Genomic DNA, 60,948 nt, shown 5'->3' on the forward strand with positions numbered 1-60,948 from the left:
GTTTGAGCATAAGCTTTTGAAGAGCCAACAAATTGACTCTCCACTTTCTTTAAGTACTCGACTGCGGTGGGGCAATCTGGGATTGCTCCCCTGATACTGTCTATGATGGAACTTTTGATGACCATCAAACACTTTCTATTGGAAGAGATCCATTTTGCTTTCTCAAGGTCAAATTTCATTTGAACACTTGCATGTTCTCTCTGACGAGCCTGCCAAGCGGCAGTGGTCTCTTCCGGGTCCCTCACCAGTTCCTCAGGGCAAACGGGAAACGGTGAGGTGATGGCGAAATCGATGTCTGACAATGCGAGAGCCACTTCTAACTTCTGTGCCCACATCCCGTAGTTGGAACCATCCAACGGCGGTATGGCATTAATGAATGTCATGGCATTAGATCCTGAAATTTAAATCAAGAAGGGTGAGAACTGCTTTTATGAAATAATAATTGCATATCTCAATTTAACGTTGGTCAGTATTAAGATATACAATTAACTAGCTGCATTAATTCTAAAACACCGTTGGGCAGAATTAGATGAAATGCATGGAAAACTTACTTAAAAGATTATAATACTGCTATTATCAACGTTGGTCAGAAAATAACAATATTATAACTATAGAAAACTGAAAACTGACTTTAAAAATTGTAATATTGCTATGATCAACGTTGGTCAGAAAATAACAATATTGTAACTGAAGAAAAACTGGAAACTGACTCCTCTAATTATGATAGCTCGTTGGATCTAAAATAATTAAAGGATATATAACTCAATGAAATGTGCAGCGGAAGAAAAAATAAATAATTTGTACTAACTTTCAGAACATTCTTACTTACTGTCTCTCCATAGAAAAATTCACGTTGGTGAAATTTAAAACGGAGATTGAACATGCATTTAAGTGTTTGAAAACATGGTTCTGAAAAGATATGAAATCTTACTGTTCATGCGACCTAATAAGCCTAATTGGGCCCAAAACGGCCCATCGCGGCCCGGTCCAGCGCGGTCAACTCGCGCGCGGGGCTGCTGACCGTGCACCAGGCCGCAACCTGGGCCTGGGCCGGCAATTCAGCGCCCCGCCTGGGCCGTAAGCGGCCCGCGCGCCTCGGATCGACCTGCAGCCGTCGGATCGCATCGGACGGCTGTCCGCGCGTTTCGCCCCGAACAAAACCCCCGCGCGGCGTCCTCCCCCGAAAAACCCTAGCCATTTCTCCTCCCCTTCGCCCGCGCCTCCCCGGCCACTCCCCTTTCCTCTTCCTCGCGACGGCGACCGATGGCGACGGCGCCGCCGCGGGCCTCCTCGCCGGCGAGCGCGCTCGCCTGTGTGTGAGCGCGCCGCCGTCGAGTGGGCCCTCGGTGGTCAGCTCGCCCGTGCGTTAGGCACGGTGAAGGACAGGGGTTCGAGAGGCTCGGGATGATGCGGCTCGGGTTGAATCCCGGAGCTGCAGTGGAGGCGGCGGCTCTTGCCCGTGGAGTAGGAGCTCCCGGTGACGAGGTAGGTACCCTCCTTCTTCTTTCTTTCTTGATTGAGGATAAGGCTAGGGTTAGGGTTAGCACGGGGTTAGGGTTTTGGGCTCGGGGTCAAGGGATCTTTCACCCGAGGGGTTGGATCTTGCTTTTGTTGTTGTTGTTCCCTTGTAATTTCTCTCGGATTAATTGAAATCCCCTCCTTCTAAATGCTTTTCTTACTAACCCGAGGCTAACTACGATTAGGTAGGCTTAACTGATACCATTGTTAATATCTTAGGGTCTCCTAATCATCAATTAGCTCGGTAATTAACAATACAAGAAGGAGCTTAGGGCTAAACGTGTAAGAAACAGAGAGAGAGAGAAAGCCGATTAGGGCCATACCACCGGTCGAGGCTCCAGCTTCACCGTTGTTGGCCATTACTTGAGGGAGAAGCGGATCGGAGTCGTGGACGAAGGTGTACGGGCGGCGGCGACGATGGAGCTTCCCGCCGCTTCAGCGCCCACCCTTCGGGATCGGATCGATTAGGGTTTTAGGTGAGTTCGTGGGCACACGGCGAACTTCGTCGTCCGTGCCCCCCGGCCCCCACCTCTCTTTTATTGTGGCGCTGCGCGACGGGGGCCCACCCGCCATTGGGTTGGCGGTGCGCCCCCGATTGGGGCGCGTAACCAAATCCGGATCGGTCGTTGGACCGATCCGGGTTGAAATCAAACTAACAGGTAAACGCCGCAGCATCCGTCTCCGCGCCAACGAGCTCCCCAACAGGGAGACGGTGGCTGCTGCTGCTGTTCGGATCAAGAAGCGGAAGCTTGACGCCGTCACCACCTCGAGCTTGAGCCGCAGCTCCTCCACCCTGACTGCGACAGCCGGCGATATCGACGACACTGCCTCGATGGTCACGTCTGCCACTCCGGCTACTCCTTCGGTTGCTGCACCGGAACCTGTCGCTGCCCCTGCCTGGTGTGTCCAAGATCTCCAGCTGCTTGGACGTGCTTGTGGTGTCCCTGAAGATTGCCTCCAGAACCTAGGAGGCTGCCCTGCGCCCGTCGTCGACCCGCTGTACTGATGCGGCCTCGATGCCCTGCTAACGAACTTGTCTCATTTTGCTGTGATTTAGGAGCCTACGCTGCTCTAGCTTTTGTAATGGCCTCGTGCTTAGGCCGTGGTTTGTACCTATTGTGGCTAAAACCTCTAGGGAGATACTCTGCGTTGAGCGCTCCCCGGCTGCCGGAGCATGAAATCTTCATGTTTTATTGTTTGCTTGCTCTTTATCCCAGCCATCCATGCTGCGTTTCACTGGAATTGGTGGTTCTTTGGTTCTCTTATGGCTAGAGCAATCACCATCCTCTCTTGGAATGTTAGAGTGCTTGGAAACAAAGACAAGTGCAACAATGTCCGGCTCGCCATCCCCCAGCCCACTCCCACCATAATTTACCTCCAAGAATCCAAGCTGCAAACCGTTGATCGCTTCAAAGCCTGCTCCCTCCTTCCTGCCTTCCATGCTTCTTCCCTTTCCTACCTTGCCTCCACTGGCGCCTCCAGCGGAATCATCACCGCTTGGGACCGGAGCTGCCTCAGCCTGGTCTCCTCCAGCCACACCCCCACTCCCTTACCACCACCTTCCAATCCACTGCCACTGATCTTATGTTCTCTGTCACCAACTGCTAGGGTCCCTGTCATCACGGTGATAAGTAGGGTTTCCTTGATGAACTGACTTCCCTGCAGTCATCTCTTTCAGGCGCTTGGACTCTACTGGGAGACTTTAATCTTGCTAGAAAACCTGAAGACCGATCCAATGGCAACTTCGACCTCCAGGAAGCTGACTGGTTCAATTGTGCTATTGATGCAATGGCTGTGCAAGAACTCCCCTTGCTTGATAGGAGGTTCACCTGGTCAAACCATCAAGAGGATCCCATTTTGGTACGTCTGGACCGGTTCTTTGTCAATATTGATTGGAGTCTCTGCTTGCCCAACTCCACCATCGCCTCACATTCTGCTGCCATCTCGGATCATTGCCAACTGATGCTTACGGCGGCCACAACAATCCCCAAACCTGCTGTTTTCCGTTTCAACAATCACTGGACTCGGGTTGCTGGATTTAAAGAGGTGGTCACTTCTGCCCGGCTCAGTGTTCATGAACAACACGACCCACACAACAATCTGGCTGCAGCTCTGGTTAAGAAGCTTAAGCGTTGCCGTCATGACCTTAAACTTTGGCACCAAGGGTTGAAGTCACCGATTGACATCCTTAAGATCTGCAACTTGGTCATTGATATGCTGGATAGGTTAGAGAAGGCAAGACCCTTATTCTTGGCTGAATTCAACCTCAGGAAATTGGTCAGGGCTGCTGCCCAAGAAAAAGGCACACAACTGGCCATCTACTGGCGACAGAGAGGAAAATTTCGTGCATGCAGGCTCGGGGATGAGAACACTAAGTTCCACCACATGTATGCTACTGTTCAGTCGCGTCGCAATCAGATTAGAACTCTCCAAGCTGCTGATGGAACAATGGTAACTGATCATGTGCCCAACGCTGCCATCTTGCATGCATTCTACTCTGAGTTGCGCGGGCAAGCTGACCATGCCTGAGCTGCACTCCATTCTGAGCTGCACTGCCCTCAATGCCACCGAGGCATCTGTTCTGATCGCCCCCTTTTCCATGGATGAGCTCAGGACAATCTTATTCTCCATGAAGACTGACACAGCTCCAGGACCTGATGGATTTACCCCACTATTTTTCAGAGCTAACCTGTTAAGAAGGATCTCCTCAGTTTCCTGAATGCCTTCCACAATGGCTCTGCTGACCTTGAGCGAGTTAACAAAGCTTATCTAGCCCTGCTGCCCAAGAAGACTACCTCACTCTTAGCAAAAGATTACAGGCCAATTTCGCTGCAGAACTGTATCACCAAGATTGCACCAAGGGAATGACCTTGAGACTGCAGCCTTTTATTCCTCAGCTTGTGCACTCTGACCAAACTGGTTTCATCAAAGGGCGTTGCATTGCTGAGAATTTTATCTATGCCACTGAAGTTGTGCAATGCTGTCATAAACGAAGTGTTCCTGCAATCATCCTCAAGCTGGATTTCAGAAAAGCTTTTGACTCGGTGGATTGGTATGATCTGGATGCTATTCTTCATGCTAAACGGTTCCCTGATTTGTGGCGGACCTGGATCACCTGCCTCAACAACTCCAGTCAGACTGCTGTTGTGTTAAATGGGGTTCCTGGCAGATGGATTCAATGCAGGAAGGGCCTGCGACAGGGAGACCCCTCTCCCCTTATTTATTTTGGTAGCAGATCTCTTACAACATATGATTCTTCTTGCTTCTGAGCAAGGCTTGCTACAGCATCTCATTGTGGACTCCACGCCCTGCCCAGTGCTGCAGTATGCTGATGATACCCTACCGGTGGTCAAAGCTGATTAAGGCCAGTTGACACACCTCAAGCTATTGCTCAATCGTTTCTCCTCCTTCACAGGGCTGCACATCAACTTTGATAGGAGCACTTTTGTTCCAATATAATTGGCATCACACCGACGCTTGCCTCTGAACTGGCTCAGATCTTTGGATGTCAGGTGTCATCCTTCCCTCAGACATACCTGGGGCTGCCACTCAATACTACTAAGCTCAGGCTTGCTAATCATCAGCCAATCATTGCCGCTGGATTCCTACATACCTGGATGGTGCGGTAAATACTAACCCCTAGCGGCCGAACGGCCCTTGCCAATGCTGTGCTAGGGGCCCGTGCTGTCTATGCCATGTGTTCCACCCTGCTGCATAAGGGAACCGTTGAAGCTATTGACGCCAAGCGGTGTGCCTTTATTTGGACGGGTGATGCTACCTGCACTGGAGGTCAGTGCAAGGCAGCCTGGGATCTGGTGTGTTGGGACAAACCTCAAGGAGGCGTCGGTCTCAAGCGTCTGGATCTTCAGAACAAGGGCCTCCTCTCCAAATTCTTGGACAAGCTGCTGCAAGAGCCTACTACCAATTGGCAAAGATGGTTCCACATCTGCTATGGTTCTGTGCTGGCCGAGATCTTGGAGACCACCACCATCTTGATTGACACCGCCATTTGGACTACCCTCCGTCAACTGCTACCTGAGTTCAGAAACTGCACCAAGATCCACCTAGGCAATGGTCAGTTCACAAGCTTCTGGTTTGATCATTGGATTGGCTCCCAACCTCTAGCTGAGTTGTTCCCTGCTATACTCTCCTTCTGCCAACAGCCAAATATCTCAGTACAACATGCCTTCCACGAGGGTCAATGGCTGATTCCACTGCACCCTCGGCTGAGTGCTGTAGCTTCCTCACAATGGGCGATGATTCAGCAAGCCCTTGCCGATGTCAACCTCCTTCACGACGTCCCGGACCGCCGAGGTATCGGACCGGACCTGTTGCCATTCTCTTCTAGGGCATTTTACAGGTGGCACATGGAGCGAAGGCCATTTGATGATTTCTCACCCTACATCTGGATCAATGCGACCATTCTGAGATGTAAGCATTTCCTCTGGCTTGTGCACCATCAACGCCTTCCCTCAGATGCCCTGCTACACCGCCGCAATATCATCGAGTCTGCTATCTGCCAGTATTGTGGGGCACATGAAGATCAAGATTATCTACTGCTGCGCTGCCCCTGGCCGCCTACTTGCTACACTCTATTGGTTGGGGTGTCGCTCGTTACTTGACCTCCTTCGGGGATCTCCGGGACCTGCCGCACTTCCCAGATGAAGCCTCTCCAAGAGCACGTTCAACCATCATCACTGCGGTGCTTTGGAACATTTGGAAAGCTCGCAACTCGGTGGTCTTTAATTCAACTTTTGTCACAGCTGCGAGCACTCGATCAGCTATTGTTCAAGATGTTCAGCTTTGGTCACTACGTGCGTGTTCGGCAGTGGACAAGATCTACCTCAACTCGTGGTGTAATACAATTGATGTAACATAGTTTATACAAAACTTTCTCTTTTTACTCCCTTGCTGTAAATCCTGTATGTACAACATCACATATCAATATAATTGTTCAGGCTGGCGTTTTGCTAGCCGTAGACCCCCTCAAAAATAATTTACCCACAAAAGTTTTGTGCACAGTTTGCTTCTGAAAGATATATTATGAGCAAGCTTGCGTTTAACTGCCTCGGCACCTTTACTATTACTAGTGATTGGCGCCCATGCGCGCGAGGGAAGTAAGGTTTGTGCTAGAAGTTGAATATATGAAATTTTGCAAAAATAGGAGAACAGGTTGGTGATTTTGGAAACAAAAGAGTGCATTAAAAACATGACTGTACATATATTACAAAGCATGGTGTTGTTGCATAGTAATATAAGCATACGATGGTATCTATACAACTTGATATTTTCATGCATTTGTATTAAAGAGCCCGCAATCTTTTCCAATATATTATACTTGAGCTGTAGGGGAAGTATGCATATAAAAACAGAATGATATACCAGAAAAGGAGGAAGGAGGGAAAAGCTTACAAAGTTCAAGCTGCTAAATACTTGCTCCTTATTTTTGCCACACACGAACATGGGTCACCCAAAAGAGCCAAAGTTACACTACATAGTGTCAGGCTCTCGGAGATGGAACAGAATTTACAAAAAAAAAATCTACGTGAGAACACCTGTATTAAATATATAAACCAATGTTTCAATATATATTGTAGACTTGCAGTAGGTTACAATAACAGTGGGCACAAACAGCAGGTATCTGAACGGGATCGTAAGCAAAGACCATATAAAAAAAAGGTAAACACCATATTAAAAAATGCAATGCGTCTACTTTTCCTAATTGTTCTCTCAGTAATCTAATTCTAAAACTATGCATTTACTAATTTGTGATCATGTTACAGTTTCCAATCTTATAGGCCTCTGCAATGTTGATTTTCTAGTTGAATTGCAGGGGCTATGTATGTACTCCATGGAATCAATATAAACGCAGAAGCACTATTGTGATATTTAAATTTAGCCAAATCATATATTCCTTTGAGCTTAGTTAAGTTGTATGGCAATTTCTCTTGAATTTATGCATATCCCTTTATTTTCTACCTACAAAACAAACCAAAGCATAGCCTAATCAACCGAGAAATCTAATTATTCTACATTTTGTACTGGAGTTTTGTTGCATTTATATACCTTTCTTTGCTTGCATCTTCTTGCTCCGTACAAATTCGGAAAGAAAATCAAAACTCCACCAATCTGATTGCGCTGCTGCTTGTTGCCTCCTACTGCCCCCTGAGACCTGTGCTGCTATCCGCTACAGCAATGTAATGTAGGTAGTGCAGATAGGCATGCAACAGTCCGCTCTTGCTGCAGGCCTGGCCATGTACCTCATTACTTCATTAGTTCTCTTGATCTCTAAATTAGCATTATTCACCTTCACATGCCATGTACGTAATTCAATTTCATCCATTTACAAGAGATAACAGTTAACAAATTAGCTGTGTAGAACTGCAGACTATAGAAGCTAACCTTGGTATCAATCTCATCCATCAGAGGGACATGTTTATCCAGTTCCTGCAGAAGTAAATAAACAGTGAGAGGTAACCCAATGCAACCAAAGAACTATGAAATTGTGGTCTTATGTTGGAAAACATGTATGTATCGCCAGAACAGGTGTTTACAGGAAGAAAAGGAAACGTGAAGAATCTTTGAACTTGATCCCTGGCCGAGCATTTCAGGCACCATTCTGGTCTGTGGCGCTGCTGTCGTGGGTGTTGCTGATGGTCTTGATCCTCTGGGATAGCGCGGCCATCCAGATCAGCCCGCACTACCTTCTCCTCTAGTGACAGCTCTTTCACCTGCATATTCATGCGTCCGGATTTGCATCAACAATCTGGTAAATTTCGCATCAAAATTAAGAGTTTGTTTATCCAGATTCTCCTCTAAATTTGATTCAACAACAACGACCTTCTTAAGGTGATTCAGATTTCAGCCTCTTCTTTTGCGTTTATAACAAGCAGATAACCATCATCACCTAGGAAATTTTGTCTCTATCAACCATAACCTTCTAATATATGATACTGCAACCAACTTTTTTTTTTCCTCTGGATGTTTCCGCTAATAATTTTCTGGTCCTCCGGGCATTTTCCTACAGATATGACTCTGCATGCATGTTCGCAAGAACAGCAGAGTTTACAGCTATGAAGCACCGATACTGCACCGAACCACAGTATCAGTATCTCGATACGTATCCGATACTTCGATACACCGATACTCCTCCGATACCGTATCGGTAAAGTATCAGAAAATAAGGGCAGAAAAATAAATAAAATTAATCCCGATACTTATTCGATACACTTCGATACCTCTTCGATACTTTATGGCCCATAACCACTCATTTTGCAGCCCGTAGACTCAACAGCCATGCAGCTAAATGTTACTTGCTATTTCATATTATTAGTTATTTCTCTTTAGAACTTTATTGCAAGAACAAAATACTATGTTGTCTGGAATGTGTTATTGAACCATGCTTTCTTTAATTATCTTTATTGTTATTTTTATTTTTATTTTTTATATTTTGGAGTATCGGAGTATCCTTATTTTTCGTAGCTGCCGTATCGCTGTATCGGAGTATCAGTATCGGAGTATCAGTATCCAGTATCCGTGCATCGTAGGTTTACAGAACTCTCAGGATCCATACCGAAAGATTCTTGGCTGCAGTTTCTCCAAGAGGCACATTTCCATGTATTTTACAAGCTCCAAGCATTGCGCCATATATTGATGAGCTGGGTTCAGTGTTCATCTTCTGAACAAGCTTTCTTGCATATTCCAATTGACCTCCACGAGCAAGAAAATCAATAGTAGAGCTATAATACGACAAGAACAGCTACCTGGATCCTAACAGTATATGTGAAGCGGGAGACGACGTGCCTCTCGGCGAGCGCGGTGACCTCGCGCCTCAGGTGGCGCGCCATCGCGGTGACAAGGTCCTCCATCGCGCGGCGGCCGCGCACGGTCTTGACGACAAGCTGCGGCTGGCGGGGACGTTGATCGTGGCCGAAGGGTACTGCGAGGTGCCGCACATCCGCACGGGCGAAGGCGGCGCGGGCTACAGGAGCGAGAGCTCGGACTTGGCCACGGTCGTCGAGCTCCTCCTCCGGGAGCGACGACGCCCTGCTGAGCTTCTTGACAATACATCCCACACGGCCGCGCGGCGAACCGGTGTCGGAGTCGGACGCAGCCGAGGCCACCGGGACGCCGCCGCAGCTCGACAGGCTGACGACGGTCTCGATCTCACGCCAGCGATGGATGAGCGATGACGCCTAGGGCCCTGATGGCGGGAGCTCGGTGGGCGCGCCGGCGGAGGCAGCGGCGGACAAGGAGTCGTCGGAGGGGGCCGGGGACGACTCCCGGAACACGGCCGCGGGCGCGGCGCGTGGCGGACGCCAGCTCGGAGAGCTCGGCCTCCCTGGCGAGGCGGCGCTGGTCGGCCGAGGCAGGTGCAGCGGCCGCGGCAGCCCAGCGCTCGCGAATCTGGAGACGGCGCCTGGGCGTGGGCTCACTCGCGGAGTCTCCGGAAATGGAGGACGAAGCGCCGGCGGAGGCGTCCGGGAGGAGGAGGAGGAGGACACTGGTTACGGCAGCGGGATGAGGATGGTGAAGAAGCCTCTGGACAGGGTGGGGCGGGAGGGGTCCCTCCATTGCGCGGACTCGTGGGGCATGGCGGCCACCGAGGAGCATATGGCCGTGACCGACAAGGCTGAGATGGGACAGGAGGGGGAGGGGAGGCGAGCCGGGGGACGGCCAGACGACCAGTGACTGCTAGCGGACGCGACCTCTCGCGAGCGGCGGTGCTCGCCTCTGCAGGCTGCGGGAGGATAGGGAGTGCATGGCGTGGCTCGACGGCGGCGCACGGCGGTTCCTATACCTCTGGAGCTAAGGTCGGAGATGACTGCCAAGGTCGAGGCGGGCGGATCGAGCGAGGAGGAGGTGGTGGTGCTGGGACGCGTGAGCAGAGCAAGAGCACATGAAGGTCGAAAGGCAGGAGCCCTGCTAAGGAAATATGAGAGAAGGAGAGACTTCATTGGACCAAGAAACTAACACGTGGACAGCACAAACTATAAAAAAATATCTCTAAACAGTAAAACTATCCCTAATCAATCAAAGCAACTGTAAATTTTCCATCTAACTGACACAAAAAATTTTGCTGTCGTGGACACCGCGATTGGTCAGGGAGGACGCCGCGATTCATATATCTCTACAACAAAGCTCAAGCGGCGAAAAACTTTTCCTTTTGAGACGGCCATCCCAAAATCGTCGTCTCGCTAACAAAAACAGCGCGCCGTCCGATCTGGGCGTATCCTCCTCCCACCACGTTCCCACGCGACGGTTCCATCGCGCGCCGCGCCAACGCCCTCCCCTCGCAGCCTCGACGCGCGCCGCCCTCCTCTCGTCCGACTCCAGCGCCGCGCGCTCGGCGCCCCCCTCCGCCGCCGCCGCGCCGCCGGGGCGCGAGCCGCGGGGCCGCGCTCGGCAGCCCGCCGCTGTCGGTGTCCGCCGTGGCGGCCGAGACGCACGGACCGAGGACACGCTGTCGCCGTCGCCGTCCGGGCAGGAGCGGTTCGACTGGCTGGACCAGTGCCTTTCGCCCCGTGTGCAACCTCGACCCCGGCGCGCCGCACGGCAAGACGGTGCTTGGCCTCAGCGTCGTCGCCTGGTACGACCGCGGACGACGCCTGCCCGCACCTCCTCGCGCCAAGGGCCGGCTCCAGGGAGTGTACACGGCTGGTGCATCAACGGCGCCGGTGCCTGCAAGTTCATCCCCCAGGCCCCCGCCCTCGGCCCACTGGTACGCCGCACTCATCGGATCACCACTTTTCCTCTCCATTGCCATTATCATTGGCCGCCGCAAAGTGAAATAAAAAACCTTCTCTTGATATTCGCGGCAGGTGCACAAGAACAGCAAGGCCTGCGTGGCGTCGTACCCCTGCGTGGTGCAGAACAAGACATCCTGTGGTTCTACCCGAGGGCCGAGCCGGAGCACAAGGATGTGCTGCAGAGGAAGCCGCCGCCGGTGATTCCCGAGATTGAAGACCCGGAGTTCATCACCGTCTGTGGCATCAGGGATCTTCCCTAATCGGTACAGTCTCAAACATTTTTCAGAGTCTTGCTATGCTTCTTCCATTGGTCGATCCAGCTGCATTGTGCTTTTGGATATTCATGGTTCATTTATAAGTAGCTTGTAGCACTTGTAAATTGCAATGCAGGTATGATGTTTTGGTAGAGCTGGTGACCATTTTTATCATTTCGGTGTGCTGGTGACGGTGATCAACAGAGGGAAGATGTAAGTTCTCGGTGCATTGTTATTATGTGAAGAAAACAAAGTAGCAGATTGATATAAGTACTGTGAATTTTGGGCAAAGTATGATCTACATTCTTTCAGGTGCCATCTCTACTATTCTGATTTGCTGTATGCTGCTCCAGGTGTTAGTGAGATAAGCTCTCGAGAGATAGAAAAGATCAACGTGGTCCAGGTGTACATCCCTTTGTTTGTTTCTCATGCTTACTTCTGATAGTTGTTATACAATCATATGTCTTGATCATGTTGTTCAAAGGGTGCTCTTGGCCAGTTGATTATCCCCTTTGCACCTGTGCTCTCAGCCAGGATTCTGCTGAAGGAGAACCATGCTACTGAATTTGACTACAAGCAGGTCAGATAGCTGATAAACATTTGTATTTTCTTGAACTGTTGATGCACCCATGGACAGTAATGCCAATTAGGATTTTGCTGAATTCAGGTTCATAAAAAGTTCTAGAAGTTATTTATTCTATGGGGGCAACACTGGAATGTCCCATGGTCAGCTTGCGATTATGAGGTGTGCACACTTACTAGATCATCAAAAATAAAAAGGACTAAAAGACAGAAATTACAAGCTGTCAAATGTTAAGTTTTTATGGGGAGGTCTGGATTAGCGACAATACCCATTGCAATACCAGCATCACCTTCAACAGAAACTGACGGGTTGGGCGCAACAGCAGCGGTGGTTGTCGTGGAGGCAGTCTTGTTTTTGATCACCATCCATTGTTCCACAACTACTGGCAATATGGGAACTAGGGCTTTGAACATTGACTTTGCCCTATCAACCCGGTGTCCTGGACCTACGCACATAAAATTGGAATCATAATCTAGAAATCTAAGAGTGCTAGTGGACCTGAACTAAAAACACAATAAATAGAAGTTATTTGCATAACACATACCAGCGCACAGGATATATATCACCAAAACAAGTATAGTGACAGGTGGTAATATCACGCCAACAACTTGTGCACCCCTCTCTAGTTTGTCCAGTAATGATTCCTGGTGGTGCGGAACATGAACCTCAGGCATAACACCATCCTCAGCTTCCATATCAACCTCTTGGGTCTGAAATGTCTGATGCCCTTTCCTGTGGCGTTGGTGCGATCTCCTTGGTGGGGGAGGGGAGATCACGTTCTCTTCATCACTGTCTGCTACAGAAAATGCCAAGAATGAGTCATCCCCATACATCTTCACCATCTCCCCATAACCAATACTGAAACTACCAACCCGTAGTTCCACCTACTCAAATCCAAACTAAAATATTCAACAGAAATCTATGTTCTGTAAATGAATGACTAAAATATCAAATTGTAGTGTCTACAAATCCAAACTAGTCAATCATCAAATGAGGAGGATGAGGCTACAGTTCAAGAAGATGGCATTAATTTACAGCAACCCTCACTCTAGCTAAAACCAAACTATATATTAATTTGCTGTAAATCTAAACTATATATTGATGCATACTCCGAAAATATTAATTTGCTGCAGGTCAAAAGGATGGTATTAATTTCCTGTAAATCCAAACTATATATTAATGTGTATTCCAAAAATAGAAAAAACCGGGTTAAAAATGACATAAGGGAAAAAAACATTTCATCTCAATGTACCACAATGCATGCAAAAAAAGGGAAAAGACATAAAATGTATACTACTTATACACATGTTTTCTTCATCAATAATACTCAACACAAAATCTATGTGCTGCAGTGAGTGCAGCAAGTAGATGCTTCAATTACTTGTAGATAATACAAATTGATATTTTAGTCATTCATTTGCTAGAACTCTGTTGAAAATTTTAGTTCCACCTACTCAAATCCAGTCTAAAATGTTCAACCTACTCAAATCCAAACAAAAATGTTCAACCCGTGGTTCAACAGAAAGAAAGAAGGCTAGAATGAGGGGTGCTGTAAACTAATACCATCCTCCTCAGAATCAGTATCCCTAGCTGATTCATCTGTCTGAACACTGTCTGGGAGGGGTGGGCCAGAATCAAGGAGAAACGATCCTGCAAAAAGCAGAAAACATGAGATATTCCTCAACAGTATAGGCATATAACATCCACTAATTTGCATTTTTTTCATATATAATACTAAACATAAAATCTATGCAGTGCTGCGATAACTGCAACTAACAATTATTTTTAAACACTACAATTGGATATTTGTAAATCCATTTGTTACAATGTTCAAAAGAAAAGAAAAGGGCTAACATCTAACAGAAGTGCAATCTGCAAGTTCAGTCTTCTAGACTACTAGGAGAATAGGTAGCATTGTGGCATAAATTTGGGGTTTCCATGTAAGTATATAACCATTTCAGACTAACACACTAGCCGAATTCAGTATATCATCAAATCCACCAAATCCCACAGAAGAGGGATTGCACCGAATTAAACTAATTGGGACTTCATTTGAAAAACCAACATGGAACACAAATGCAAAATACTTCTGAATAACATCGGAAAGCTTAAAAAATCGCACCACGCCCTTTCTTCACATGGCTAACTAACGACCAAATGAGGATTTGAACCAAACAATGTGATTAGAACCCAGAATAATCCAATCCCCCAATTAATGTGCAACACAAAAATAAATACGCTTATTCCTTACCCGCTCCGCACTTGGTAGCAAGCCGCGACTCCACCTGAATCTCCCCTCCGCAGGTAGTATAGGCGGCCAGCAGGTCTGCCGCGGTGTACCCCGACGTGACCATGAATGGAGTGTTTGCGATCTCGCAAACGCAGGGCAACCCGCCGCTTCCAGCCGCCTCGAGCAACGCACGACAGCATAGGCTTGAGGGACCACCGCCCCTCACACAGAAGTGGAAGACGTCGGTCGAGCGCGCCATCGCTCGGCACCCTCCCGGCGGCGGGCCGATGCCCTTGGATGCCGACGAGGCATCGCGGGGGAGCTTGGCGGGGGCGGCGAGGTGGGCGGGGACGGCGAGCTTGGTGGGAACGGCGAGCGTGGCGGTCGCTTCCATGGCGATCGTGGCGGCGGCCAGTGTGACCGCGAGGAGAGCAGCGCCGAGTGCGAGGCGCGAGAGCAAAGCCATGGGCGGAGAAGCGCACCTGGACCCGCGACCTAGAGTTGCGGATTTTTGAATTTCCGATGAAGACGGTTGCAGTTTTGTGGGGAAATTGCTGGTCTGGCAATCGCTGGAAACAGACGGAATTCTGTTGGATGGCGGCTGCGGACGAGCCTCCTCTGCTTTGCTGCAGAAGGACTCGTCCCACTGATGCGTGGGCCCCACTGCGGCCGGGCCTGAACGTCAGTGAGAGTGAGAGCGAGTCCCTCTGCAGTTGCGCCTGGTGCAGGTCGGGGCCCATCCCCGCGCCCTCGCGCCTTGCCGCAGGGAGGCGGTCCCGCGGCTCCGGCACCCGCCCCAACGCGTGCCGGACAGCCGGTGCTGTTGCGGCGGCGTCGAGATCCGGCCGAGGGAGCGGCCTGACGCGGGACACGGTGGTTGGAGCGCGGCGGCACGAGCGTGGGCCGACCTCCGACGATCAGCGGCGGGAGAGAGGTGACTTGGGGCGCGGCGTCAGGAGCACAGCACGAAGTGGCGGATCCGAGCGGGCCGCCGCTGGATCGGTTCGCCGGAGCGTCGGATCCGAGCGGGCACCGCCGAGCACCGGAGCTGCAGATCCCTCAGACTAGGGCAGGCAAACCCAGGGAAGGCAACCTGGGGGCGTGTTTTGTTTCCAATAAGCCCACGGCCCAGTATTAAAAAAAAAAGCAGAGGGCGTGTTTTGTTTGTGGGCTTATTCTAGCGTGGCTAGTCCAAACCTGTCCAATACTAGCAATCATATCATATTTAGATCGTATTTGATTTCTTGATCAATTCAAATCTGGCTAGTCTAAAATTATATTTAGTTACTTGTGCATCTAATCTAATATAGTAACCGTATCTTGGCCGCCTGAAGGTCAACCCTTCTCTCTGGTCTCCGCCACTTTGTCCAGAGCACGACCCTTCTCAGGGCCGGTTCTATAATTTTAAGGGCTCTCAAGAAGATAAGGGCCCGTTGAACAAATTTTTAGTTACAAAATTATAGTATATAGTATGAATAATAAAAATTATTTTGCAATATACAGGTATAGCTCATAAAATATATAACAATAGTGTAATAAAAAACTAAAAACAATAACCATTATGAGATTTGTGATGGGCTTTCAAAAACTTATTATGCCAAATAAAAATTATATGTACTAATTACCTATATAATCTTGGCCCCCAGCTCCATAGCCCCAGCGATCGCACTGCCTGGCCCCCGTTAGAGCCGGCCCTGACGCTTCTTCTCGTCCGGGAGCAGGCTCAGGCTTGGCGCTGCGGGTACCCGAAATTCACCAGCCGCGTGCAGATAGGATCAGTGGATAGGAATCTTCTTTTTCTTTCTTTTTTACCTTTTAGGTCATTTCCTGTGGAGGCTTTATAAGAGTTTTATGCATATTAAATAGGGTGTCATGTCACTATTTTGAATGATGTGGTAATGGATTAATAAGGAGTGAGATGAAATGAGTTTCATCTAGATGAAATCATGTGTGCATGATTACCAACTCTTGATGAGTCTTAGAATTAAATGCGATGAGAGCCTATAAAATAACAAAAATAAAACAATACATTATGGAGTGAGTTTCATCCATAGTTTCATTTATATTTTGTTGATGTAGCACTTTTGAAAACAATAAAATAAAACTATGCATTGGGATTTGCCTTATATTCTATCCTTCTTATAGGTAACTTTCTTTAAATACTTCTATTAATTTATAAAGATTAATATGTGCCTTTCAAGAATGTAAATGGTTATCTCAGCATTTTCTAAAATCTATCGCAACACTTTTTAGCACATATTCAACATTTTATGTTTGAATGCTGAAATTGTAAACATGACATGTTGAAATGATAAATTCAAAATTTTATTAGTTTTTACACCCATCAACATTTTGAAACAATTACTTTTTATTTTATCAAAGCTAGGTCGAGATTTTGAAAACTAGTGTTTCAACATTTTCTCAAAGCTGTGAACAACTGCTTTGATACCATTATTTTTTAAAAAAGAATAAGAAATTTAAAATATATTGGATCTCATTTTGTTGAGTTCCTTATAAGAAATAGAATGCTTCAAACGGTTCTAAAAACGCATGTATAAAGTATTTTGGTCGTTGTTAGCCTGTTAGGCAGCAGTTTTGAACTGTAGGTCTAGGGTCGCCTCGCCTCCTGTTTCCCGAGCGTGCATGTAACTCAGGGTGGGTGGCTGTGGAGCGTTTATGTCTTAATGGCTATGTTGGCTATTTTTTTCTTATCTTAGGAGAAATTTTATGGTGCTTAAAGATTTTACGAGCTGTTGAGGAAGAAACCTGACGTGGATCACTATTATTTTATGGGTCATAAATTATGGTAAAGCTATTTTAGTATTTTTCTATCCTTTCATCAGTAAATAAATAAGAGATCGCTTTCGAGAACAAAAAACGATCGATTGAAGTCACCCTATCTTCGTTGGTGCCGACGCCGCCGGCGCCAGGCCCTGCTGCCGCATGTCCCTGGTCCGGGGATGGCGGCGCGGCATGGGCGGTGTGCGGGGCTGGCTAAGCGGCACAGCGCCGGCGTCATCTTCATCGCTGCCGCCGCCGCCAACGGCCCAGGCCCCTGCCGCCTCGACGACGACCAGCTCCTGTCCATGTTCTCCAACGACCTGCCGCTGCCGCCACAGCAGGCCGCGCCTACGTCCGCGCCCGTGGCGAGCTCGTCATCACCGTCCGACCACAGCAACATCAATGACGAGAAGACGGACAGGGGCGAGACCGAGGAGGCGCAGAGCAAGTGCCACGGGGACGCCGCCGCCTCGCCGGGGCAGTCGGCCTCCGCCGCCGCAGTTGATCCCAAGCGTGTCAAGAGGTGATCTTGCCTTGCCCCCTGCACCGCTCAATTCTGGCAATGTGCGGCACGAGTGCCTAGATTGGCTCGACAAGCAGCCGCGTCCTCGGTGCTCTACGCACTACCGGACCCAGGACCTTTGCCGAGTGTCTACGACACTCGGCAAAGCCCTGAAAACACTCGGCAAAGGCTTTGCCGGGTGTAACACCTGGCAAAGCGCACACGGTAGAGATTATTCCGGCAAAGACGTCTTTGCCGAGTGCCTTTTGTCGGGCACTCGGCAAAGGCTTTGCCCAGTGTTAGATTGGGCACTCGGCAAAGAAAAGTCGCCGTGACGGCCGTGACGGCTCTTTGCCGAGCGCCCTCGGTTTGGCACTCGGCAAAGGGCCTAGTCTTTGCCGAGCGCCCTCTGTTTGGCGCTCGGCAAAGGGCCTAGTCTTTGCCGAGCGCCCTCTGTTCGGCGCTCGGCAAAGGCTGGCTCTTTGCCGAGTGCCTGTGACGTGGCACTCGGCAAAGAGCCAGCCTTTGCCGAGCGCCAAACAGTGGACACTCGGCAAAGTTTAGGTCACTTTGCCGAGTGCCTGTTAGGTGGCACTCGGCAAAGTTTAGGTCACTTTGCCGAGTGTTTTTTTATACACTCGGCAAAGTGGTTTTTTTTAAGATTTTTAATTTGTTTTTTTCCGTGGCATTTTACACTGGCACATATTCACGCAGGCATATTATATATTCACACAAGCATATTATTTGAAATTTCACATACACAATTGACGCAAATCTTATCGTGACAACCAAATTTAACAAAGTCTCGTCAACACACAAGTAATATCACATACAGAAGTTCACCACATAAGTGTTAACAACGATAAAAGTTCATTTAAAGTTCACCACACATGTTCACACAAGCTCACCACACACAAGCTCAAATGTCACAAATGAAGATTTCGAGATGGCTGATTTGGAGTTGCCTGATTTGGAGATGACGGTGCATGCGGATCATTTGACGCCGCCGATTGTCTCTACACAGAGAAGAAGAGATTGCATGTGAGACAAGGTAAATGACGATCGTACATAAATTAAGCTAACAAACAGTAACAGTTTTATATATGTCTACCTGATTGACTTTTTCCCATCATGGATATTAGCTAAATAGTTACGTAATGTTTTCACAATATTCGAACGTTCTCCAAACATATGTTTACTAATTAAGTGACAAACTAAGGGTTGCAAAATGTAGTTACAGAGAACAACAGAGACAAAGTAAAGTAGAAAATGGGCCAACTGAATTCAAATACGCCTTGACTATTCTGGAAGCTTGCAGGTCAAAAAGCCCAGAGAAAGTCATCAATGTGGTGGAAGAGATTATTGAAGTAGGCTGTTCAATGGAAGAAATTATATATTCTTCTATTATATATGGTTTCTGCAAGTATGCAAGTTCAACTGAGGCAAGGCAGATATTCACTATTATGAGAGATAGAAATATGCTGTCAGAAGCCAATTTTATTGTCTATGAGGATATGCTGAACGAGCACTTGAAGAAGGTCACTGCAGACTTGGTGATATCTGGATTGAAACTTTTCAACCTTGAATCAAAATTGAAATGGAGAAGCAGAATTGATTGAAGAAATATTTATGCAGTTACTCGGTACAATCTACTTCTCTTCATTCTGATTTCAAATTTTATACAGTACATGCACATCTATGTTATTAACTTGTGTTAGATATACTCATAAGTTTTTTTGCTAACATTTTGCATGATGCCACATGCTTTTGCCATCAAACCCTTTGTTTCTTACAGAGCTCCACATGGACTAATATGAGTTACTCCTAACAAATTTCTGTCCAGCTCTGTCCAGCATTACTAATTGGTACGAGAAATGCTTGCTGCCTAGGCACAGTGCCAATTGAGAGGGATTTTCGCTAAGTATTAGTGAATTGGTATGTGAGCTCCTGCACTTTGTTAATTGCTAATATGTTTATCTAAATGTATAGCAAAGACTATATATTTAAATTTGCTAAAACAATCTATATTGCATATTTTTTATACTTACAGGAGTAGAGTACGGATCAGGTGGCGGAGGTTGCGCGAACAGAGAAGCTGGCGGAGGTACACCCGTTGCAGCGTGCATGTAAGTAAGTAGAGCACTCATCCTTTGCTCCAACTCCTGTCGTTTCCTCGTCTCTTCTTGCAGCTGGCCCTGCACAGTTTTCACGCCAATGTTACAATAATGCAAACAAAACGTATATAATAATCAACGAGCGACGGACAAAGAAGGAATAACCTGGAGTGCCTGTATCTGATGGCATGAAGTGTCCTGCCGAGGTCGTATGGCTGGGCTCGCACTCGTGCTCCTTGCTCGGATCTGAGAAAGTGTAGGAGTAGAGGACGAGTCGATTGCGCCATCGGCAATCCAGTACCGTCCTTTCTTCTTACCTCCTCCGACCCTCATGACGACCTCTGTGTCGAGATCCTCTGTGGTGGGATCATATTCTGGGCCATGGACCTCTCTTGCCATCGATGTGTAGTCACTGAGGCGGGAGTGGATGCTCGCATTGCTGTATGCCTCGGGCCCGTCCTCCGGGTTGTAGCTAACGTCGGAGGTCGCCTTTCCCTTGTGGGACAGAGCAAATGCCGTGAAGAGATTGCAAGGCTGGCCACCATGTGACGATGACTGCGAGAAAAGCAACAAGATGATTAGAAAGCATACGTAATTGAGTGTTAGATGAAATAAACAGTTTTCGCGTACCCATGCTTCAGCGTATCCGCTGAGGTTGCGGCTGCCTTGATGGTGTGCTACACCAGGCATCATCAAACGTCGCTCCCGGCAAGCAACGTGATTCTCCTCCCACTCCTCGGAGCACCACTTCTGCACTATGTGTCGCCAGCAATCGGGATACGAGATGCACCAATTAGGAGTCACCTAGAAGACACCAAGTACATGCATGACGTATTAGACTCTCGAATTTCAGCCATCCTTATGTAGAAAAAGAATCAAGCCACAGTGTTTTGTTCTTTACCTGTATGTACTGCTCCGGAGTCAAATAAATTGTTCTTGCTTCTTCTTTGGTGACCCTCTGTCCAAGGACGGTGGCGTGGTAATTTCTGACGGCTTGGATACGTGCCTCGTAGTGCATCTCCCAGACCAGTTTCTTGCAGCAGTTGGTGATCACCACATCCGCCTCGCCCTCTTTACCAGCCTCGCATCGGAAGAAATCCTACATATACAAACACAATGGATCTCATTCATTTATGGTATAAAATTATGCAATTAATATGCGATTTATCGAGCACTTACCCACAGCTCCCCCTTCACCCGCTCCGCCTTGTTGCTGAATACCCGGCCCTCCCGATCTTCAGCATCTGGGGCCGCGGCGTAGTGCTCAAACGTATAGGCTGGCTCCCACACTCCGCCGTACAAAACCATGCCAGGAAAGTGTTGCCTGCATAGAATACCGATGATGCCATTGACGGTGCGCTTGTGAGAAGCTCCAGGCTGCAAAATCTTCCAACCCCTGCACAATTGATTAAGAAAAATCATTACTTTCTATTCCAGATTTGAACATATTACATGTACAAGCGGTGAAAACATTTAAAGTTACCTGTTCTTATCGGGAGTAATCAGCGGGCGCCTGTCACGAGGTATCGGTCGGTGAGGGAGACTCGAGGGACCTCGCAAGTAGACTCTCGACGCAGCAGAGGCTGCGGAACCAGAGCCCCGTGGAACCAGAGGCGGTGTGCTGCAAATCCTCGTCCTCCTCCTGCGAGTCCTCGTCCCTCTCCTGCACCTCCTTGTCCCTCTCCTGCACCTCCTCATCCCTCTCCGACCCCTCATCCTGCGTAGGCAACTCTGCCACCTCCTCCGTGTCGTCCTGCGAGGGCCCCTGTGAGCTCCCCCTCCCCCTCCCCCTCCCCCTCCTCCCCCTCCCCCTCCGTGACGACCCCTCTGCTACATCGGACGGTGCAAGGGCACTCCTCGCCCTGGAGTAAAGGGACCGTACGTTCCTCAAGTAACCACCGCCCACCATCTTTTTTCAATCACCTGAAATTAAGAAGAGTAAATCAATAAGTACAGATAAACTTGCCATACTTAGAAAGAGATGCAAAATAAATATAATATAATTATGTAATAATATAGTATTACATTGATTAAAAGTAATCTTCATCATCGGGATTAGCTGGATCATAAGTCTCGTCATCACTATCAACCATGTCATAGTCCGCATTATCCGAAGCATAACTATCGTCATTGACATTGCCTAAATGTAATGCTTCTAGCATTTGTAAGTCACTTTGAGAAATGAACCTAAATTACATATGTTGTTGAGGAGAATGTAAGATAACAATAGAAAAAAAATTAGGCAAAGTAGAGAAAAAAAATATGTACATTTTGCCGAGTGTCTTGGCCAGGCACTCGGCAAAATGTCTCTTTGCCGAGTGCCTGTGGTGTGGCACTCGGCAAAGATTGACGCCGTTAATTACGTGGCGCTTGTTAGCCGAGTGTCGTCGTTTGCCGAGCGCCCGACACTCGGCAAAGAATGCTTTGCCGAGTGTTTTTCTTTGCCGAGTGTCTGGCGCTCGGCAAAGGTTGTTTTCACCGTGTGTTTTTCTTTGCCGAGTGTAGCACTCGGCAAAGAGTCTCTTTGCCGAGTGCCCGATATTTAGCACTCGGCAAAGCCTCTGACACTCGGCAAAGTCCGCGTTTCCGGTAGTGACGTCTCGTTCGGCACGACATCGTCGCTCCGCCAGGAGCAGGTGCGCGAGCTGGCCGTGGTCGTCCAGACAGGACCTGGAGGAGCTCGTCGCTTACATGACGAGGTGATATCTGTTCGGCAATTGTGCTGCATGGCGCTGTTCGAACTAACGATGATTTGTTGCAATTTAAGGCTCGATTTGAATTGTACTGATGAAAGCGAAGGTCTAGGAAGAAGGGCCAGGCTATGATTTTCATTTGGCACTTGTCAGATGCCATGAGTTGACTCGAATTGATCAGCGACTTATTGAATTAGGATGAAAGCCACAGCGCAAATTGCAAATGTGACTTCTGAAACTGCAATCTAAATGTGAGGCTATCGTCCCGCAATGGAAGCGATTCTCAGCAGAGGGGGTGTCCCCGATATACAGACTACCTCAAGCACTGACTTGAATATGATAAACACAGAAAATGATACTAGCAATAGGTTACCAACTCTCATCAGGAGTCATTGATAAGTTAGTTCTGAAAAAAATATCTGAGTTTATCAGTCTATCCCAAGAAAACTGCAGTGGACGGTGATTCCAGCTTTGTACAAATTTTAGGAGGTGGTGATCCTGATAATTGGGCCAGCAATAACAATGTCAAAGCTTTAAAGGCTTGCAAAATCGCTAGATCCATGTCTGATCACAGTACCTCTCACACAGGAAATACACCTTTGTTGTTTCTCCATCAGTCACCATAACAATATGCTAAGATGGTAATCAATCATTCTTCAGAAAAGATGAAAATATTTTCTGGCATTCGTGTTGGAAAAATGAGCTCTCGAAGGATGAAAATTACAGTTCCAATATAAGTGCTAGAATCTTTTATGTAAAAGCATTTAAAAGTAACAATGTAATCAATGATATGACTTCATCTCTACAAGTGTAAACTAAAGCACATGATGCTCCTAGCCAATAGAAGCACAAGCCTGAACTCCATGCTGGTAGAACTGAAAGGAAAAAAAAGGAAGGATTAATTTAAATTACTTCCTCCGTCCCATCCCATGAAGAGTGCAATTCTAGCTTTTTTTTCCCAACAGATTAGTGGAGGTAGCAAATGACCTCAAATACCCTTGTTAACTGCACGGTCCTGAGAACCATTTCGTTTGCCGCATCCTTGATTCCCGGTGGAGTTATCCAGATCAAAAGTTTGTTACTCACGGCATTCAGTTGGCGCCAACAAAAATAAAGAGCGGCCGCGCGTACGCATTGGCGCTAAAAAACAAATGGCACGAATAAAAGGGAACCAATTTTTAACCGGTCACATCATTTGCATACAGAATTTTCAGAGATAAAAATTTTTGCTTCTGGCGCCTATAACTACCAGCCGCCAAAACAATTCACATCTCTATCAAATCTCGAGAGGCAGCCACACACCGGCACTTGTGCACTTCTTCTCACTGGCCTGCAATCCACAACACCATCCATCCCAAACACGTCATTCATGACAATAGATCTAAACTTGCTTCCAGAGGGTGATAGGGAGGCAATACCTGACCTGAATGAAGTTGTAGGCGAGGAAGAAGAATCTGCAGCGAGTGGTGAACAAGAAGCCGTTGGCCATGGAGGCAACAATGAAATTGTAGGCGAGGAAGAAGATCCATCCATTGCTGTCCAAGAAGCTGATGCCCATGGCAGTGGCGGCCAAGGTCTTCAACATTTTGATCTCAATGGTGAACCTGATATGTTTGAGGAATTTGATCAAGGTATGGATTGAACCATTTCCGATAGTGAAACTAGATTTGCGACAGTGAAGTTCCTGCACCTCATTTTGATATTAGATTATGGAGTTCATCTACCTGTAGGTTTGTGAAAATGAAAGAAAATATTTTTAGAGATGCATCTGGTATGTTGTGAAACAAGTAAGTTCTGCACAGGAACAATGTTCTTTTATGGATTAACATATCAACACAGAAACAATAATTGTTTGTACCTTTCATCACAGAAGAAGATCAGGGAAGAGGCACCTTCACTGTTCATCCTATGGATATGAGTGATGCACCTGTGAATTTCCAGGAGTTCGATGAAAGTAAGTGATGCATCAGCCATTGTTCTGTCCAAGTACCTGCAAAAGCCAAAAAATAAATCAGATTGTATGGAAACTAGTGTGTTAATAAAATTTTGATTTCTAGATGATCTTCAAGACATTGAGAAGGTGATGGCGGACTATGGTGTCTATGCCAATGAGGTGGACATTGTATTTGATCAGGAAGGCCTGGATGACGCTAGTGATGAAATCGATGCTAACAGAAATGGAAATGAAGCACATAGATCAAAGAATCTGAATGAGATGCAAAGACAGACCATATATGCAGCTTTGCTTGAGAGAAGTAGCCATGGAAAATTAAAAAAAGATACTACCAAAATTGTTGCTGAAATGTTCAATGTTAGTAGGAGGGCTGTGCAGCGTGTTTGGAGAAGAGTGAAGGAGTGCCGTGCCAATGGAGTGCCAGTAGATGTAAGGTCTAGAAAGCCCAAGAATTGTGGTTGCAAAAAAGTTCAAATAGACCTATCAGAAGTTGCTCGGATTCCCTTGCACAGGAGGGGCACTATCCGTCACCTAGCAGAAGCCACAGGCTACGCTAGAAGCACCCTTCACAGGTGGTTCAAAGAAGGGATGCTACGGCGCCATTCCAACTCTTTGAAGCCCTTATTGAAAGAAAAAACTAAAAAAGATAAGCTGAGGTGATGCATTTCCATGATAGATCCAAGCTCTCTGCCAAATGATCCCAAGTTCATTTTAATGGACAATATTATCCATGTTGATGAGAAGTGGTTCAATGCCTCTAAAAAGAATAGGAAGTTTTACTTGCATCCAGATGAGGAGGACCCACACAGGATTGTGCAAAACAAGAACGCTATTGATAAAGTGATGCTTTTTTCAGGAGTAGCATTGCCTAGATGGGATAATGAAGGTAATTGCACATTTGATGGCAAGCTTGGAGTGTGGGCTTTTGTTAGAAAGGTACTATATTATTAGCCAACTTATTTCTTCTGGGTACATAGTATACACCAATTACTGATATTGTTCATTTTTTAATAGGAACCAGCAAAGAGGAAGAGTCAAAATAGAGAAAGGGGTACCCTAGTCACCAAGTCAATCAAGGTTGGAAGAGATATTATGAGATCATACATGATTACTAAACTCCTGCCAGCTATTGTAGCACGTTGGCCTCGATAAGATAGAGGAAGGACTATATGGATTCAGCAAGATAATGCACCATCACATGTGCCAGCAAATGATCCACAGTTTGCAGCGGCTGTAGCCCAAACTGGACTTGACATACGCATCATACCGCAGCCTGCAAATTCACCAGATATGAATGTCCTAGACCTTGGTTTCTTTGCTTCTCTACAGTCCTACACATACACATGTCTGTCTAGAAACATGGATGAGCTCATTGACAATGTTGTGAACGAATATCATAAGTACGAACCAGGTTTGTTGCAAAAGGTGTTCCTAACACTACAAGGATGTATGATGGATGGTGGAGGAAACAGATACAGGATCCCTCACATCGGCAAAGATAGTCTAGAGGCACTTAGCATGCTTCCTAATAGACTATGCTGTGATTGTCAGCTATATGAGAGAGCAGTAGAGGCTCTAGGGAATTAGTATGTTGTCCTCGTCGGCTATGACCTCATTAGTATTTTTTAATTCATTTTCAGTTCGTTCAGTGGCAAACATTTTTTTATGGATTATCTTTGCTATACTGTCAAACAGTATGTAATTGATGAATCATGCAGAAAATATTTATCAAGATATTGACAGGGTTCATAGTTGAGCAAGCAAATGATTGTAAATTTCAAATAAGTGCTTCTGTAGTGAACCTAAAAGTATTGATAACTAAATGTTCCTAGATTTGAATCATAACATCTGTAGAACCCTAAAACAAATGGCAACTAATTATTCGTAGTAGCAAGAAGCTACTGATTTGATAGTAAAATACACTATTTGTTCCTAAGGACTTGTTTTCCTGACACCCATGCCATATGCAGGAATCAAGATAGAGAGCATGTCCTTTACCAATTCTTTAAGCTTGCTATCATCATCCAGCTGGGAATGACCGCGTACATTGCTGCCATGCACATCCCAGGTTGCCATTCCCTCATCATCCGTCTCCGCATCGGAGATGGACGTCTTCTGGTCATCACTGTCCTTCTTGATGCTTTCCATGGCATGGTGCTCATCCCCTATCTGCAGCCCCAATTGCCGTGGTCCAAGTTTCTCTTCATCGAACAGAGCCCGGCGGCAATCAGTAAGCACATTCCTAGCCAGGGCACACACACAAATTGTGGATATGTAAATGTGAAAGAACAAATCAAATAGCTTGCAAGAACTCATGTACTATTAAGAGAAGGATTAATACCCCTAGCGACGATGCGAAGTGGGCTTCAGGCACAGGTGGTCCTCAACGGCCGCCTGGTGTTCTTCATCGGCCACCGGCTGCTCCATCATTGCCTCCACATCAGCCACTGCAGCAGCAACCTCCTGCTCCACGGCAGACGGCCATTGGATCCCCCATTCTGGCCGCTGCCTGAATCGGAGCCGCCGCTCAGCGCCATGAGCAGAGAGGGGCGGCGGGTGGGATTGGTGAGAGGGGAGCAGGGGGAAAAGGATGAGGGGTCGGGGGATAAAAACGAACGGGGGTCGGGTGGCGGAGTTCGGACAACGGTTGGAGCGACACGTCCCGCTGGCCGCTCCTAACCACTCAGCACGTTGTCGTGACTCAACGGCTCCATGTCTGAACCTATTTAACTCCCTCCCGCGCTCCGGCAGTTGAAGCCCATCTCCCTCGACTCCGGCGAGCGCTGGTAAGACTCCATGGCCTATTTAGAGATGACCCTTGTCTTGTTGCTGCTATGGGCGCAAGCGCCGTCCCAGCTCTATGGCATCGAGGTGACTGAGGAGATGTAAGTGCCTTAATTACTAACAGCAATGGTTCGCTAGATTTTAATTTATGCTTGCCTTCAATCAGCGAGTCCTGAGTACACCCATACATGCTTTCCTGATTTCCATTGCCAGGATATACGGGGTTGAAGCCCGGCCGATACGCTACCGTGCATCATTTGAGCCGTTTGGTGAATTACTAGACGAATATATCCAAGTGTCCGGAACCGGTGAACCAATTTCTGGTCTCCCAGCTCACCCAGTCCAGAACGATGTGGGTACAGCACCGCCTCGGTGGACCCCGTTTGACCTAGTGGGCAGGGACGAGGACAACGACCGAACAAGGCTTATGGTACGTGGTGATACTGGGTATCTCATCGGTTTCGCAAACATGACGGGACATTATCACATACTGAATGGGATGGACCCGGAAGGGAATCTGTTTCCTGGAGCCACGGTGTTGAACACTGGAGTCAGTTATCGCGATTTTGTAGGTCCGGGGGGGAAAGGCAATCTGCCGGGACTGCCGCTAAGCAAGGACTTATTTCTAGACGGCATCGGCACCTTGGGAACCTACCCTGCGGTTTCCAGCGATGATGAAAGGGATGAAGCAATGGCGCGGTTCGTGGTGATGATATTGGAAGCAGCACGGATAAAGCCAATCCGACAGAGAATACTTAGAAACTGGGACGTCGGTGAGACTTACATTGATCCTATCCATGCTAAATATATAGTCACTTGGGGAAAAATGTCGCTCCTTCTCATGTGTGCGGAACGAGGCATCCCACTAAGGGGCCGAGATGCCAGAGAATTGAGATCAATTCATGTAGAAACACCAGCAGATGTGAAAAATATTTTGGGCATTGTCGTCCGGCCAGCAAGATTCAACCCAGATAACCCAGAACAGAGTTGCGCACCTATGACGACCTGAGGGGCAGAGAGAGAGAGAGAGAAGCGGAGGAGGCGGAAGCAGCGCAAGCGAGGGCCCGGGCCAGGGTCACGGAGTGATGGGCCACTAAATTTATGTAGTGTCAAAATAATGTATGTCGCTGTTCAAAAAAATAATGTATGTCTTTGGGCTCTTCAAAGAAGAAATCCTTTGGAGATCAGATCAAACTAAGGCCTTGAGAGTTGTAATACTTACCATTTCCATGTACTACTACTTTACCATGATCTATACTATAGAGTGAGTTTTTTACTACATTAGTTTCCATCGAGAAGGTTATTAGTGTTTGGTTCAAGCAGTGATAATGCAAACCGCAAATGGAAGTGTAATCGAATCACGGAGGAATCAACACCGGAATACCTTATAAAAAAACAAAACCGGAATAGGCCATTACACTCTCTGTTTGCTTCGTCAAAGTAACGTATCGCAAACCGGCAAAGGATACTTAGGCTCTTTTACGGCGCACAATATTACTATCAATAGTATATATCTATACTATAAAAATTGAAAGAACTGAAATCCTTTCTCACCAAGATTAGGCTCACCATACCCTTCACGGAGGCCCCACTTGTCAGGTCCAGAGATTTGACAAAAGGGATTGGTGACCTATTTTTTGATCGAAGAAAAATATTTCTACCCAAAAGCTAAAGCTTTTTTCACTAAAGCCTTCTATATATCCATCTGGTGTACCCACCATTTTAACACGCCATCATGCACGTTTGATGGGAGAAAATTGATGCACCGCACATTACTTTCCAATGTTACACATGCTGTTTGGAAGGAAATTAACTGCACGTATTACTTTCCAATGTTAGTCTGCATGCATGCAAGCATGCGTGCGGTACGTGCAGTCCGTGCGTGCGGTGCTTGTTTCCTTTTGTTTGCTTGGCTTCATTGATACGTGATTGCCTTCCTTGCAAAGCTAGGAAACGTCGCACACGTTTTATCTTTTGTTTGGAATGAATTTGGAAGGAAATAATATTCACGTGTAGGTATTTCTGCCTCCGTTGTCCCCTGCCACCGGCGCCCCTACCCACAGGCGTCCAAGCCGGCCTTCCCACCGGCGCCCCTGTACATCGGCATTTAGGCCTCTCCACCGGCGCCCCAGGCCACTGGCGTCGAGGCCGGCCTTCCCACCGGCGCCCGTTTTTGTTCTGGCCACAGGCGCCCGTCTATCTGGTGACCACTGGCGTCCCACATCGTTTTGTCAGGTAACGTTCTTTCTTCCATTCGATGTCTGTGTTAATAAAGATCCATGATCCATGGTCAGTTGAATATTTTTCTTAGCAATGGATGGCCGTCCGACCATTTAGAGATATCCCAAACATATCGAATAGTTGTAAGCAACAATCACATCAGGAGCTTGATACCCATGATATGCATGCAGGTATTTTTTTTCATATCTTCTTTTAGTAGATATAATTATAAGTTTTGTGCTTCATGGTTGTGAAGAATAAATAAATGATCTATTCATGAATAAACAAATCTTCGCGCCAGCCGTCGCATCGGGGCTCAGCTGCAGCGACGGCATCTGGTCGCTGCCGTCCTCCATCCTGTTGCTGCTCAACATCAACCCACCCATGTGCCTCAGGTTCTTCTCCGCCGAGACAAACTACCAGGTCGAGGAGTTCCTCTGGACGCTGCAGCAACCCGGCAGCAGCATAGCCACGCTACCGAGTTCATAATCACTATTACATAGTGCTTGGCTGGCCTCATTATTCCAAATCCTCATCTGCTTTAATTCAAGCTGCCAGATGAATGAATGCGTAGCTTTAGTTTAGTGCATGCAGATTATAAGTTTCGTGCTTCATAGTTGTAATGAATAAACAAATCCCACCGTTGTAAGGGGGTTTGCACGGCATTTGAACTCTGATCATGAATCCCTTGCATTTCAGTGCAGTTGACTATGCTAGATGCAATTGGATAACTTAGAGCCTCTTGTGAGGCTCTATGCAAAAGGAACACTGAAGTCTGAAGATCATGCCTAAGCCCAACTTTTCGTTGGATTATGCATTACTGATATAACTGAACTTTGTTCTTTTCGTCAGTTCAGTCATACCTCCTTCGCTATGTACACGATGCGGATTGTTCTGCATCCTGCAGTGCTGTGCAGATGATTATTGATGCAAAAATCAGTAAGCCTGGTAAAGTTTACCGGGAACTAGGAGTACGTTTCTATTCTCTCAGTGGTACTTATCACGATATCATTCTCTGCATTTTCATTTTTCGCTTGCCCTTTCTGAACTCGTGAGGATATGCCTTCTTCATTTCCCTTTTTGAACTCCCCTTTTGAAGGGGACTGGAGAAGTCGACTTTGGCCAATCTTGCCTATGTATTATTTATCGTGCCAATGATTGATTCTGTCACCAGAACCTTTTAAAATCCAGCTTAAAGCTTAAGAGACGGAAGCGTTAAGTTACGACAACCGTGCCAGAGTAGAGACATGCTAGCAATATCAATATTTATCGCACCATGATGAGAAAGTCAACAAAATTTATTTGCTGAAGAACTACATCCTAGAGTCTAATTCACCTCTGCGGCATCCTCAACACGTCGAGGACGACGGCGTCCAGCTCGGCAGCTCGGGTCGCAGTCTCGCAGGCACCGGGCAGCGATGCAGCGAGCGGAGGAAAAGTGCTTCTATTCTCTCAGTGGTACTTATCACGATATCATTCTCTGCATTTTCATTTTTCGCCCTTTTTTTCATTTTTCGCCCTTTTTGAAGGGAACTGGAGAAGTCGACTTTGACCAATTTTGCCTATGTATCATTTGTCGTGCCAATGATTGATTCTGTCACCAGAATCTTTTAAAATTCAGCTTAAAGCGCCAATGATTGATTCTTAAAGAATATGTATCATTTTTAAAATTCAATTCAGCTTAAAGCTTAAACACACACGTTCTACTCTGGCACAATGATTTGTCGTGCCAATGTCACCAGAAAATGTTACGCTCTTAAACCACTCTAGTCTGGCACGCTTGTCGTGACTCAACGGTTCCATCTCTAAACTTTGAAGCTTAGCCTGTAGGTGCGCCTTGCTATTTAGCCTGGTTTCATCCTCCTTGCTTCGGCGAGGTGGGATTAATCCCACCTTCTACCGCGGCAGCGCGCGCACAGCAGCTGGTAGAGGCTTAAATTGGCCGTTCGTTTCTGTGGCCCATCAGCAGACGGGTCCCTTCTTCTGCGGCGCGCGCGCCGGAGCCGCTGACGAGTTAAATGGGCCGTTCGCCCCCACGAGTCGGGCCCATAGACGCTGGCCGCGCCTTTGCTTCGCAACGCTGTAGGGATTAATCCCACCGCGCGAAGGTATTGAAAGCTAATGAAAGCTAATTAGTGCATTTGTTAAATATATATTTCTGATTTGCATTTATTGTTGGTTGGAGGAAATAAAGTAAAATCCTAATTACTTATGGAATCTAAAGCATTCCTTTCCCATTTTCAATTTATAGACACCCACATAGCTCCTATATATGCAATTACTTGGTGCAACAAAATTTTATTATTTATTAATGAGATTTTTTATAGTAGTTCGACGCAATCCAATTATTTTTAAATAATTTGACTTGTGCACATCCACTAGTGTAGTATAGAAAAGATCCAACCATCCATTAGAAGAGGTATGATTGTTATTAGTATCTTAATATAAATTGAGCACAATTTTTATATTTTTTTTGCAAATTAGCCCCTATCCGCTCTCCGTGTCCCTTCTCTCTCCCAGGTCGCCGCCCCTCGTGCATCTCCCGAGCGAGCTCGCCTCCTCCCTTCTCGGCTGCCGCCCGTCCTCTGCATCTCCCAGGTGCCGCGTGCCTCCTCCCTTCAAGGCCGTTGGCCGTCATCATGCGTGCTCCATTTCCCCTGACCGGCGGCCGCCCCTCCCCATGCCCGCCTGCGTCGGGTGTCCTCGTCGGCATCGGCCTGAAGATCGGGTTCCTGCCCTTGGACAGGTGCCGCCGGCGCCACCGCGGGCGTCGCCTTCCCTTGCTTCGCGCATCCCAACATGCTGAATTTGGTTAGAGTTTTTGATTAGTGTTTTCCTTCTGATTTCACCCTAACACTGAATTAGATTGATATGCTTGGAATCTGAACATTGTTTGATTTTTCTGCATTCCTATTTCCTGCAGAAATATACACATTGCTAATGTTGACTGTGAACATATGCATTTCAGTGCTGTGTACTGAAATATTTCTGATAGAATGTTTATAATTGTTCATGCCTAAGCCCAACTTTTTGTTGGATTATGCGTTACTGATATAACTGAACTTTGTTCTTTTCGTCAGTTCAATCGTACCTCCTTCGCTATGTACACGATGCGGATTGTTCTGCATCCTGCAGTGCTGTGCAGATGATTATTGATGCAAAAATCAGTAAGCCTGGTAAAGTTTACCGGGAACTAGGAGTACGTTTCTATTCTCTCAGTGGTACTATCACGATATCATTCTCTGCATTTTCATTTTTCGCTTGCCCTTTCTGAACTCGTGAGGATATGCCTTCTTCATTTCCCTTTTTGAACTGAACTGGAGAGGTCGACTTGCATTCTCTGTTCTAGAACGGCAGGAAAGCAGGGAAATGACTTCTTGGCCAATCTTGCCTATGTATCATTTGTCGTGCCAATGATTGATTCTGTCACCAGAACCTTTGCAGATCGATTGATGTTCCTTTTACAATGACTGACTAAGCATTCGAATTCGAATGCCAGTTTCTTTTCTTCAACATGTCTTTCATATGGACGCCAAAAATGCTTGTCACAGACTCACACAGCTTGACTGTTGGAGGCATCACTCTGGAGGATCTCTCGTCAGTCGGTAACTGTTCGCCGCATCGCCGCTTCCGCGCGCTGGCTGACTGGCTGGCTGGCTGGCATCAGGATGTTCGGCTTATGAGTTATGACTTATGACAACCGAATTAAGCACGTTGTACTAGTTGCTAGTCTAAATAAGGACTCTTGGATGTCATTTAATTTACTGGTTCTGCTACAATTGCTCCAGATGTCTAGGCAAATCATGGCTACATTATATGACTAGAAATCTTGAGAAAATAAGGCAGAAACTTGATCTTGCCATTTGGGTGCGTTATGCTTATGCCCGAAGCAAGGCACTACTATCATTAGACTCCAGAGACCAGATCACAATAGAATTGCCGTTGCCAATTCTAGATCAATTCGAGCAGCTGACTGATCATAGGTGCACGTGCACCTACTTATCAGTTATCTCTGATGTGCAAAGGAGGTTCTCACTTCTCTTATGATGCGAACACCATATAGCACTATGAAATGTGAACTTCCACACTACACGCTAGATGCTGACGGGGTGATCAAGATGATCGCTGCAGTTGGTGGATGAAACTGCAGATAGCTCCAGCTTCCCTGTCCACTCCTCCCCTGGTTTCAGGATGATCGCTCTCTCCACCACGGCCGCATCAACGCAAAGCATCTGCTTGTACTCCTCATCACCAAAGTCCACCATAGTCTTTGGTTTATTTTCCCACGGATTCCACACAACTGACAGGAATACATACAGGATTACAATGAGAAATCCGTCACGCTGTTAACAATTAATTTTCTGGTAGGAAACTAAGGCCAACATATCTTACCAACGTCAGGAAGTCCTTCCTTGCTTATGACAAATGAGCGTTTCTTCTCATGATCAAGAACTGCGACTACATTTGGGGAGCTAACATAGACTCGATCGACCTGTATAGCAATTGAACAAAAGACTAGAAATCTTGAGCACCCAAGACAGAGAAAAAATCCAGTGCAAACGACAACTATATGCTAGAATCTTATACGGTTATGCTTTAAGTATCCACAAAGGCTAGCACATAGTTATATGTATGACTATACCAAGGAAACTGCAGCAATTTAGTTGCAAGACTTAAGTTTCCACTAGTTTGAGCAGATTTAAATAGTTTTATAACATCAATCCATCCTTTAAAGTACTGGGGAAAAACTTCACCTCTGAATCAAATGTTATGGCGTCTCCTTGTTCTTCTTTGTGGCTAAGATTGTCAAGATAATCAAGGGTCTCCGGACCTTCCATCCTCACCTCACTGCAATTAACAAGACATAGCAAGTCACGCATGGAACGTCACTGAAGGGAGTAGTTAGATAGTGAGGTATAAAAAATCGCTTGCTGGGCAAATAATGCCTAACCTGATGTCAGAAACGGAAAGATATGTGTGATAAGCAGATAAGAAACTAAAATTCTCTTGTCATTGACATTGGGGGTAATTGGTGCAAGGGAACGGGAGTTCAGAGATACGAGACTAAAATTCTCTTGTTTGTTTCGTGGGAGGGGAAGTTTACATTGGACAGGGAAAGGGAGTTTAGAGGTTCAATTCTCATCGATCTCTTTCCATGGGGAGGGGTGGTAATTGGGAGAAAATTCTTCTTTAACATGAAAATGAATAATCTTGACCGTTCATCATGACTTATGATATGATTTTCTACGTCAAAACACACATACCAACATAGAGGATATGAATTCCCTCTCCAACTCTCTCCCTTAATCCCCTCCACAAACCAAACAAGGGATTGGGACTAGAAATAAAATTCCCAAAATTTCCAAGTGAATTCTCTCCATCAACTCCCACCGCTAATTCCCATGCCACTTCATACTTGCCAAACGCACCCTAACGACAACATAGACAAGTCCCCATCTTTCGAAAGAGAGACCCTCATATAGAATTCAAAACTGCGACCAAATTATAGTCATACATGAGGACTTGAGAAGATTTACATGAAGGAACACAAATATAAAATTACCAGAACTCAATTTTGCATGTTGTCAGTCAACATGAGAAGGCATCTGGATCCCGTCGCTGCTTTGGAGGGACCACCATAGGGCGAGCGACGGGCGGGGCCGATCCGCCGCCGCTGATGCCTCTCGAGCGACGTGCGGGGGAGGGGGGGGCACCTGGCGGCGAGCGACGAGCGGGGCCGATCCACCGCCGCGGATGCCTCCCGAGCGGGGAGCGTCAGCCGTTGGGAGATGGCCCGTCCTCCTGCCAGGTGCTGCGTGTCGGGCGCGGCAAGCGCTGCCTCACCGGCGGCAAACGATGGAGTCGCCATCAGGCCTCCTGAAACCCTAGGCGACGGGACAGGGAAATGGATGAGGATCGGGATGGATTGGGGAAGAAATAAAAAATAAAAGAATGATAAGAGAAAAATAAAAAATAAAAGGAAGATGATATCACAAATAATTTTTTCCATAATATTCTTATACTACCTATACTATCTAGCTATACTAATGATCAACGTTTTAGTAGTATAGATAAATCTAGACCGTACGAGTCCATTTCACATAGTAGTATATGGTAGTATCGTGCACCGTAAAATTCCTATATCCAATTCCTCCTCCCTGTTTTTTCATTGTTTTGCATCTTTCAACCGCCTTACCCAGGAATTGAAGAACCCAACTCAGCAGAACTGATCTGCAAGAAAGATGGTACAAGTGCTTAGCGTCGTTCACTCGTTCCTCATATCGGCTCTTTCCGATTGCAACACTTAACTCCGAGTGCCTCCAAATCAAAGATGCCGACCATAAACATGAAGCTCTCATACTTCGAATCGAACCCACGTGTCCCCAAAATCTGCTTCCGCCTTCTGTTCTTGTTGCTGCGCGCCGCACACCAGAGCTCCCGTACAAGACCAGAGACATCTGAAATCAGAGCCAAATCGGTTTCCATCGATTTCCACCAGGCCAATCGGGGCCTTTGCTGCTTGAACGGATCGGAGCACCTTTTGGCCCAAATGATGGCCTTTTATACTAGATGAAGCACTCCAGGATTCCTCACAGATTATGGAAACTAGTTGATAATGTTCGTAATATGTACAATTACTTTTCTTTTTCAGTCAAGAGGACTATGTTCGTGAACTTGTGTTTCTAACTATGTTCCTAAGTATCTGTGACCTTAAGAAATTAAATACAATGTCTAATATATTATATCATTATGTTGCTTGCAAAGCCCATTGATTTTAGTCACTACTACTTGGTGTTTCTTTAGGGGTGTGCAAATTCTAAAGGAATCTTCTGTGAACAAAGTCCTTTTTGTGACTGATGCATTCGCAAATGGTTCGGTAAAATACTCTAGTCTGAAGAAATACTATAGCCACAGCCGGTGTCCTGTGTCTTGGCCTTTTGGGACAAAAGTGAGGACTATTTTCAGCAACTGGTTTAAGTAAGGAGAACAAGAAAAGGTGAAGCCATAAGAATAAATAAGGTCAAGCGATAAGAATTTTGAGAACGGCAGAAATAAGCATGGTAATTACCTTGAGATATAATTAGTAATTAAGTATGTATTAAGTATTTAACTCAAAGTTTGGAACCTCACACAATAACTAAAGTCTAATACTAGTTTTATTAAAAAAAGTCTAAAACTACTTCTAAACAAAACAAACACTGGTCCGAACACCACATGCCGAGGACACACCAGCGTTTTTTTCTAGGAGAAAAATCCAGTTTACACCCTCAAACTATCATAAAAGTCCAATTTTCAACCTTCCACTACAAATTGGATAACAAGGGATCGTCCAACTGCTGAAACCGGACAAAATTGGCCCATTGAGTACGTGGTTTCAAAAGTGGATTTTTATTTTGTGAAAATTTAAAAAATTTAAGTTTAAACTAACAAATTCATAAGTAATTCATTTCAAATCAGAAAATACGAAATAGGTGCCAATATTTCTCTAAAAATATAATCTATCTATTGGCACTAGTATAATTTCGCCTATGATTGTCTTGATTTTTCTGATAAGGGCAAGGGTTTGATCTTCTGATTATCACAATTTTCCCAGTAAAGACACTCGTTAGGTTGTAACACAACTTTGATCTTGCAAGTGAAAGTGATGATGTACTATTCTCTTTGCGCCGTTGCGCCGAAAGGCGACCATGAGAAGGTGATTGAAGACCTGGCCGAGTTGGGTGAGCCAACAAGTCAGCCGACGAGTCTGACTTGTCTTTTGGCGAGTCGGGCGAGGAGGTCTACGAGAAGAAAGGGTCGGCCGATGACGAGGCCATCCGGGTTGTCAGCCGCTAGTGCCAAGCCGTGTGGAAGCGGCTCGTGCCGACTACGCTGAAGGAGGGGTGCCACCTAAGGGGTGGGCGCTCCTCCATTATGGAAACACTGGAGGAAGATAAGGAAAGAAAATAAAGATAATTCTAATTCATCTGATGGTATCTAAGGGAAAATCCAAACTTGAATGGCATAAAAAAAGATAAAATTCAATAGCAACTTTTGACAACGGGTAGAATTCCTAACATCAAATATATTCAACAACTTCGTATTCGAATTTGCAGAAGTTTATGAATTACATGTGCAAAAGCTTATTATTTATAGTTCAAAGAATTTTAGCTGTATGGTATATATATATATAATAGCTCTATACTGTACACTGAGTATCGAATAATTATTCTACCCGAGCTAACCCCCGTCCCCAGTCTGACCCGACGACCTGGCCCGCACCCCACCACCCGCACGGCCGCACCCGCACCTCGCAACGCACGGTTGGTTTCCGGTTTTTCGCAATCGAGGTTTTTGCTCTTTTTTTTTTCAGTCGTCGCCCACGTTTCCCGTTGATCCATTCGTCCGTTCCGTTCTCCGTGGCGTCGCTCCGCTCCTCCCGTCGCCGTCGCCTAGGCCAGTACCTACCGCCACCGTTGCCGTCGCCCGCCGGAGTCCTGCGACCCAAGGCCTTCCGCTCCGTCCCGCGCGCGCCCCGTCGAGCATCATTACCTGCGAAGCTCTTCCACGAAGCCACGGAAGCCGCGCCGTGAACGAGGCCGGCGGCAGTATGGTTCGCTTCCGCGACGTGCAAAAGCCATCTGCGCAAGTGCCGAGAGACGGCCACCCGCCGTGCTGCCGATGCACCGGGGTCAACCTGTTTTTGCGCTGCACGTCTCCCCGTAAGCTCCGCCACTGCTACACGGGTGTTGGACGGCCGGACGGGAGGTTCAAGGCCAGCTTTCTCCTTCCCAACGTGATCGCCTGCGGAAGCTCGCGGCGTTGAAGATCGGTAGCGGTAAGTTCATACCCGTCTCCTGCACAAGCTCCCCTGCAGAAGCCTCTAATTTCCTCGCCAGTTCCCCCTTTCCTATCCCGTCGCCTGGCGGCGGCAGCTTCCTATCCCTCCCCTTAGTGTGAGTAATTAATCCATACTCGATCTTAGTTTTCCATGGTGCGTGCAGATCGAATGTCCGTGATTTTGGTTCCGATCTATGGAGGCCTTCTTCCATGATTTAATTCCAACCTATGGAGGTCCTCTCAGGATTTGATTCTGTTTTATGTAGGTCTTCTTGGCTGTAAATCTGGAATCCTAATTTCTGGAAGATGCAGGTTGGTCCCAATCAACCTTTCTCCTTAATCCGAATTTCTGCACTGCCTGTAAGGTTTGTAGCAACAGTTGGATATGTGCGGCTGGTCGCCGGCGGATTTGGTACCGCTAGGTAAGGTTGTAGGGATGGGGCCACGTGCGGAGGCGGTGGGACAGGCAGCGACGTCACCGTGTGCTTCGCCGTCCAGGGAGCCTGGACTTGCTGCTGGGTGCACGAATCACGATCCCGTCACTTCGGCCATCCCTGTCCCAGCGGCCCAGCCGAATTTGTTGTCTCTGCTCTTGTCCCTGTTCTTCCTCGCTGAATACAGGTAGTTCTATATCCTTTTCTTTTGTGAGCTGCTAGCCTGCTACTGCTTGTGTGCTTCTGATTGCTGCATTCAGTATACATGGATTGTGATTCTTTCAATTGTCTGTGCAATTTATGAGCTATTCAGTATTCACTCATAGTTAACTACTGCCGCTGCTGGAATGTTGTAGCACAAGATTTAGAACTATGATTTATTACAAATATTCTAACTGCTGTGGCTAAGACATAATAACACAATGTTTGCATGTAATCATTGTGTTCATTTTATTTCTTTCTAGAAGTACTCATCATAGTATATTTGCTTAGCTTGATGTGGTTTTTTTCAGATAAAGGAATTTCAGCTCGATGTGATATGCTTAACCAAATTCACTTCAATGCTGGACTGGGGACATGGAGTCCCAGCATGCGCCAAGCAAGCTGTGGCGGATTCTTGCATGAAAGATGCATAATTTTCTTTGTTGATGCATGTCACATTTGAGCTACCTGTATCTTTGCAGTTTCTTGTCATCGTAGATTGTGGCGATGAGGGCCATTGTGGATCTACCCAAATCGCGTTTGATTGGACCATCCGATCAAGGCTCCGTACCTCCTTCTCTATCAGATAGGTAATTGGATACTAAATTGGTATTTTGCTTATACCTTTGCACAAATAGTTGGTTGCACCCCACTGGGATTTCATGATTCGTGGATTTAGCAGGGGGATTGGGAGTACATCTATATTCCACAAGGCCTGATATCCTATTTTCTAACTTTTACAGTTTACTCACCCTAGAGAAGCATGGTTGCGATCATGCAGTGGAGCAGCAACTTTGGAACCATCCATGTTGGCATATCCGGCAACGTGGTGGGGCCATGGGAGTATTTGCCTCTCTGTTTTGGTACCTTATCCTTCAACTTTGTCATCCATCTGGCCATCCAAATCTAAAGACAGCTATGGCTTGCATGTTCTGATCAAGGACTCGAAGGACCCATCCAAACAAGGTAGATATCTGGCGGGCACTGCTCAAAGTTATTTTATGTGCGCTAAAATTTATTTTCTTAGAAAATGGAATATTGGCCCGTAGCTCCGCTTGACTGCATTCAATCATCCAGCATAATTCTATTCAAATTTATTTAGGCATGTTTTTCAGGGCAATTTATATACCCATGTTTCCAATGATCAAATTGCCAATTTTGTGAATTTGTTTTCAGGTTGTGTCACATTAAAATGTGGTAGCTACTAAATCATAATTGAGATTTGGCCTGTTGCATTTGGATTCCAACATTTTTAGTCATTTGCAACTTGACTTCATGAGTCTTACTAGCAATGAAATGCAGAGTTGGGTATTTCTTCCGATAACAGAGATGCATGGAGTAGTATGCTGAATTCTTTTCTCAAGTTGTCGATGTACGAAAGTATGGAACAATCGCTGTTCATATACAACTAGTTGGATTAAGCCTTGTTAATGATTTGATGATTTTGTTTGTTAGATGAGTACCTGTTCATAATTTAGATATGCAACGTGTTCAGATGTGCATGATTGCAACAAGCTTATAATCTGAAAAGGTTTCTTTCTTGAGAAACTACCTTTATTCAGATTCTTTAGATGCATAATTATGACTATCTATAACAATGATGGTGATAATCCATTAATTTGTACAATAATATAGATGAACTAATGGAGTATGCTTATATATATTAGAATAATTGATAATTCGCCAGCATTAGGGGCCACTTTTCTTTTGTTTTGATGCACCTGAACAATTTTTCTCCTGAGAGATGCTGATCAGGTTTGCCAATCCAAACTTGGTGCTAGATGCAGACCTGGTTTTGTTTGGTTGCTTCTTACTTCCTGATATTTATTCATCCGGAAGATGCTGATCAGGTTTGCCAATAGAAATTTTGTGCTAGTTGCAGACCTGGTTTGATTTGATTGCCTGATACAAGTTAATAGACTTGGATCAACATACTTTGTTGATCATTCAAACTGTTCTGAAGCTTTGGACTTGAAAATATTGTGGTTCGTGATACTATGCTTGCATTCTTTTGGTCGATTTCTGTACAAAGATGTGTTGTTGTTTCCTGATTGATATTGGCTATCTCACAGGTGACAATCTATAGGAGTGAAGGCTTGCTGAAGAATTGGGTACAAGGCTACAAGCAATAGCATGTCAAGATCTGCAGCTTAGAGAGGCGCTGCTGTTTGTGGCGTGGAGGCAACACAAGGAATCAAGGATGTTGAGTCAAACGAATTCTACAATGTTTTATGATGAAGATACTTTTTTGTGACCAACCCAGTTTTTGGTGCACCAGGGTGACTGATTCTATTTACCGATCCCTACAACGCATTTACTAGTTACTACTTCGTCAATTAGCAGAGCAAAAACACTTTTGTTTTGGCTGGTTCAGTTTCCTTTCTAACTGTCATCAGTTTGTACTTATGCTCCTGATCATTTTGTTTTGGCTCTTGCATTAGATGGGTACTAGTTCAAGCTATGCATTAAAGCCTAGATCAGAGTCTGGATTCATTGGTTTTCTTATTGAACTACCTTGTGTTAGTTTTCTAAAATCTTCTCAGTATCTCTTCTTAAATTGCACCTACTAGACTTTAGGCATAATGTGGTATCAATATATCTGATATTTCAGTTTTGAGGTTTCTGATTGTTACAGTTTATTGTATGTTTAGTACAAATTCTTGTGTGACAAATTGGTGCTCATATGCTCATAAATCCCAAATCTGATCAACATTGTTGTCCATATGCATGCTTACGTATTCTGAAATTTCAGTATCTGATTATGCATGTCACTTTGATTTCCCCGTCATGAGCAGAATCTGGATTGCCTCAGTCTTTCTCTGAGCTATGAAGTATATATAATGGCATGGTGCTCCATATAGTGTGGATTTTTTTCTTAACTATCTTGTTAGCTGACTATTTACTGGTAATAAGAGAACAACCATGCTATCCTGGTTGAGTTCAGACCCTCCTAGTAAGAAATAAAAAGTAATTCGTGTAATTTTGTTACTCCTTGCCAATTTCACCTTCTGAATGTTATTGTTTTGAAGCTCTGATCATGTGAGTGAATTGATAATGAAAGCCAGTGATATCCTGATTAACAGGAGCACCGCTGCAGCGACATCGCGGGGTGGGTGTTTCGCCGACCAGCCGTGCCCACTGCCCATGACATGCCGCTGGCCGCATGATCTCTAATGCCATCACTACCACCGTCGGATTTGTGCTCTGCCCAGTACATCTCTATCCTTTTCTTTTTGTTGATGTTGCTGGTACTCTCCGTGTGATTGTGTGCTAATAGCCTGCTACAAGTGTAATCTAGTTGTAAAATTGATGGGATTTTTATGGATTAAGTGAAAAATGACGCACCAACAAAAAATTGATTCTTTCTTATCCAATTACACAGTTCTTATGTAGTTATCCTGATACATGTTGTAAAGTAAAATTTATATCCAGTACGTGATACATGTTTCTTCTTTCCTTTAGCCAGTATATGCAATCAATCATTTTAGGATTAATCAAATGGTCATATGGATGTAAACAAACCCTTCATTTCCTGACTAGCTGTAGAGACATTGGAGATTTTTCATTTTGCGATCTTCTGTAGCATATGGAAATTATTCCTGCACTTTGCAGTGCTCATTTTTCTGGCAAAACCTGATGCAGAGGTGATTGTGTCACATCATTTGCTTAATTTTTGGTAAATCTAGACTGGATTTACATGCATATGAATGCTACTTATTTCCTAGAGCTATACTGCGTGGTAATGTATTTTCAGTTTGTCTTCAGGTCATCATGCTTCAGAATAGTGATGCTATCACTATTCTTCCTTAAATATTGGAAATACTCATTGGTACAAAGATATCTTTTTTCTTTTGAATCAGCATATACTAGTTAGGAATAACATGGTAGCAATACATCCCACTAAGGTGATCTTTGTGCTGCATTTCAGATCAAGTATAAGTTCTCTTTTTGCACAGTTTCTGCTGCATTTCAGATGAAGTTTCAGCATTAACTGAAGGCCATAAGAATCAGGTTGACTAGCTGATGACCACGGAGATCAGAAGAATCAGGTTGACTAGCTGGAGGCCATAAGATTAAGTGTGTATTGCCTTAGATCAGGTTGACTAATGTTAGACAGGTTCGGAACGCCGTATACGTTATACCCTACGCCCTGCGTGGTGTTTTGCATTACCTTAGATGTCTATTGTTTGGAGGAGGTCCCTACCTGCCCTTATATAGTTTGGGGGGACAGGGTTACATGGTAATCAAATAAAAGAAAACTCATCATGCTTGCCTCGTTTCTGTTTCCAGATTAGTCTCCTGCAGAGGTATAAGTCCCCACAATACGCAATGGCGGTTTAGTTCTGCACTAGCGATGCTGCATAGCCTGCGTGCTTGCGAGTGATGTGCAGAGTCCTAGCGATGGAAATCACCAGCGACTGCAAGAATGTGGCATGGCGGCACCAGAGCACCTCCAACAATAGTTTCCTAATAAATATCTTTCAATAAGATAGTGTTGGGATGTTTCAATACCACTTTCATAGATTATTGGAAGAGATGATTTTACAATTCTCCAATAATCTCATCCCAATACAACTAATAATAATTATATATTGGAACAATCTAATAATTATTTTTTTAAGTAACAGGTGCACTGAAATCTAACTGCATTGAAATCTGCAGTCACAAAGTCAAGCACTTGGCCGTGGAAAGGTGCAGTTAGATTTTGGATCATCAGAGAGAGAGAGAGAGAGAGAGCGCTCCTATTAAATCGTCTCGATACGGACGGAAAAGCAGACCGTGTACCAAACGTCCGGAACGCGTGTTCTGACCGAGAGCGGTCGCTTGCCGCTCGAGGTCGAGGAGGTCCAGGCATCCAGTTACGCCACAGCAGGGCGTCCTCGGTCCTCCTCCCTCCAGCAGACATGCAACCAGTTTTGACGTCCTTTGCTTCTATGAGGATGCAACATGCAAGATTGGATATTGTCTTCTCAGATATTATCGTACCCATGCCTGATTATCCCACAATGCATAACTGGGATAACGTGATTCACAAATCACATAAACCCCACTACCCTAAGATGTGCTCCATTTTACTGGCCAAGCTCATCGATCGACGATCAGCTTGTAGCAAGAGTAGCTTTGCTTTCTCCAGTTCAGGACAGCACAACCACTCCAAGTAAAGGCGCAGGACAGCAAAGCCGCACAGCGCCGCAGCCGCTAGTAAAAGAAATCGCACAGCCACACGCGCTGCAGTGCCCCGGGCAGCATCCCGCATCCCACCCTCACCGAGACAGTCTCCCCCGATACCGACCTCCTCCTGTTCAACCATCCAACCAATCCAGCAACAAGCAGAAGCAGGAGCAGGGCAGCAGCGTCGCATCACCCGCGGCGGCCTGGCTCCACCCTAGCCGCGTCAACCCGCAGCGGCGGCGGCCGCCTCGCTCCACCCCGCCGCGACGGCCTCCTCCGCGCCAACCGCGTCGACCCGCGGCGGCGGCCCGGCTCAGCCCCGACCGCGTTGACCAGCCGCGGCGGCCCCTTTCCCCCGAGAGCCCGCCCGAGCTCGGGTGGTGAAGGAGCTCCGGTTGCCGCGCTCCTCCCTGCACCGGCTTCCCTCGCCGACCGCGCTCCGCGGCGCTCCTCCCCGCGCCGGCCGCGCTCGGCCATGCTCCGCCCATGCTGGCTGCGCGCTTTGGAGCCGAGCTGCACCCACGACCACGATAGGCCGTGAAGTCTCGGGATCGGAGACGGGTGGGTCGGTTCGCTTGTTGGATCCGGCTAACGTAGATAAAGTTTGCCCCCCAGTTCCTCTTCAGGCTCGGCTGCATGCTCACCTGAATCGATTCAGAGTCGGAATTGCCTCGCGAATCGATTCGGACCCGATATATGCAGCGCGCGTCCTTAAAACCCGCCCTTGTTGGAAGGAATCAAGAGCACACACCAGATTCGCGTCAAGTGCAGTGCAGGGCCCAAGGGCAAGGCTCCTGCTCAACTGGCGCGTGAACGAGCGAGCAGGAAGGAGGGAGATAGAATAGCCACAGCAGGATGGAACGGCAGGTGGACTTGGCGCGTCTACTCCCCGACGACGTGCTCGCGGAAGTCCTCCGCCGCGTCGCGCCGCGAAGCCTCGCCGTGTCCCGCTGCGTCTGCAGGGCGTGGCGCGCGCTCATCGACGACCGCGGCATGCTGCACGCGGACCTCCTCCCGCACTCTCTGGCTGGACTCTTCATCAGCTACATGAATCGGCTGTACGCCAAGTTCTTCGCCCGCCCATCCCTTGATTACGGCTACCGCATGCCCAGCGATACCATCATGGACCACTGCAACGGCCTCCTCCTGCTATACGACGACTGGCTGTACAACCCTGCCACGGACGAGGTTGCGAACTTGCCTGAACGCCCGACGACTCCACGCGCGGGGATGGAGTTTGTCACTGAGCACGATGTTTGTTCATTCCTAGCGTTTGATCCTACTGTTTCATCACACTACGAGGTGTTCTTGATCCCTAGTGTTCCTTGGGAAGAAGATATAGTTAAGCGTGCAGCAGGTAGTGCCGTGTTGCATTCAGAATGGCCACCGTCACCATGCATCCTAAGTGTCTTCTCGTCGAGGACGGGGCTGTGGGAGGACAGATCATTTAGCCGACAAGGGGAGGCTGCAGGAACAGTCGCTGACATTCTACTGGACCAGAGATCCGAGCCATATAGGCATGCTGAATACTGGCGGGGCGCACTCTACATCCACTGCCAAACTGACTTTGTCATGAGGTAGGGCATGCTTTACTGCTTCAGGAAATACCCTCTTTAATAATTGGTATATACGTTGAGTACATTTCTCTCTGTAAAATAATGATGCTTTTGCTTAACGCTATTTCTCAATTTAATTTGCAGAATATCATCATCAAATAGCACATACCGAGTAATCAAACCCCCAATAAGAGGTACTGAAGTACTGTCTAAACATTCAGAGTTCTTTCTAGGAAGGTCTGAGAAGGGGATTTACTATGCATTACTTGATAACCACCGCCTGAGGGTCTGGATCCTTGACGAATCATGTGATCAAACTCATTGGAAATTGAGACAAGACACTGATCTGGGGCCATTTCCAAGTCTAAGCGGTGACCATGGGCCTTGGGTTTTAGAAAATGTTAGCTCTGATTATGAACGTAAAGACGAAGACAGATATGAAGAGCAGATGGAAGAAGAATTTGAATGGAACTCCGATGATGACAATATTCCACCCACTAATGATATGGAAGAAAAGTGTAACGCATTTATGGGAATCCTTGCTTTTCATCCCTACAAAGAGATTATCTTCTTGGATAGATCATCAAGAGTATTGGCGTATCATTTGAGTAGCTCTAAACTTGAAGCGTTGGGCAACTTGTTGCCAAACGGTTATGTTACAATGCATGTATATGTGTGTAGTTCTTTTTCATACACGCCCTGTCGGATGAGAGAATTGCTTCAAACTTTTAAGTAATAAATCCAAGATCATCATATATCAGGTTGAAGTTGTTTTATGAACAAAATGCATAGTCGTTTCTAAGTCCAAGTCTTCGTTTGTCCTGTATGAGAAATATAATCGATTACAGTTAATAATGAATATATGAAAAGTCAGCAATGTTTTTTTAATCGTGTTATCATTACCTTTACACAGCATATTATGCAATTGCACCTTTTTTTTGTTCAAAGTATCATCAAATGGTGCACGTATTTTCTCGCAGAAAAAAATGGTGCACGTATTGAAGACTGAGCAGCACTCGGTTGGCTAGCTGCGGCGATATGCGGGCAGGCCACCCGGGCAGTGCCGGAGCATGAAAAACATATCTGGGGCGACTTCTAGCGAGATTCGAAATCGCAAAAACACACGGTTTGGACACCAATTCACATGGCATGCGTGAGTACTTGTGCGGCTGCCACTTGAACCTGCTCTCAAACTTGTGGAATAATTTTTCGAAGTCTAGACAAAAGTTACTTATCAAGTTGCAAATTTTTCAATCAGACAATGACAGTAAAGAGGTTAAGAATCTACTTATTTGGGAGCACTCCACTCCATAAAATCTAACTCCACTCCAAAATCGCCCGAGTTAAACACTTCTAGCTCCACCAACTCTGCTCCTTAAAAAAATATACTCGAAGAATTGTATGAAGCTCCTTTGAGAAAAGGATTTTTCTAAAACCACTTATAAAGCTGCAGATAATTACCCACTAATACCAATCCACGGTACCGGTTGGCGACGAAAAAGAGAAGTCCCCTAAAAAAAATTCCATGCAGACGGGCTGTAAACAACTGCCTGTGCAGCTCCGCTCCAGATCGAGACGCGTGGCAGACGCTGCAATCCGGCGCTCGCGAGCAGATCAGTCGCGGCGCCGCACCAAACTGTTGAACCGAGAGGGCTTGTTCTCTCGAGCTGGTTCGATGTCGATCAGATCGAGTTGTCCCCCTCCTCATGCGTTCGTCACGTTGTCATCGACGGCGATCGGCACCTCCAGCCGTCAGACTCAATCTACTTACTCCGTCACGGGTGTAGAAGATCATGCCACCGCCCGGTGTCCAAGAAAGGTAGGAAGAAGAAGGCGCCGTTGATGCTCCACGAGGAAGTGCTCGGCGAGCGTGCCGCCGGCGGTCCCTAAGGTCACCGCGATCAGCGAAACGGAGGAGCGCATCATCCCCTCGACAAAAGGCCGTGGCTCGGCTTGATTGTGTTCAGTAGCGGCTTGATTCTTTCAGTAGCCCCCACACAGACACACACACGCCGCATCACATCTCGCATCGCCGCCGCATGCCCTACCCGTTGCCGCCCTTGGCCTCGCCAGATTATGCCGTCGCCGGCCAGGCAAGCTGGCGAACCCCTTGATGCCCTCTACAAAATTCTAGACACGACGACGGTCTTCCGTTGTTCCTGTTTCGGCCGCACCTGGCGGTGGCCGGCCGTGGTGCTGCCTACCGAGGCCACCGCAAGCAGGTATCTAAGATTCATTTTCTCTTTGTCTGGAGTTATGCTGCCGACGGATTGATCAAAATTTCAGAAGGACCAAAGCTTGGCGTTTTTTGATTTGTTTGTTCTGACCAACAAAGGTGTCCAAGGACCAGTTGTTGATTTCGCTGGGTGCATAAGAAGCACAATCATGAAAAGATGATGCTGTCCTCATAGACGTCACAAAGTAATTCTGGAGAGAGCTTTTGCCTTCAGCCTCTCTTCGAACGCTGTCCGAGCTATACAGGGAAGTACTGATTCGGGGCTGTACAAAATCAATGTTACTGTACATGATGCTATTTTGTTGTGGTGTTATCGTGGGTGCTATGGTTTTTAAGATTGGATATTGTCTTCTCAGATATTATCATACTCATGCTTGATTATCTCACAATGCATAACTGGGATAACGTGATTCACAAATCACATAAACCCCACTGCCCTAAGATGTGCTCCATTTTACTGGCCAAACTCATCGATCAACGATCAGTTTGTAGCACGAGGAGTAGCTTTGCTTTCTCCAGTCCAGGACAGCACAACCACTTCAAGTAAAGGCGCAGGACAGCAAAGCCGCACAGCGCCGCAGCCGCTAGTAAAAGAAATCGCACAGCCACACGCGCTGCAGTGCCCCGGACAGCATCCTGCATCCCACCCTCACCGAGACAGTCTCCCCCGATACCGACCTCCTCCTGTTCAACCATCCAACCAATCCAGCAACAAGCAGAAGCAGGAGCAGGGCAGCAGCGTCGCATCACCCGCGGCGGCCTGGCTCCACCCTAGCCGCGTCAACCCGCAGCGGCGGCGGCCGCCTCGCTCCACCCCGCCGCGACGGCCTCCTCCGCGCCAACCGCGTCGACCCGCGGCGGCGGCCCGGCTCAGCCCCGACCGCGTTGACCAGCCGCGGCGGCCCCGCTCCCCCGAGAGCCCGCCCGAGCTCGGGTGGTGAAGGAGCTCCGGTTGCCGCGCTCCTCCCTGCACCGGCTTCCCTCGCCGACCGCGCTCCGCGGCGCTCCTCCCCGCGCCGGCCGCGCTCGGCCATGCTCCGCCCATGCTGGCTGCGCGCTTTGGAGCCGAGCTGCACCCACGACCACGATAGGCCGTGAAGTCTCGGGATCGGAGACGGGTGGGTCGGTTCGCTTGTTGGATCCGGCTAACGTAGATAAAGTTTGCCCCCCAGTTCCTCTTCAGGCTCGGCTGCATGCTCACCTGAATCGATTCAGAGTCGGAATTGCCTCGCGAATCGATTCGGACCCGATATATGCAGCGCGCGTCCTTAAAACCCGCCCTTGTTGGAAGGAATCAAGAGCACACACCAGATTCGCGTCAAGTGCAGTGCAGGGCCCAAGGGCAAGGCTCCTGCTCAACTGGCGCGTGAACGAGCGAGCAGGAAGGAGGGAGATAGAATAGCCACAGCAGGATGGAACGGCAGGTGGACTTGGCGCGTCTACTCCCCGACGACGTGCTCGCGGAAGTCCTCCGCCGCGTCGCGCCGCGAAGCCTCGCCGTGTCCCGCTGCGTCTGCAGGGCGTGGCGCGCGCTCATCGACGACCGCGGCATGCTGCACGCGGACCTCCTCCCGCACTCTCTGGCTGGACTCTTCATCAGCTACATGAATCGGCTGTACGCCAAGTTCTTCGCCCGCCCATCCCTTGATTACGGCTACCGCATGCCCAGCGATACCTGATAGAGATTTAGGATCCCCTAACCGTCAATTAGCTCGGTAATTAACTGACTAGACAACAATGTTTGACTGATCTAGATAGAAATCGAGAGAGAGAGAGAATGCCGTACCCCCCGTGGATGAACCGGCTTCGCTGGTGTTGGCCATGGGATTGAGGAAGTCGTGCCGGAGTCGTGGACGAGGATGAGCGAGCGGAGGCGATGCCGTGCAGCGGCGGCGACGTGGATGCAGAGGCGGCGGCGGTGCTCGGCGTAGAGGCGACGGTGGCACTTCCCGTCGCTTCAGCACCTCCCCTTGGATCGGGTCGCTAGGGTTTTAGGTGGGGATTAGGCACGGCGACGAACTTCGTGTCCCGTGCCCCGGCCCCCACCTCTCTATTTATTTTGGCGCTGCGCGACGGGGGCCCACCCGCCATTGAGTTGGCGGTGCGCCCCCGATCGGGGTGCGTAACAGACTCCGGATCGGTCGTTAGACCGATCCGGAGTTTGAGATCAAACTAACATTCTCCCCTTTGATCTCAACTTACTTACTCACTTCTTACGTCCGATTTCATTCAGATCAGTGCATCGAGCATGCCTCGTCTCAACAGTTATTACCGCTGGATTAATAGCCACAATACACTTTTCTGTTTGAAATAGAACCGTACTTTTGGGCCCTTACTGTCCAGGAATCATAGGCTTTCCCGTAAACCCATGCCGGCTAAGTGTTCTCTGAACACATTGGGCGGTAAGCCTTTTGTGAGCGGATCCGCTAACATTTTCTTTGTGCTCAAATACTCAAGACTGATTGTATGATCCTGGATTTGCTCTTTAACAACATAAAACTTTATGTCGATGTGTTTGGCAGCTCCACTCGACTTGTTGTTGTGAGCGTAAAATACTGCAGGCTCATTGTCGCAGTACATCTTTAGTGGTTTTTCTATGCTGTCAACCACTCTTAATCCGGGTATAAATTTCTTTAGCCATTTAACCTGCCCCGATGCCTCATAACAAGCTATAAATTCTGCATACATCGTAGATGATGCAGTTACTGTCTGTTTGGAGCTTTTCCACGATATAGCTCCACCTGCGAGAGTAAACACATAACCTGACGTGGATTTTCTATCATCCTTATCTCCCGCAAAGTCTGAGTCTGAATAACCCTCTATCACTAGAGATTCAGATCTCCTGTATGTTAGCATGAGGTCTTTCGTTCCTTGCACATAACGCAAGGCTTTCTTAACCATTTTCCAGTGTTCTATTCCTGGATTACTCTGGAATCTGCCAAGTATCCCGGTGACAAAAGCTAAGTCAGGGCGCGTACACACTTGAGCATACTGTAGGCTTCCGACAGCTGAAGCATATGGTACCGCTTTCATCTGATCGATTTCGTACTGATTTCTGGGACACTGGAATTTCCCATAACTATCGCCCTTGACTATAGGAGCAGGTGTTGGCTTACTCGCATGCATACCGTACTTTTTTAGTACCTTTTCTAGGTATGCTTTCTGCGATAATCCTAAAACCCCCTTGTTTCTGTCTCGGTGAATCTCAATTCCTAAAACGAATGAGGCTTCACCTAAATCTTTCATATCAAACTTTGAGGACAAGAATTTCTTTGTCTCTAATAGCAGATCAATATCGCTGCTAGCAAGCAGGATATCATCCACATATAAGATAAGGAAAACAAATTTTCCATTCTTAAATTTCGCATAAATGCAGTTGTCCTCCTCATTTTCTTTGAAACCAAATTTTCTTACGGTTTCATCGAATTTTAAATACCACTGTCTGGAGGCTTGCTTTAATCCATAAATGGATTTCTTTAGATGACATCCCATCTTTTCTTTTCCTTCCACGACAAAACCTTTCGGCTGTGCCATGTAAACGTTCTCATAAAGATCCCCGTTGAGGAACGCCGTCTTTACATCCATCTGATGTAATTCTAAATTATAATGTGCCACTAACGCCATTATAATCTTGAAGGAATCCTTGCATGAAACAGGCGAAAATGTTTCATTATAATCTATCCCTTCTCTTTGCGTGAAACCTTTCGCCACAAGTCGCGCTTTATATCTTTCTATATTCCCTTTGGAGTCACATTTTGTCTTGTAGACCCATTTGCAGCCTACTGTTTTGGCTCCTTTAGGAATTTCTTCTAGATCCCAAACATCGTTGGTACTCATCGATTTCATTTCGTCTTTCATGGCTTCCAACCACTCAGACGAATGAACGCTTCTCATGGCTTCTTCAAACGAAGTGGGGTCACCCTCCATCTGTATTTCCTCGCTATTATAGATTTGATAATCACTCGAAATAGCGGGCTTTCTTATTCTTTGAGATCTTCTCGGTGCCTCAGCTATCGGCACTTCTTCCACTTGGGGCTGCTGTTGCTCCCCCTGATGTGCGGCTACCGGTTCTGTCGGATCCTGAAGGACAGGTTCCTGGTTCTGACTCGTTGCCGCAGCTGGAGAACTAACAGCAGGTGCTGGCACCGTAGGTGACGCAGCAACTGGTGAAAAATTAGCAACAGGTGCTGACACCGTAGGTGAAGCAGCAACAGGCAACACGAAAAATGGATCTTGGATCATCGGAGTAGGTACGAAAACCCGCTTCTCCTCAAGATCAATCTTCCGAGCTACCGTGCTCCCCCTCATCATCTGATCCTCCAAAAAGACAGCGTGTCTCGTTTCTACGAACTTTGTATATCCGTTAGGACAGTAGAAACGATAACCTTTCGACTTTTCTGGATAGCCAATAAAATGGCAACTTACTGTCTTAGGGTCTAATTTTCCGATATTTGGATTAAATACTTTCGCCTCAGCTGGACAGCCCCACACGTGTAAATAGTTCAGTGTAGGTTTTCTCCCTGTCCATAACTCGTACGGTGTTTTAGGCACCGACTTACTCGGTACGCGATTAAGAATATGAATAGCGGTTTTTAACGCCTCCATCCACAAATTAATCGGTAACGTAGAGTAGTTTAGCATACTTCTCACCATATCCATTAGGGTACGGTTACGTCTTTCAGCGACTCCATTTTGCTGAGGCTCGCCCGGTGTAGAGTACTGGGCTACTATTCCATTTTCCTGTAGAAACCTTGCAAAAGGTCCAGGAACTTGGCCATACGGGGTGTGACGACCGTAGTACTCACCTCCACGGTCAGATCTTACTATTTTTATTTTAAGATTTTGCTGATTCTCTACTTCAGCCTTAAAAATCTTAAATTTATCTAACGCTTCCGATCTTTCTTTGATTGGATAAATATATCCATAACGCGAATAGTCATCCGTAAACGTTATGAACGAATCATAACCATCCACGGACTTTATGGGAAATGGACCACAGATATCTGTGTGCACTATCTCCAAAACCCCTGAACTGCGTTTAGCTCCTTTCTTTATTTTCTTAACGTACTTTCCTTTAACGCAATCGATGCAATATTCTTCATTTGAAAAATCTAACGGATGGAGAATATTTTCTTTAATTAATCTCTCAATTCTCCCCCTCGAAATATGGCCTAAACGACAGTGCCATAATTTCGCTGAATTTTCGTTGTCGCATCGTTTGCGCTTATGACTTGCGTCGTTAGACGTGCGTTCAATACTTGTGGTATTGCTTACAGAATTTACAGTCTCATGCATAGGCAACATATAAAGTTTGTCTTGTCGGATGGCAAGACCAACACACTGACTTTCAAATAAAATCTCACATTGTTCTTTGCCAAAATGGCGCTTATAACCATCATCTGCCAAACATGATACTGAAATTAAATTTCTAGACAAAGAGGGTACATAAAGAACATTATATAACTGGAGTTTAAAGCCGTTCTCTAATTCTAACGTGAGTTGACAAACTGCTTCAACGTCGGCTCTAACTCCATTGGCGACTTTCAGCCATCTATCCCCTCTTTGTAGCATCGTCTTTGTACTTATACCCTGCAAAGAATTAGCAACATGAACAGTTGCACCTGAGTCAATCCACCAAGTAGATTTAGAATAACTTACGTACAGGGTCTCATCGATAAATGTGATAACATCCTCACCTTTCTTAATTAAATGCCGTAGAAAATCTGGGCAATCTTTCTTGTAATGTCCCGTCTTGTGACACCACATGCATTGATCTTTTTCAATATGTGGTTGATTTTTCTTTCCACTCTTGCCTGGGTGAGTCGAAGAAGAAGAAGAAGTGGAACCTCGTTTGAACTGAGGTTTCCCTTGTGGCCTCGTATATTTATCTGAAGAGTTATTTCTTTTGTTATGCCTAACATAGTTGAGCGTGTCACTATGCGAGGCTTTGAGTCTTTCCTCTTCTTGCACACACATCGCAATGAGCTTCTCTAAGTCCCATGTGTCTGGGCTGATGTTGTAGTTAACAACAAAAGTTTCAAACTCTTTCGGCAGAGAAGCCAGAACCAAATGGACAACAAAAGCATGAGGAAGCTCCATGTCCATAGGTTTTAGCTTAGATGCCATATTGCTCATTTTCAGTATGTGCTCTCTCACACCACCGCCAGTGTACTTATCATTAACTAACCTCTGAATCAGAGTCTGAGCATAAGCTTTTGAAGAGCCAACAAATTGACTCTCCACTTTCTTTAAGTACTCAACTGCGGTGGGGCAATCTGGGATTGCTCCCCTGATACTGTCTATGATGGAACTTTTGATAACCATCAAACACTTTCTGTTGGAAGAGATCCATTTTGCTTTCTCAAGATCAAATTTCATTTGAACACTTGCATGTTCTCTCTGACGAGCCTGCCAAGCGGCAGTCGTCTCTTCCGGGTCCCTCACCAGTTCCGCAGGACAAACGGGAAACGGTGAGGTGATGGCGAAATCGATATCTGACAATGCGAGAGCCACTTCTAGCTTCTGTGCCCACATCCCGTAGTTGGAACCATCCAACGGCGGTATAGCATTAATGAAGGTCATGGCATTAGATCCTGAAATTTAAATCAAGAAGGGTGAGAACTGCTTTTTATAAAATAATAATTGCATATCTCAATTTAACGTTGGTCAATATTAAGATATGCAATCAACTAGCTGCATTAATTCTAAAACACCGTTGGGCAGAATTAGAGCAAATGCATGGAAAACTTACTTAAAAGATTATAATACTGCTATTATCAACGTTGGTCAGAAAATAACAATATTATAACTATAGAAAACTGAAAAATGACTTGAAAATTGTAATATTGCTATTATCAACGTTGGTCAGAAAATAACAATATTATAACTGAAGAAAAAAAACTGAAAACTGACTCCTTTAATTATAATATCTCGTTGGGTCTAAAATAATTAAAGGATATAACTTAATTAAATTGGCAGCGGAAAAATAAACAGTGCTAATTTTCAGAAACATTCTTACTTACTATCCCTCCATAGAAAAATTCACGTTGGTGAAATTTAAAACGGAGATCAAATCATACATGAATTGCTTGAAAAAGGTTTCTGAAAATATATTAAATCTCACTGTTCATCCAACCCAAAACCGGCCAAAATTGGGCCCAAAAGCAGCCCGAAACGGCCCGGCCTACCGCGCAACCACCCGCGCGGGGGGCTCACCCGCGCACCAGGCCGCAACCTGGTCCTGGGCCGGGAAAGTCATCCCCCGCCTGGGCCAAAACCGGCCCGCGCGCCCGCGGATCGACCGCGACCGTCCGATCAAGATCGACGGTCGCGCGTCGACTTCGGAGGGACAAAACCCCCTTGCCGCGTCTTTCCCCGAAACCCTAGCCAGTCTTTCTCCCCCGCTCGATCCTCCCCCGGCCTCTCCTCTTCCGCCGCGTGACCGCGACCAAGGGCGACGGCGCCGCTGCGGACCTCCTCGCCGGCGTGCGCGCTCGCCTGTGCGCGAGCGCGCCGCCGTCGAGTGGGCTCGCGGTGGTGAGCTAGCCCGCGCGCGAGGCGCGGTAGGAATCCCCGAGCGACGGCGCGCTCGGGTCGGCTCCGTTCATCGACGGCGGAGATGCACGGGAGCCCCTGGGCCGGTTTGGAGCTGACCCGTGGAGCGTGGAGCTCCCGGTGGGAGGTAAGATCTTCCTCCTCCTTCTTTCTTGCTCATTTGGGGTTTGAGCTAGGGTTAGGGTTAGCACGGGGTTAGGGTTTTGGGCTCGGATGCGGGTGTTCTTGCACCCCGAAGGGTTTGGGTCTTTCTTTGCGTTCTTTGAGTTGCAAGTTCTCTCTCGGGTAATGTTGCTCACCTCCTTCTAATTGCTCTTCCTCTCGTACCCGAAACTAATTACGATTAGTGAGGCTATCTGATACCATTGATAGAGATTTAGGATCCCCTAACCGTCAATTAGCTCGGTAATTAACTGACTAGACAACAATGTTTGACTGATCTAGATAGAAATCGAGAGAGAGAGAGAATGCCGTACCCCCCGTGGACGAACCGGCTTCGCTGGTGTTGGCCATGGGATTGAGGAAGTCGTGCCGGAGTCGTGGACGAGGATGAGCGAGCGGAGGCGATGCCGTGCAGCGGCGGCGACGTGGATGCAGAGGCGGCGGCGGTGCTCGGCGTAGAGGCGACGGTGGCACTTCCCGTCGCTTCAGCACCTCCCCTTGGATCGGGTCGCTAGGGTTTTAGGTGGGGATTAGGCACGGCGACGAACTTCGTGTCCCGTGCCCCGGCCCCCACCTCTCTATTTATTTTGGCGCTGCGCGACGGGGGCCCACCCGCCATTGAGTTGGCGGTGCGCCCCCGATCGGGGCGCGTAACAGACTCCGGATCGGTCGTTAGACCGATCCGGAGTTTGAGATCAAACTAACAATACCATCATGGACCACTGCAACGGCCTCCTCCTGCTATACGACGACTGGCTGTACAACCCTGCCACGGACGAGGTTGCGAACTTGCCTGAACGCCCGACGACTCCACGCGCGGGGATGGAGTTTGTCACTGAGCACGATGTTTGTTCATTCCTAGCGTTTGATCCTACTGTTTCATCACACTACGAGGTGTTCTTGATCCCTAGTGTTCCTTGGGAAGAAGATATAGTTAAGCGTGCAGCAGGTAGTGCCGTGTTGCATTCAGAATGGCCACCGTCACCATGCATCCTAAGTGTCTTCTCGTCGAGGACGGGGCTGTGGGAGGACAGATCATTTAGCCGACAAGGGGAGGCTGCAGGAAAAGTCGCTGACATTCAACTGGACCAGAGATCCGAGCCATATAGGCATGCTGAATACTGGCGGGGCGCACTCTACATCCACTGCCAAACTGACTTTGTCATGAGGTAGGGCATGCTTTACTGCTTCAGGAAATACCCTCTTTAATAATTGGTATATACGTTGAGTACATTTCTCTCTGTAAAATAATGATGCTTTTGCTTAACGCTATTTCTCAATTTAATTTGCAGAATATCATCATCAAATAGCACATACCGAGTAATCAAACCCCCAATAAGAGGTACTGAAGTACTGTCTAAACATTCAGAGTTCTTTCTAGGAAGGTCTGAGAAGGGGATTTACTATGCATTACTTGATAACCACCGCCTGAGGGTCTGGATCCTTGACGAATCATGTGATCAAACTCATTGGAAATTGAGACAAGACACTGATCTGGGGCCATTTCCAAGTCTAAGCTGTGACCATGGGCCTTGGGTTTTAGAAAATGCTAGCTCTGATTATGAAAGTGAAGACGAAGACGAAGATGAAGATGAAGAGCAGATGGAAGAAGAATTTGAATGGAACTCCGATGATGACAATATTCCACCCACTAATGATATGGAAGAAAAGTGTAACGCATTTATGGGAATCCTTGCTTTTCATCCCTACAAAGAGATTATCTTCTTGGATAGATCATCAAGAGTATTGGCGTATCATTTGAGTAGCTCTAAACTTGAAGCGTTGGGCAACTTGTTTACAAACGTTTATCTTTCAATGCATGTATATGTGAGGAGTTCTTTTCCATACACGCCCTGTTGGATGGGAGAATTGCCTCAAACTTTTAAGTAATAAATCCAAGATCATCATATATCAGGTTGAAGTTGTTTTATGAACAAAATGCATAGTCGTTTCTAAGTCCAAGTCTTCGTTTGTCCTGTATGAGAAATATAATCGATTATATTTAACAATGAATATATGAAAAGTCAGCAATGTTTTTCAGTTGTGTTATCATTACACATCATATTATGAATTGCACCTTTTTTTGTTCAAAGTATCATCAAATGGTGCACGTATTTTCTTGCAGAAAAAATGGTGCATGTATTGAATACTGAGCAGCACTCGGTTGGCTAGCTGCGGCGATATGCGGGCAGCCCACCCGGGTAGTGCCGGAGCATGAAAAACATAGCTGGGGCGACTTCTAACGAGATTCGAAATCGCAAAAACACACGGTTTGGACACCAATTCACATCGCATGCCACTTGAACCAGCTCTCAAACTTGTGGAATAATTTATCGAAGTCTAGACAAAAATTACTTATCAAGTTGCAAATTTTTCAATCAGACAATGACAGTAAAGAGGTTAAGAATCTACTTATTTGGGAGCGCTCCACTCCTTAAAATCTAACTCCACTCCAAAATCGTCCGAGTTAAACACCTCTAGCTCTACCAACTCTGCTCCTTAAAAAATATACTTGAAGAATTTTATGAAGCTCCTCTGGAAAAAGAATTTTTTAAAACCACTTATTAAGCTGCAGATAATTACCCACCAATATCATGTGTTGCCCAATTTATGGTACCGGTTGGTGACGAAAAAGAGAAGTCCCCTCCAAAAAAAAATTCCATGCAAACGGGCTGTAAACTCCTGCCTGTGCAGCCCCGCTCCAGATCGAGACGCGTGGCAGACGCTGCAATCCGGCGCTCGCGAGCAGATCAGTCGCGGCGCCGCACCAAACTGTTGAACCAAGAGGGCATGTTCTCTCGAGCCGGTTCGATGTCGATGGGGCCATTTCGATCAGATCGAGTTGCCCCCCTCCTCATGTGTTCGTCACGTTGTCATCGACGGCGATCGGCACCTCCAGCCGTCAGACTCAATCTACTTACTCCGTCACGGGTGTAGAAGATCATGTCACCGCCCAGTGTCCAAGAAAGGTAGGAAGAAGAAGGCGCCGTTGATGAGGGGGTCGACCATCCTGCACGAAGAATTTGGCACGAAATTGCCTTTCTTGATGCTCCAAGAGGAAGTGCTCGACGAGCGTGCCGCCGGCGGTCCCTAAGGTCACCGCGATCAGCGAAACGGAGGAGCGCATCATCCCCTCGACAAAAGGTTGTGGCTCGGCTTGATTGTGTTCTGTAGCGGCTTGATTCTTTCAGTAGCCCCCACACAGACACACACACGCCGCATCACATCTCGCATCGCCGCCGCATGCCCTACCCGTTGCCGCCCTTGGCCTCGCCAGATTATGCCGTCGCCGGCCAGGCAAGCTGGCGAACCCCTTGATGCCCGCTACAAAATTCTAGACACGACGACGGTATTCCGTTGTTCCTGTTTCGGCCGCACCTGACGGTGGCCGGCCGTGGTGCTGCCTACCGAGGCCACCGCAAGCAGGTATCTAAGAAGCATGTATTCATTTCCTCTTTGTCTGGAGTGATGCTGCCGACGGATTGATCAAAATTTCAGGAGGACCAAAGCTTGGCGTTTTTTGATTTGTTTGTCCAAGGACCATTGTTGTTGATTTCGCCGGGTGCACAAGCACAACCATGAAAAGATGACGCTGTCCTCATAGACGTCACAAAGTAATTCTGGAGAGAGCTTTTGCCTTCAGCCTCTCTTCGAATGCTGTCCGAGCTATACAGGGAAGTATTGATTCGGGGCTGTACAAAATCAATGTTACTGTGCATGATGCTATTTTGTCGTGGTGTTACTGTGGGTGCTATGGTTTTTAAGATAACTAGTTCATGGTTAGTATGAGGATATTATGATTTAGGAAAAGTAAACAGATAAATTTAAGTACATGAAAATTGCTCGGCCATCGAACGTCCTCCTAACGGAGCACGACCGGCCACGGTCAAACCCCGCCCCTCGTCGATCGGTCAAGATCGGGAGAGCAGATCTATCTTTGGATAAGATTTCGTCTAGTTGGATTCTTGTGTGAACACTCTCAGCCGTCAATGGCGGAGGAACTTCACAGCTTAGGTATGACCTATGTTATATTTATTTTTATAAATACACTACATATTTATCTATTTACCTTGTTTTATTTATAATACTCTAGTGGATAATACGCGCTCAAATTTATTAACCGCCATGCCGAGACAGTCTCCCCCGATACCGACCTCCTCCTGTTCAACCATCCAACCAATCCAACAAGAAGCAGGAGCAGGGCAGCAGCGTCGCATCGCATCGCGTCGCGGCAGAATCCCGTCAACAACCAGCTCACCGCTCACCGTCTCCCTCAGATTCTCATGTGCCAGCCGGGCACTTCCACGTCGCTCCCTCTGGCCTCCAGCCGCCCACTGCCGAAGTGCCGATATGTGTGTGTGTGTGTGTGTGTGTGTGTGTGTGTGTACACACACACACCCATCACAGTACCACACCCGCCCTCTTCTCAATCCTCACACCGCTCACACAACTCCGTTCTTGAAGGGCATAAACCCATCACGCAGCTCTGGAGCAAGCCGAGAGGGAGAGAGTGACTTTCGCATTTGCAAGCAGCTGTCTGTACAATGGCGAGCCGCTGCAGCTTCTTGTCGCTGCCATGGCTCCTCCTCCTCCTGTCGGTTCTCGGCGACGCAGTGGCCGCAGTGGCTGTGGCGGTGCCCAGGCCGCTGCTGGGCATCGCGGAGCCGCCGGGCGCGGGGGCCGGGCCCGGCGGAGGCGGGAGGCCCGACCGGTCGGTGGCCGGCGCGGACGTGATCCTCGTCGGGTTCGCCGCGGCGGTCGTGGTCGTCGTGTTCCTGTACATCAGGGTCACCCGGAAGAACAGCGGCAGCAGCGGCAGCGTGGGAGCCGGACAGAAGCAGGACGGCGGCTTGGGAGGATCCTGAACTTCTGAATGGGTAGATGTAGCAGTAGCGCTAGAAGTACACGATCCTTTTCTTTTCCTTTCAATTTTCTTTCTTGGGTTTCGTTTCAAAAAAAAAAATCTTTCTTGGGTTCAGACTTGAGGGAGGCTTGTAGAGAAACGATAAGATGGGATGAGAGGGTTGATACAGTTTAGCAGCTGGTTAAGATTTGTCAGTTCACTGATCTGTGGTGTGTAAGTACATGTCCGGTGAGCTGAGGTGGTGATACGTAGGAGACCAGAGAGGATCGAAAGAAGCATAAAACTTTGTTGAACTCCAAATCTCAAAGGTAATCTGCTCCAAAACTAACTGAAACTAGCGATTGGTCCAACCAAACGACTCTTTGCCATCACGGAGCTGGATTGCTCTGAATCTCACCGGTCTACTCCTAAACAACTGTAGCGTAGCTCAGCGAGCGAGACCATTCGTCAGTAGTGCTGCACAGTGGGTGATCGACTGGTGGCGGGATTCATTTGTGCCGAACTCGATTGCAGCTGCGGTTTGCAACAAGGCAAGTTGTTTCCCCGAGCCACCATTCCAATCCATGG

The 60,948-nt window shown here is 47.0% G+C and overlaps 5 protein-coding genes and 1 long non-coding RNA gene across 16 annotated transcripts; 5 read left to right on the plus strand and 1 right to left on the minus strand.

Annotated features, from left to right (window-relative positions):
- Positions 1-27,174: 27,174 nt before the first annotated feature.
- LOC112872791 lies at positions 27,175-28,171 on the plus strand. Its single transcript, XM_025935839.1, has 2 exons — positions 27,175-27,263; positions 27,376-28,171. The coding sequence occupies exons 1-2, from the start codon at positions 27,175-27,177 to the stop codon at positions 28,169-28,171; spliced, it is 885 nt and encodes a 294-aa protein (XP_025791624.1).
- Positions 28,172-33,329: 5,158 nt separating this feature from the next.
- LOC112877845 (putative glucose-6-phosphate 1-epimerase) lies at positions 33,330-35,868 on the minus strand. Its single transcript, XM_025942216.1, has 5 exons — positions 35,827-35,868; positions 34,334-34,386; positions 34,137-34,230; positions 33,775-33,874; positions 33,330-33,682 (listed from the first exon to the last, which is right to left on the minus strand). Exons 1-5 carry the CDS (start codon positions 35,866-35,868, stop codon positions 33,477-33,479), a joined length of 495 nt encoding a protein of 164 aa, XP_025798001.1. The 3' UTR covers positions 33,330-33,476.
- A 1,840-nt stretch (positions 35,869-37,708) lies between these two features.
- On the plus strand, positions 37,709-43,413 carry LOC112874999. Of its 11 annotated transcripts, none has more exons than XR_003225098.1 (5): positions 37,709-38,200; positions 38,469-39,427; positions 39,581-39,803; positions 40,720-40,822; positions 40,910-43,114. It is a non-coding gene; the product is annotated as an uncharacterized LOC112874999 (long non-coding RNA). The 11 variants fall into 11 exon arrangements; XR_003225094.1 differs by lacking the exon at positions 40,720-40,822 and adding an exon at positions 43,128-43,413 and having other exon boundaries at positions 37,710-38,200; positions 40,910-42,954; XR_003225097.1 differs by lacking the exon at positions 40,720-40,822 and having other exon boundaries at positions 37,711-38,200; positions 40,910-42,666; positions 42,766-43,124.
- A 467-nt stretch (positions 43,414-43,880) lies between these two features.
- Positions 43,881-46,325, plus strand: LOC112873605. Its single transcript, XM_025936616.1, has 2 exons — positions 43,881-45,586; positions 45,710-46,325. Exons 1-2 carry the CDS (start codon positions 44,865-44,867, stop codon positions 46,299-46,301), a joined length of 1,314 nt encoding a protein of 437 aa, XP_025792401.1. The 5' UTR covers positions 43,881-44,864; the 3' UTR covers positions 46,302-46,325.
- Positions 46,326-56,231: 9,906 nt separating this feature from the next.
- Positions 56,232-57,407, plus strand: LOC112872792. The gene is made up of 2 exons (XM_025935840.1): positions 56,232-56,686; positions 56,810-57,407. The coding sequence occupies exons 1-2, from the start codon at positions 56,232-56,234 to the stop codon at positions 57,405-57,407; spliced, it is 1,053 nt and encodes a 350-aa protein (XP_025791625.1).
- Positions 57,408-59,943: 2,536 nt separating this feature from the next.
- LOC112872545 lies at positions 59,944-60,640 on the plus strand. The gene has a single exon (XM_025935571.1). The coding sequence runs from the start codon at positions 60,062-60,064 to the stop codon at positions 60,380-60,382; it is 321 nt and encodes a 106-aa protein (XP_025791356.1). The 5' UTR covers positions 59,944-60,061; the 3' UTR covers positions 60,383-60,640.
- The last annotated feature ends 308 nt before the right edge of the window (positions 60,641-60,948 follow it).

Source organism: Panicum hallii, chromosome 9 (genome assembly GCF_002211085.1).
Source record: "Panicum hallii strain FIL2 chromosome 9, PHallii_v3.1, whole genome shotgun sequence".
In the NCBI taxonomy this organism is placed as follows: domain Eukaryota; kingdom Viridiplantae; phylum Streptophyta; class Magnoliopsida; order Poales; family Poaceae; genus Panicum; species Panicum hallii.

Excerpts from the sequence above, each read along its gene's own strand:
- LOC112872791 (XM_025935839.1), top strand. The coding sequence starts at position 27,175 with ATGGCCTATTTAGAGATGACCCTTGTCTTGTTGCTGCTATGGGCGCAA. Across the intron at positions 27,264-27,375 it reads ATCGAGGTGACTGAGGAGAT|GATATACGGGGTTGAAGCCC; the intron begins GTAAGTGCCTTA and ends TTCCATTGCCAG.
- LOC112877845 (XM_025942216.1), bottom strand. The coding sequence starts at position 35,868 with ATGGAAACCGATTTGGCTCTGATTTCAGATGTCTCTGGTCTT. Across the intron at positions 33,875-34,136 it reads CCATAACATTTGATTCAGAG|GTCGATCGAGTCTATGTTAG; the intron begins GTGAAGTTTTTC and ends ATTGCTATACAG. Across the intron at positions 33,683-33,774 it reads GGAAGGACTTCCTGACGTTG|TTGTGTGGAATCCGTGGGAA; the intron begins GTAAGATATGTT and ends TATTCCTGTCAG.
- LOC112873605 (XM_025936616.1), top strand. The coding sequence starts at position 44,865 with ATGGAACGGCAGGTGGACTTGGCGCGTCTACTCCCCGACGACGTGCTC. Across the intron at positions 45,587-45,709 it reads CAAACTGACTTTGTCATGAG|AATATCATCATCAAATAGCA; the intron begins GTAGGGCATGCT and ends TTTAATTTGCAG.
- LOC112872792 (XM_025935840.1), top strand. The coding sequence starts at position 56,232 with ATGGACCACTGCAACGGCCTCCTCCTGCTATACGACGACTGGCTGTAC. Across the intron at positions 56,687-56,809 it reads CAAACTGACTTTGTCATGAG|AATATCATCATCAAATAGCA; the intron begins GTAGGGCATGCT and ends TTTAATTTGCAG.
- LOC112872545 (XM_025935571.1), top strand. The coding sequence starts at position 60,062 with ATGGCGAGCCGCTGCAGCTTCTTGTCGCTGCCATGGCTCCTCCTCCTC.